At 34.0% G+C, this 60,948-nt stretch overlaps 1 protein-coding gene and 1 long non-coding RNA gene across 2 annotated transcripts; both read left to right on the top strand.

The window, feature by feature from the left end:
• Window positions 1-14,507: 14,507 nt before the first annotated feature.
• On the top strand, window positions 14,508-25,349 carry LOC128174438 (uncharacterized). Its single transcript, XM_052839997.1, has 3 exons — window positions 14,508-15,511; window positions 22,803-23,726; window positions 25,306-25,349. Exons 1-3 carry the CDS (start codon window positions 14,545-14,547, stop codon window positions 25,347-25,349), a joined length of 1,935 nt encoding a protein of 644 aa, XP_052695957.1. The 5' UTR covers window positions 14,508-14,544.
• Window positions 25,350-42,572: 17,223 nt separating this feature from the next.
• LOC128173228 (uncharacterized) lies at window positions 42,573-47,297 on the top strand. Its single transcript, XR_008242451.1, has 4 exons — window positions 42,573-42,732; window positions 44,500-44,757; window positions 46,872-47,021; window positions 47,139-47,297. It is a non-coding gene; the product is annotated as an uncharacterized LOC128173228 (long non-coding RNA).
• The last annotated feature ends 13,651 nt before the right edge of the window (window positions 47,298-60,948 follow it).

Genomic DNA, 60,948 nt, shown 5'->3' with positions numbered 1-60,948 from the left:
GCTCGCCTAGGCACGAAAATCGGTTACGAATTTTTATTCAAAATGTTCATACGTTTTGATCTGTATCTTTTTATCAGTTGATATTTTGTTAAGACATATAAAACAAAAGTGGTAGACAATCATAAGTTCTTTCCAACAAAATCAAAAAAAAAATAACTTAAAAACGATGGAGATTTTGTAATGCATTATAGAAACAAAGTTGTTGATAGTAACAATATCTGTCAGAAAAAATCATTGCAACGCCCATTTATTACGTAATTAGGGATTTTTAGGGGCCAAAGTGCTTAAACTTTCATGCAATATATCTAGAGAAGGAGACATATTTTGTTAGGCATTGTAGAAGAGAAAATGTTTGGACTAGTTATTCTAATCGATTCCACCAATAAAAACACCAATATCTGTCCCTATTAAGGATCTAGAGGGCTTGCCCCTAAAAAATTCAATCATTTGTATCTAAAAAATGAACAACAATTCTAGTTATTATTTTTTTTCCACAAATTTTGTGCACGCGATTTCTCGGAAACTATCCAACCGATTTACATAATTTTTTCACAGATGATTGGACGTGATCTGAATTCATTTTGTTTGTAATATTGTTGCCGTCGTTACTTCCGGTACCGATTTATTACTGATTTTGTCACTTTTTCGACCAATTTTGTGCACGCTTCATCTCGAAAACTGTCAGAGATATGAATATGAAATTTTCAGAATAAGTAGACCATAGCCTGAAGTTGTCCCTTTTGTCTTTGTTTTACGCCATTGGCGTCGTTCTTAAGAGCTCACTATGGCTCGAAAATTTGGTACGAATTTTGTTCCTATTCTTTGTACACACGATTTCTCAGAGATGGCTCGATAGATTTTCTTGAAATTTTTAGGAGTGATAGAAATAAAATATATCTAGAGGATCCATTTTTCATTTTTTCAAAGTTCATTTCCCGTCGTCCGTTTCCTGTCCCACGACAAAAAGCTAGTGATATTCAGATCTCAAAACTGATAAGGACTTGAGCATTCACACTTTGTAGGATTATAGACCTATAGTTGTAGATGTCTTTCAATTATTTTGTTTTGTCCGTCATAACTTCCGGTCGTCACCGGAAGCACTTCAAAAATTAGTTTTTCTTTTGCATTAAATTTGTTCATAAGAAATTGAAATATAAGTAATAATCCTTACATATGTGATGTATCCGATGTTAAATGAAAACAAAATATTCGACTTCCGGTGAGATATCTCAAATATCTCAGAGAGCTTTTCTTTGATAAATGTTTTACCCACGAGATCTCAGAAAGTCAAGTGATCAATACACGAAACTTATATAGATAATAGACATTCGATAGAAAATGCGTTTAATCATTTTCATTTTGTCAACCGTCACTTCCGGTCCTCACCGGAAGGGTTCAAACAAATCAAGCTGTTTGAAAGTTTCACTGTTTTTCTTTGACAATTAAAGTAAAATTGATAAACAATAAAGTACAAGTGTCTAATGTTCATAAAATACTAACTTTTTATTTTCACTGAGCATTTCCGTTTGTCCGTTTCCTGTCAAGAGACACCCCCCCCCCCCAAAAAAAAATGACTCCACAAGATTTCAAAAACGGTGATGACTTGAACAACCAGACTTTATGGTTTGATAGCCCTAAGTATGTATCCGTGTTTACATTTTTGTTTGAATTGTTGTCACTTCCGGTCGTCACCGGAATTACTTAAAATATTTTTTCTCTATTTTTTTTTTTTACATGGACTGAATACCGGTATATAATTACACGATCTTATATACATTAAATAAGCAAAGTCTATTTCTGGTCAGTTATATCAAATATCTTTGGTACCTAGCCTTTTTACAAAATTGATACCAGCGAGATATTAGTCACTGTAAGTGATTGAGACACGAACTTTTATAAATGATACACAATTGATTGAAGATATGTTTAACGGGTTCTCTTTTGTCAACAGTCACTTCCAGTACTCACCAGAAGAGTTCAAACAATTCATTTTTTTCACAAGTTTAACTGATTATCTTTGGTGCTTCATCTTCCATGATTAACAGTGGTGTACAATAAACAAATGTATTAAAAAAACCTAGCTTTTCATAAACCTCTTTTGTTCATTCGTTTCCGGTCTCGAGACAAAAAACCTAGATTCACCAAGATCGCAGATTTGGCATAGAATGTGGACATTTCATTGTATCATATGAAAACAAAATCGGACAGAAGACCTACTCGTTACTCGTAACGAGATCTAGTTGAGAAGAAGATGTAAGTTAAAAGAACTTGTTTCTAATCCTTTTGTGTAATTTACACAATAAAATATGTTCAAGTCAATTAATATGTGATACAAAAATTTCAGACTAGATGTGACCCAAAATGGGTACAAAAACCTAAGGTGCGAACCTCTTTAAAATGGTTTTTTTAACATCGGTTAGTATTATGGATCGAGATCGGTATTTACAAATTACTGACACTTACCAAAGAACACTTATTACCTGATATGCTTTCAGGAAAAAAATATATATTTAACTATTCTTACGGATTTTAATGACTCTTCTAAAAAGTGAAATAACTTTCGTTTAACGTATAATTTAATCCGTTGATTACTTATTGAATGCAATTTTCCGGATTTGTAATAGATTTGCTTCAAATCAATTTTAAGTCAGCTTGGCTTCTTTGTTAAATACATCTAATAGGTCTCAGCTAGATCGCAAACGGACAAGACGTAACAACGCATGAATTTCGTCAGTCGTTGTTTTGAGACGTATGGATAATTACCTTAAGAGCATGTTCGTTCCTTAAAAACGATGATGGAGAAATATCTTAGCTTGAAAAAGCAATCGATTAAACACGTTATAAGAACCATCACATATTTTCAAGAACACATTTCTTACCCATGCTTGCTACACTGTGTTATACTCCAGTAAAGATTTAAATGCCAGAAATGTGTTCAACAAGCTCCTTTAAATGTTGCAGTTTTTTTGACTCAAATGTTATTTGATATTTTTCATGAGCTTGGACATTTTGGTCGCAGGGAATTCGAGTTGAAGAAAGTTATTAGATTGTTTGTTAAAAGAAGAAGTGATAATAATAGTAATGTTAAAGAGCATTGTATTCGTTTTTTTTCAAAACCAAAAGCGTTTTGCGTAAAGTGTTGAGTATGTAATCGTGTTGTTGATTTGAATCACTTAAGTAAAAACAGAGTTTGTAATAACACGTTATAAATAATAAGTTAAATTTGTTGAGTTTAATATTCGATGAATTTATTACATATTTTATTTATCGAAAATAAACTTCTTTAACTTAATCATTTTCATCAATTTTAACATATTTACGAATTTCTCAATTTGAAACGTATGGTATACTTTTTTAAACACATATTGCATGGTAAAACTTCGCCAGACTATATCTTTATATTTAAATACTACTGTAAAAGTGGTAATTAACGCTGGTTGTAAAGTATGCGTTTTCTGTGGTCAAACAATTCGTGTGGGTATTAAAAAAGAGGATGCATGATTTACCATACACAAGTTTTACATTTTTTAATTAGCGCGGTTTTAAGTTTGTTCATTTCCTTCACGCGTTAATAAACATTTTTATACTACATGTTTATATACTCTTATAGACCCATGTAATTGTTGATGTCATGTAGAATTAAATGTGCCGCAACTACTTGGCACACTCAATATCAAAGTATTTGAGTATTTAGCAAACGGTTTACAGGGACAACGCTGTGTAATACTGAAATCATTGGTAAATTTTCTTATCAAACTTAACATTGTTTTGTTTGATCCCTTAATACCTACTCAAGTGGGATTACACATTATGTAAATCTGCCATTTTGACGATTGAAGTGTTTAGAAGTACAGTGTTATACAGTACCCGCAACGTTATTAATGTCTTCCGCTTGGAGTGGAAGACCTTACTATTATTTTGAAAAAATTTCAGAATTCTTCTTATTTTTTTTCTTCTAGACGTCAACTTTGATCCTTGATATCTCGCTCGTTTGGTCACCGATTGTTTTGAAATTTTTTGGTTTGATAACATGCTGTACGATGTTGTCGTTGCATATTTTAGTTGATGAAATTCCCCATCCGGTTATTCCCCTTTTAATAAAATTTAACGACCTCTTTTGTCCGTTGGGTTTAGCTTTAACGATGAGTATCAAAGATGGGCTGGTTTGGAAGCTGATGCATTAAATTTGTGCAAGACATATTTTATTTGTTATTTAAATGCAAATAAAAGGAGTGGTATAGATGTTGAAACAAAGGTTAGAAATAAATGCAAAAAAATTCTCGTATTTTCCGTTTTAGTTTTCTACCTGATAATAATTTGTTGAAGAAGTATTTTAAAACTTCTTGTCCTTACCGAGACCTTTCATTCGGTGTACTGAAAAAGGGGCTGGCCCCTATAACTAGGGAGTTAGAGGCGTCAAAAGTTTTTTGTTAACAACTTGTAAAGGAATAAAAAATTTCTAATGCATTATTGAAGCAAAGTTGTAAAGAAATTAATTCCAAATCCTTCCGTAGTATTCAATTTGATGCTTTTGTAATTTGTAGTCAGTATTTGCAGAAACAATTGTTGTCAGTTCGGTCCATTTTTTGTGGGGGTGTGCACGTTTAGGAGGTTATGAAAGGGCTTCTTGTAATGCACTAACTGATACATGCAGCGCGTAATGATGATTCCACATGAAATTCCCAAATGATTTTATTCATTTGTACATTTTCATTTCATAAAGATAAACCTCTTTGAGCTTACTTCTGTTGTTTGTTTCATAATTGTGCCCCTTTCTATATTTAGATGCATTACAAGACTCGGGTAACCGATCGATAGCTGTATTCAGGCCGTCGCCTAGACGACAGTGCAAAACAAAATACTGATTTACGATGAAGATAATATTATCATCGTGCAGATGATTTTAAAAAGTGAACTTAATATTCGTATACGATAACATTTGAACCTAAAGCCGCTTATTTTAAGTTACGGTTATGGCATGGAAAAAATGTTGTTCAGTGTTCATCAAATACGCTGTAGCCTTAGCAATCGAAAGTAATTAACAACCTGTATATTGAACACTGTGCCGGATAATTATGCCAGTACTAATGTGGCATTTTTGCACTCGCTTAAGATGCAGTTTCGGGAAAATCCATGTATACCAAGTAGTAGACCATTGTCTAGAGAGTATACCTGTATAACCAGTTTTGTTTTCAGTGTGTTTCACCTGACAGGTGAGATATTTACGTTTAAAAATTAATATCCCATAGGAAAATGATAATTCAAATTGGAGAACTGATTCTCCTACAGGAAATACTGACAATCCTATAGGATTTTTAAAATGTCCTATAGGAATTATATTCCCTATAGGAGAATGGTATTTCCTGTAGGAATTTGATTCAGACATAGTTTTTCTATAGGATATTAAGTTTTTCTATAGGATATTAAGTTTTCCTATCAGATTTTATCAAATCCTATCGGAATTGAAATTCCTATAGGAAGTTCTTGTATTCCGATAGGAAATTTAAAATTACCTATAGGAATATTGTTTTTCCTATGGGAACAATTATTTTCCTATAGGATTTTTTTTTGAAAAGTAAATATTTCACCTGACAGGTGAGATACAATGAAAACAAAAGTGAATGTTAGCTCTTTAAGCAATGGTCTATGATATGGCATATTTGAATTTTTCGATATATGCAGCTTAAGCGGGCGCAAAAATGCCACCTTGAGCACTTGCATAATTATCCGGCACAGTGTTATTGATAGACTGACACATTAACAAACATTCACACCCGCAATGTGTTTTTTTTTTTTTACAAATTCTATAAAATGTAGACTCAATGACTAAATTCTTTACCGTTTTCCGTCTGGGTTATTTTGAATCACATGTGTACGCTATGTGTACATATAGATTAATAGCCATATAGATAAACACTTTCAGTGTTGAATTTTTAAAAGAAATTGTGTACATGCAAAGCAATGCAATGCTAGGACAATTAAATTCGAACAATGTATGTGGTGAGGGTCGGACTGATACTGGTTCTGCTTGTTCTACAAATAGCGAATGTAAGACGAAGTATTGGGGTGTTATTTTTTAAATAAAGATAAGAACTGCTTTCTTAAAAGCTTGCAATACTAAACAAAGTATTTCATATTGGAAGCATTACAAGTTACCTTAGCTGCATATATGTAGCTCTCGGTCTGGATCCCGAAAAAATTGACTACCATCCGACAATTTTCATATAAGGGCTAAAGTCTTGCAGCTAGCATTACCTTTAAAAGTACATTTTAGAATTTGCCGCTGTTCATAAATTCATTAAAAGACGCGCAGATTCAAATGGTTATATGTCGTTTGATATGGAATTCATGACGTCCATTTATATTGTTTCATTAAAATTATTTCATTATTTCAAGCTTGTGGGTGGAATGAAACAGTTTCACATGTTATATGTTATATATGAGGATTTCCCTCATTTTCAAGCAATGATAAGAATGACTCTCAAAATAAGAAAATAGACACAAAGTAAACTGCATTCATGGTACATCTCAAAAGTTCCTTTTTTATACTCGTCTACTATAACTGCGAAAAATGAATGAATGAGACATTCTGGCGCGGAGTCTTGTGAATAAAATTTCCATTGGTCGGAATTGATTCTTTCGTGATGGTCGGGGTACGTATAAAAACCAATTTAATCGTTCAAAGTTTTGAATTGTTAACAATGATATATCAGATCGAATGTTTTAGAACGATTTATAAATCCATAATACAGTCATTTGTAATCGGTTGACGTGTGAGGATGATTGTGTATTTAGTAGGCGGGCATCCTACACCCTATCAATTTAAGACAAATGAAATCGTCCAGCAGATAGAGAAAACAAAACCCCCTGGCATTTTAGTTCTTCTAGTTCACTTTCCAGACTGCATGTTATTATAAATTAATGATTTTGTTTGTTAATAATAATTCAACATCAATTATAAATTAACAACGAATGTACACTCTAATACGCCAGTACACAGTCTTGTTGCGATGACACCCCCCCCCCCCCCCCGGTCATGATACCTATTTCTAAATCAGGATTACACACTTGCTTGCATGTGGCAGAAGACAACTTAAACTTACCTGTAAAGTTACCGATATCATCTCTTTGGAAATGTATTTCTCCTTAGTAAGTACGTGTAGTAATTGATACATGTAATTGTGAAAATCATAGAGGAATGCATGCATGATCTGCGCATAATAACAGCTTGATACAATACTTCTTGCTTCCAACATGCTTTAAGTCTATCATAATAAGAAAATATATGCTTGACTTCAAATCAGATAATATGCTTGACTTCACATCGGAAAATTAAGGCACGTAGAATCGAGGGGAGGGGGAGGCGGGGGGGGGGGGGGTGTTCCCCCTCCCCACTTTATCTCGCGGCAACTAATTTTTTAAAAATTACATATAAAAATTTGAATTATCATGGAGTTGCCCACCCCCCCTACTAGGGGGTATGTAAAAAAAATTGGTCTGAAAATCATGAAATTAGGAGTGGAATTGAAGTTTTAGATAAACTAAGCCACCCCCCCCCCCCCCCCCCCCGATTTGATTTTGAAGATATTGGAAAATTCAAATTCCTTTTCTTATTTTTGCTTGTCAAGATTTGTTGGATGAGCTGCCCCCCACCCCCCCCCCCCCCACCCACTTTCAAAAACGATGCTAAGTGCCTGGAAATTACTCATTTTCTTTATTCCCGTTTTTAATAAACAAAACATACCAACAAACAAAACTGATCCAGATAAATATATTTACATGTATCAAAAATAAACCTCAAAAACAAACTACACATTCATCCTTCACCCACGATATTGCCTTTTCGATATTTTGTCATCGTTGTAGACCCTCATAATAATCTATTAAGTAGGTGCTTGCACGACAAAGAACCCCTTGCTGATCTATGTTTTCATTAACACATATAAAGAAAAGATATATATTGATTTATTCTTAAATTTCTTTTGATTTAAAAAAAAAAGAGAAGAAAAGTTCTCAGCTGTTTGTTAGCCGTTAATCTTAGTTCATTTTGTATATCCTTTAGTAATTTAAAGAAAAGGAATGTAAATCTTTCTTCCATGCAATATTTCGGATAAAGCAATGAAGAGTTGTTTCTTGAAATTTTATTAGACCATAAAGTTGTAAAATGCTAACATTGAAAATTGTGCCCGATTTCGTTCTTTTTTAAGGTAAAACTTTATTGAATAAAAAAAACCCTGATTCTTTGACAATTTCTAACTGCAGGGCTGTAGCTCTTAGTCTAAAAAGAATCGGATGGACGACCTAGGACCCTAATCGTCCATCCGAATTTCTTGAATATTGTCATTTCTTTCGTACGCGGACGCAATACTCACCGAGACTAAATGGTTCGTATCTTAAGTTTTAAATGCTTTGAAAGGTAATTTTGCCATTCCGATAATTTTGAAAATGAATAATTAAATAAAAATGGTTAAAATTACAGTAAAATTACCGGCATCGGTCTTCTCCATGCGCGGATCTAGAAGGGAAGGGGAAGGATTCCAGACCCCACCCCCCTGCAAAATTTCTTTCGATTACGTGTACATTATTAACTTACCAAAGATATGCCTCGGACATCCCTTGGCAAACTCAAATAACCGTCTGGCCTTCAACCCCTACCTCGGATTTTTTTTGTTCCGCGCATGCTCCCCCTCCTCAAAAAACAAAATTATTCTTCAAAACCCCCTGTAAAATTTCCAAGATCTCCGCATATATACTAAAAGATTCATTGGCGCTTGCGTTCGATAAAAATGCGTGTTAAATGTTTGCCAATGGTCTTTCTACCTTCATACCGTGCATAACCACAGTCCCACTAATAAGTCCCACTGTATAAAATGCGGCGAATCAAACCACAGACAACGTGTTAAGATCTGTATTTGCAAATAAACATGTAGTATAATACTTTGTTTCTTTTACTCGATGTTTATACATCTAATATTGTTAACCATGGTCAGTTATCAATGTTTTGTATTACGTCAAAAGTATGACCCAGCTACGACAGAAGACCTACATGTAATTGTTGCTTGCAACGAGCTCGTCTCTAGTTCTTTACAATCCTAACCTATCGTATCGTGTTTCAATCCTATCGTATCGTGCGTATATATACTGTTCTATCGTGCGTTAATCCTATCATATCGTGTGTTAATCCTATCAAGATTATCGTTTAATTTTTACAGTTTCTCCGTTTATCCTATCGTGTTAATCGCGCGTTTTATGCCTTTTATGAGCAAGTACAGTTATTTCAAAGTTACGAGTCAATCAATGCGTCGTATACGGACATTTATCAAACAAAAAATGTAAATTCCTATCCAGCATTCTATCCTGATACGAAATTCTCAATTCTTTAGATCAAATAAATCAGTAGTGCATGTAAATTATATCTGTAAGCAGTGGAAGTGAAAAATGATTGTAAACTATCGAAGTTCTCAGGAACAAGGTAACATATTTACCTTATATCGAATATATTAAATCGTACGCGTACTGTATACCTGCGTAATCATTAGCTTGTATACATGTATATATAACATAATTCGTTTTGCATGCATCATTGTTTATAGGAACAAAAGTAATTATTATATAATTAATATTTACTTAAAACAAAAGTACATGTATTATTTTAATTGAACCCGCTATATTTTCCGTGTGATATTTGATCTCGGGCTAAAATGTTCCCGGCGATCGGCTTGGGTGTGCGGTAATGAAAACAATGTCAACAAATCGTACGCGGAATGTGTATCTGTGTTAATAATATACAATTATTTAATGTTTGAGCAGTCGATAGACCCGAATATTTTTCCCGAAGTGCAGGGAACAGCTCAGTATGATCTATTGCCCGAGGCCAACGCCCGAGGGCAAGAGATCACACTGAGCTGTTCTCCGCACCAAGGGAACAATTTGGGTCTATTGACTGTTAAGGCATTAAATAATTGTTTTATTACCTATTTCCGTGTTAAGTATTTTGTGTTTACAATCAAAAATTACAGAAGGTTTTCATTCAATGAAGATAAATTTTAAGAACAATAGGAAAATAAACATAATAAAGTTATCTTTTAATCTTGTAGCAATTTCACTTTTTCTAAAATACGTTGCCGGTCCAATAGATCGCAGTCTATTGACCGGCAGTTCAATAGATCACTTTCAAATCTGAACACACATACAAAATAGACGAAAACATTTTGATTAATTTGAAATAAACAACAAAATCCCTTTGATTAGGTAATAAGACAAACCATTGATCATTCTAGCTCATAATATTTGTTAAGAAAATCTAACTGGTCATTTTAATACATTATATAAATGATGCAGCGATTACAACAATCGGGCGTTTGTTAATAACAAGAAATGTCATGTATATCTTGATCTTTCTCCATCTCAAATTCTGCCATTATCAGGTTAATCGTGAAGATCGTTAAACGCGATAATTCGTTGATCATGAACATCGTTTATCTTTTCCTATCGTGTATCAATCCGATTATATCGGGCGTGTATACTGTTCTATCCTATCATGTCGTTAATCTTGTAAAAAAATAACGTTGCCGGTACTTTAGTAGAATACTAAAAGACACTAATCTTTTTAGATCTAATCTAAAGAAAAAATCTGTCTTCCCACTTTGGAATGACTTTAAAAACTTCCGTCAGCTGATTTGTTTGAACATATTATTTATCTTTAAATATACAATGAGATAAGCGTACGGAATACGGACTTGGACCATGAATGTTATTGATTTTCTTATCGATTTGTCTATTTATCCCACCGAAATGTCAATTCGTTATTACGTCAGCTGATGTGTTTGAAGATATTATTCATCTTTAACGTTAATTGTACCATTCCTATTATCATTTCAAACAAACAAATAAGTTCAGTAAAATAGTGCCAAGAATTGAGTTGTAAATATAACCGGCAAGGTTTTTTAATTATTACAATCGGGTTCGTTATCGAGTTGGGCTGTTCAGCTGTTTGGTTTGATTCGGGGTACACATGGTACAGGAGGCGTTAAGAAATGATGTTGTGTATAACAGTGCATTGTTTTCACAAATTTTTACCTGCGACTACTCAATGGACTTGGCGAAATTACAGGAGATAAAATAAAGAGTATTATTTCACCTACTTTGTATTTAAGGTTGAATAACACATCATCACAATATGGCTGACCGCTGATGTTTTATTAAAGGAATTTTATGGAATGAAACATGAAACTTACGCCATAACCGAGTGGATAAAGTGTCGGACTTGTGATCCGTACATCCCTAGTTCGAATCCCGCAGGGGCTTTTGTTGTTATTTACTTAAATAATTATTTTAGATATTCTTTTTTTATCCCTAAACTGCAGTTTTTTCGCTTATTTGACATTTGTACCGTTTATTTATCATTTTATCTTTCATTATCAACAATTTTCCTGTTAATTTGAGTAACTTTTACCAGGTTTGTTATCCCACCTTAAGTTCTATATCAACTATATAGTTTGAATTTCCTCTGTTCATTGATCTCTGATTAAAGCACACATTCTCATTTATACATAAAACAGTTCTCAAATAGTTGTATCTTCGAAGCTTTCATAGAATAATACAAACCCGTAGGTGCATGTATAGCTTATGCAATACTCTCAGAATGCTTGTTGATTTTCTCATGGATAGCAATCATTATGGATATTTAAAGGCAAACTCTTAAATGCCGAACCTTATTTTTGGTCAAAAACGTGTTGAACATAAATGTAGAACGTTTTAAACACATATCATCTATATATATTTGTAAAAATCTACTTGACTGAACAAATGTTTTCAAAATCGATAAAACCTTGTGTTTAATTTTGTTGCGAAACATAGTAATATTATATGCTTTCCTGTCTAAAATCCGAAATGATATGTATTGTGAAAAAATCTAAGATAACAGAGAGCATGGAAAACTTAATGTACATATTCATGCCCTGTTTATAATTACCAGATAAAAAACTATAAAACTAAAAATGTCAGTGTTACTTTTACTTCTAACAGTATTCTCAGGAAACATGAAACTTTGCTTTTCAAATCAATAACATAAAATGCTAAATGAATGCACTAAACTACGCACACTTGAACTTCTTTGTCTGAGTTAATTGTACCTTTGCGTCATTTTTACTATTTATTATGGATTTATGTGTATGATATTAATACAAAAACTGTATCGATGAGCTGACACCCATATATTTTACTAATTTATATCACCCTTCTTTAGAAATAATTGAATATTTGCTTGATATATTATCAAATATTTTTTATGTTTCAAATTGCGGCTTCAATTTAGAGGCAAACAGTATGAATTTAATGTGTTGTTTATTATTATTATTATTATGCCCCCCTTCATAGAAGGAAGGGCATATTTTTTTGCTGCTGTCTGTCGGTCGGTCTGTCGGTCCACCAACTTTTTCCGTTCATTTTCTTCGTAGAGGACAAACATATTGAAATGAAATTTGATATACAGGTTTATCATGATAATATATAGGTCAAGTTCGATATTGGGTACCATCGAGCAATTTTCGACAGAGTTATGGCCCTTGGACATAGAAAAACTCCAGTTTTTGCAGTTTCCGCTCATTTTCTTTGCAGATGATGAACATATTGAAATGAAATTTGGTATACAGGTTTATCATAATAATATCTAGGTCAAGTTTTATATTGGATACGATCGAGCAATTTTAGACAGAGTTATGGCCCTTAGACATAGAAAAATTCCAGTTATTTGCAGTTTCCGTTCACTTTCTTCGCAGTGGATGAACATATTGGAATGGAATTTGGTATACAGGTTTATCATGATAATATTGTCGTGGAGAAAAACTTACAGTTTTTCAATATACTTATTCATCTCTGAAATATGTATTTAAATTTAGTAATTCAAACAGTTAAATTTTCATTTCTTTGAAATATATTTTATGATAAATTTAACTATTACAGAATTTAATGATTTTGGTGCTTTAAGAAAAAAACGTTCAGAAATTTTTATGTATTTTATTTTAGCTTTTGTCTGGTTACTCTGAGGTGTCATTTTATTTATTGCACATGTCAACTTTATTTTATCGGGTATGCCAAACTTAAGGTTTCTTTGTTCTCCTGATAAATGTTTTTCGAACGTGGGCTTCGCAAGATTTTTGAGGTAATTTTGTTGTAAATGTTTTTATAGCATCCATTTGATTTAGTCCATGAGTGATAAGTTCTTTGTTACGGGATTAACGATGCCCCTAGAATTATTTACCTGGCCAAGTGTTGTTTAATTAGTTGCGTCACAAAGACTTATAGATTAAGTGGACACGCATTGACCAAATGTTCTTTTGTAATCTAATTCTTTTTTTGGACAACCAATATCTCCAGAATCATTTTGATTGGTTAAAAAGGACATCTTAGAAATTTGATTCAAACAGGTTGCGCGTCCCGGCTGGTCACTTTTCATCATTGAATAAAACCAGCCGGACGTTTGCTTTATTCCTGCCTTCTTTTAATCTATCTAGGTAACTTTAGTTCTATTTTTCTTAGGTAATTAATTATTGTGGTTAAACTTTAAAATCATTCGAATTAAGAAATTTTAGAGCTTGAAATTAATTTAGTAAAGGATTTAATTAAAAGTTTTATTTTTTTTTAATTTTGGTCATTGCTCACTTTGGTCTTTGTCTAAGTTAGAAATAATTATAGTGTAGTTAGTTACCTTTGTATACATCCCTAATGCAAACCTGTTTACAGAGTGAAGGTATGTAGTGAAATAGTTTTTATGTTGCACAGTAAAATTTGTAAATTTTTATGTTCAATGGGATCGGGATCGAGGTGCAAATTATTGCCAAAAATGGACAGACTTACTTTCATTATTGTTAGAAAATATTAGTGAGATGATCGCCGATGTGTTATTAATGATCTATTACATAATAATGGCATTTATATTCTCAAAAGCATTTAAGCATTATGCATGTTTTCGCATTTTTGAAGCAATGTCAGGTAAAGTAGAATTTGCAAAGCTTTTCAGTTATATGTATTACGTAATCGATCGCCGAGTCTCTGATCCCAACTTTATTGGTTACATTGTTTACATGAAAAAGAATAGAAAAAGGTTATGTCAGGTTTGTTTTATAACATTGTTTTATTTTTGGTTTGATTTAATCCAGATATTGATTTATGATTTGTTGTTTAATTTCTTTTTATTATACCTTTAACATGTTTAAATTAAGTAACTTTGATGGAATGAAATTTGTAATAACATTGGTAAATTTGTAAGGCCTTGAGTCGCTCTTTATAGCTTTGTTGGTCACTTTTCATCATTGAATAAAACCAGCCGGACGTTTGCTTTATTCCTGCCTTCTTTTAATCTATCTAGCCTCAACAAACGGATACATCCATTGGGTTGAGAAGCTGCCCAAGTCTTTGTTTATAACCAAAATAACAAGACGAATAACAAAAGGGTATGACTGGTGGAGAATCTGGGTAGTGGAACGATCCGAGCTTTTCCCCCAGATTCCAGATTCATCATAATATTATATCATCACTGTTACCATGCCAGGCCCATCAAACATGGAATTGAGAAGTTCCTCTCAGCAAGGCAGAATACAGGAGGAACAATCAGAACAAGGGATCACTGAAGCCACAGCTTCAGTCAATGAAGTAGAGGCCCTGCGGAGACAGCTGGAGACCTTAAAAGCATCCAGAGATGCAGAGTATCGCCGGAGAAGAGAATTGGAGGAGCAAATTGACAGACAACCTCAACCGGTAGCTACACCAAGGCAGGTTTGGGAGCCAGCACCCAGAATCCCAGTGCCACAAATGGACAAATTTGATGGCAATACCCCTGTGTCAGAATGGTGGACCACATTTATGGCCTACATCGCCCTACATTCAATCACCGAGGCCAAAGCCATAAAACTATTGCCATTCTATTTGATGGGAATAGCCCTTCAATTCTTCACACACTTGGACAGCTTGTCAAAAACCTCACTAACCAGCATCAGGGATGCTTTCTTTTCTAGATTCCGACCGACAGTCCCCATAAGTCAAGCTTTGATGCGGGTGAAGCAGGGAGCCGACGAATCTGTGGATAAATACCTATACCGAGTGAGGAAACTGGCTGCTGACTGCTCAATGGAAGAGGACAGCATCACATACTTCGCTCGAGAGGGTCTTCTTCAGAAGCTGAGGGTAATAGTGGTCCCACAGAACCCAAAGTCCCTGGAAGACCTCCGAAAAATGGCAGCCCTTGCAGAGGAAGCTACTGGTAAGGATACCGACACCCCGCCTACTGACCTAAAGACGGCCCTTGCGGAGGGAATCAAAATCGCCCTTGCCAGTGTGGATGCTGCAGTGGAGACCAAGGTCCGAAACCACTTAGACGATCAGCTTGCAGATGTCAATGGTGTGTTTGCAGGCCAAACCCAACAACGAAGGCCCCAACCAGTCTCAAGGGACAGGGACAACTTCAGACAGACTAACAGGAGCAGAGAGCCAGGACCTTGCTTCAGATGTGGGGGTAAGTCCTGTTTTGACAAGTCGAAATGCCCTGCTAATGATCAATTTTGTTCTTATTGTGGTGTCAAGAATCATTTAGTTAAAGTATGTCACAAGAGGTTTATCGAAAATTCCCTTCAATTTAATCAAAATCGTTAGGGGTGCGAGCCTGTCCATAGGCATTTGTCTAAGGATGGGCACAAAGGCAAAAGCCATGAAATTTGTTTAGTATCTTCACTAAAGGAAAATAAAGTGCTTATTAATGTAGGAAACAAAAGAATTCGTGCTCTATTAGACACTGGTGCTAGTATAACAATTGTAAGTCAGGAATTTTTAGGTAAGACTTGCTATAAAGACTCTCCCCTTTTAAGTGCTAAACATCCAAAAGTCAAAGGTGTCACAGGAAACTATTTAAAGGTGCTGGGAATGTTAGATATAGAAATATTTATTGATGGTATGGTGTTTGTTCACTCTGTGCATGTCATACAAGATCTTCATTATTCCTTCATACTTGGCTTAGACTTTTTGAGAACCAATCATGCCAATATTGACTATGCAACTAACACATTGAACATAGATACTAAGACTAACATGCATGTTTGTCCCATTATTGCTGATACTGGGTTAGCTAGAGCCATTGGCAATGTCATTATTCCCAAGCGTAGTGAAACAACTATCAGAGTTAAGATTTCTAGGTGTGTAGAAGGTGAAGAGGTGTTGTTAGAGCCCGTGCCAGCACTAGCTCTTAAACATATAATTGCTGCTAAATGCATTGTCACGGTGCACAATCATGGTGCATATCTGAAGGTCATGAACCCTACTTATAATGACATCAATCTTACCCATAATCAAGTACTTGCTACAGTACAAGAACTATCCAAAGGTAAGGTTATACCCCTAGAAGAAGAAAGTGTCACCAACATTAATACTGTGAGTATGGGAACAGAGAAGTCGGAGTGCAAATCTGATTTACAGTTTGACCTCTCTGATTCTGATCTAACTGAAATTCAAAAACAAAATCTTCAGAAGTTTTTAGTTGGTTACAGAGATATATTTTCTGCTGACTTGTCTGAGCTAGGAAAGACCAGTTTGTACAAACACAAAATTGAGACCTTCCCTGGATCCAAGCCAGTCAGAAAACAGTTCTATAGAACTTCACCTCAAACCGCTAAGGAAATCCGAAGGCAGGTCGATGAAATGCTCAAGCATGACATCATCCAGCCTTCGAATTCTGAGTGGCATTCTCCAGTTGTCATGGTTAGGAAAAAGAATGGACAGATGAGATTTGCATGTGATTACAGAGCTCTGAATAAGATCACAGTCCCAATGTCCTTTCCTTTGCCTCACCTTGAAACTGTTTTTGATGCTATTGGTGAAACTAAAGCTCAATACTTCACAAATCTTGATTTTCGATCTGCATTTTGGCAGGTAGAAATGAGCCCATGTTCACAGCATAAAGCCGCATTTATAACCCAAGATGGAGTGTATGAGTGGAAAAGGATGTCATTCGGGTTGATGAATTCACCCATTTCCTTTCAGACACTCATGTCAGGGGTTCTTAGGGAAATGAACTTCAGGTCTGTACTTGTGTACATTGATGATGTATTGATTTTCTCCAAGGACTTTTCAACCCATCTTAGAGACATTGCTCAGGTTTTCAGTAAGCTACGTGAAGCTGGCCTGACCTTACAACCTTCAAAGTGTCACTTTGCTGTCAAACAGTTGAAGTTTTTGGGTCATGTCATCTCACGTCATGGGGTTGAAGTTGATCCAGAAAAAACCAAAGCAGTCAATGAATTTCCTGTCCCCAGAAAACAAAAACATGTCAGAAGTTTCTTGGGTATGGCCAATTATTATCGCAAGTTCATTCACAATTATGCTAAAATAGCTACTCCCCTAAATGCACTCCTACGACACGATGTACGCTTTCAATGGACCTCCGAATGCCAAACTGCCTTTGAAACTCTCAAAAGTGCCCTTATTTCTGCACCTATACTTTCTTATCCTGATCCTCAGAAATCTTTCATCTTAACCTGCGATGCGTCAGACAAAGCTATAGGTTATTATCTAAGTCAGCAATCCTCAGACAAAAAGGAACATGTTATTGCCTATGGAGGTAAGGCCTTATCTAAGGAGGAAAAACGTTATACCACTTCTGAAGAAGAGCTCTTAGCTGTAGTAAAGGGAGTGGAAGCATATCGACCCTATCTTGTGGGAGGTAAGTTCACCATATATACAGATCACAGAGCACTAGTCTGGTTAAAGTCTGCCAAACACACAGGTAGGTTAGAACGTTGGGCATTGAAATTGCAGGAGTATGATTTTGAAATCATCCATAGACCAGGTAAGAACAACTTTGTAGCTGATGCTCTCAGCAGACGCCCTTACCCAGAGGAGCAAGAGAATATTACTATTGCCACACCTCCTATCAATTCCATCTGTCTGACAGAATCTTCTGATGAAGAAAATGACATTGAAAAGGTATGTGTGCAAGTAAATTTATTCTATGACCCTTCTGAAACTGATATAGTAGTCCTAGAAGAAGATCACCTACAACCAGTGTTAGATAATAGAAAATCACTTGCTCAATTACAACGGGAATGTCCAGACTTCAAGGATATTATAAGGTATGTAGAAAAGCAAGAACTGCCTCAAGACACTTCTAAACATAACAGTATAGTAGCCGAGTCTAAACACTATTCTATAGTGAATGGTATTCTGACCCATCTTTTTCAAAGACGCTGTAGCAGACAACCAGAGGAAATGAGGTATATAACACAGATAGCTCTTCCTAAAGTCTTGCGACTAGATGCACTTAAACAATATCACGATAGTTTGGCAGGTGGTGGACACTAAGGAATAGAAAAGGTACGTGCTTCCTTGATACAGCGATACTTTTGGCCACGGATGCATCAAGACATAGTGGACTATGTCAAATCCTGTTCCAGATGTCAATTTGCCAAGAGGAACTACAATCCTGTGAAGCCACCCATGCAACCCATGCCTGCTAGAGAAAGGTTTGAATGCTGGCAAATAGATATTTTAGGTCCGCTACACAAGAGTCCTGAAGGATATGAGTATATCCTATTGTGTATTGATGCTGGAACCCATTGGCCAGAAGCATTCCCTCTTAAATCTCAGAATGCAAAGGAAGTTGCTAATGTTCTCTTTGAAAACATCCACAGGATGAATGACCATCTTTAAGTCCTCCTTAAAGATAGCTTAAAGGTGTTTAAAGGTAGCTTAAAGACGATCTTTAAGCCACCTTTAAGCTACCTTTAAGCTATAAGTATTGCTTAAAGGTGGCTTAAAGAAAGCGTAAAGATGGCTTAAAGGCAGCTTAAAGACCATCTTTAAGCCACCTTTAAGCCACCTTTAAGGACAACTTATAGGTCCTTAATGTCCAAACTTCTTTAAGCCACCTTTAAGCCACCTTTAAGCTACCTTTAAGCCACCTTTAAGCCATTAAAAAAAAATTAATTCAATATTGTGCTTAATTTCCAACAAAATGTATTAACTTTATGAAAGAAAAGGTATTAAAACGGTTTTTGTTCTAGAAAGAAAAATGAAAAAAAAGAACACAAAAAAAAAACACCGGCCGCGGCGAGAATTGAACCCGGGACCCTTAGCTTACTAGCATCACCACACATCCTCTGCGCCACGGCAACTTACATATATATGAGCGTTTTTATATTCTATATATCAGTGGGTATTGAATCACTGTATTGAATGTGTTTACTTGAAAAGATTTTGACAAACCAATCAGTTTGTAACAATCAATTATATCTAATTTATAAATTAAATAAAATAAAAATGTAAGAAAGAAAATGAAATCATTTCTTTTATTAAATGCATTGATACTATTAGGGTATTTGTTCAATTTCCCGCAATTTCCCGGTTTTCATGATCGCGGCGCCGTTCCAATATGTTTAAATATTTACATGTAATTGTATGTACATGTACATGATTTTTAAACTATCAATTCTATAACAAACAAAATTACCAATTACCGGTGACGTATTTACTGCATGTGGCAATTGCAAATGACTTGTACATACAATTGTATGATGTGCCAGGCCGGGTATATTTGACATATTTACCCTTATACATATATTTAAATAATCAACCCCTATTTATGATCACCGGTACATTAATTAATTAGCCTCAAGATTTTACTCTTACATACATGTATCGTTAATTTGTAGACGTAACATCTTTGAAACCCAGAGCTAGGAAATAATACTTTGAAAATGAATTACAAATGTAAATTAACTTTTATTCACTAGACTTATCGTATACTCGTACATACTAAGATTCAACGCCTTTAGAAACCCTGACGTGCACCTGGGCACACGACACACCTGTTGTGTATATCTTGTATATTCTGTGTTAGTTCCAGGGGTTTTCTAAAGTTGGACAAACAATAGACTTTAATTAGATATACACAAACATGCACCTGGGCACACGACACAACTGCTGTGTATATCTTGTATATTCTGTGTTAGTTCCAGGGGTTTTCTTAAGTTGGACAAACAATAGACTCTAATTAGATATACACAAACGAACAAAACTATGTCTAGACAAACAAAGCAGTAATATCCTGCCCGATATAACAAAGGCAGTTGAGAGTCTTTTCATCTTTAACATGTATCTAGCAGATCTAGAGTTAGAAATAATGAAAATTGAAAAAAAAATACAAACCTTAAACCAATTAACAAATTAAATCATGCATTTTTGGTTCATTATCTTTATTTTGTTTAATAACCGGATGAACTGAGAGAGAGAGAGAGAGAGAGAGAGAGAGAGAGAGAGAGAGAGAGAGAGAGAGATTTTTTTCACCGATTAATTTATAATAGGAAACAAACATACTTTAATTAGTTTTACGCACATATTAAGATACAGAGACTGCGCTCATACCTACAATAATTTTGAAACCCCCCAAAAATTATAAAGAATTTTATAACGGCAATCTGTGTCCATCAGAGCGGTGCTGATGATAGCGATCTGTGTTTAATGGAGCGACGATTATAACCGATTGGAACACCCCCCCCTTCCTTGGAAATTATATTATCACTCGGATGACCCCCTCCCATCTCTATAAAAGAGCTTTTGCATTTAATATATGTTTTTATTGTTCAGCTTGATCAATATTGACTTAAAGGCCACTTAAAGACAGTGTAAAGGCAGCGTAAAGAGAGCGTAAATGCCACTTAAAGATGCTTAAAGGTGGCTTAAAGGTGGCTTAAAGGTAGCTTAAAGAAGTTTGGACATTAAGGACCTATAAGCACTTGCTTAAAGGTGACTTAAAGGCGGCTTAAAGGTTGTATAGCCTTTAAGCTCCTTTAAGTCACCTTTAAGCCACCTTTAAGGACTTGCTTAAAGATGGTTTTTCGCCCTGTGATCTTTGCTCGCTATGGTGCTCCTTCAATTTTATTTTCTGACCGAGGTAGGAACTTTATGTCTAAACTTATCAATGCTCTCTGTGAAATTTTTGACATTTCTCAGCATCATACCAGTGCATATCACCCCAATACCAATGGGTTAGTTGAACGCCAGAATAGTGTCATAGCTCAATCTCTTCGTGCATATTGTGATAAGGATCAACAATTATGGCCCAAGTTTCTCCCTGGTATTTTAATGTCCTTCAGAAAATCTGTCTCTTCTCATTCTACTGAGTTCTCTCCCTTCCATATGATGTTTGGTAAAGAGATGAGATTACCATTTGACGTAGATTTACAACCTAAGGACAACTTAAGTCAGGACACACGGGAATATCTAAGAGAGTTCATGTCACGTCTCAAAATATCCCATGAGATTGGACAGAAAAATGTGGAATATCACCAGCAGAGGAACAAAGAGAGATATGACCGAACAGCAAAAACACCTCACTTTAAGATTGGTGACACTGTACTGACAACAACTCATCAAGTGCCTAAAGGTCAGTCCTCCAAACTATGGGATAAGTGTACTGGACCATACCAAATCGTAGGATTGGGACCAAATTATACCTACCGCTTACGTCGAATATCTGACAACAAGGTACACCCATCCTTGGTAAGTGCAATTCACTTAAAAGACTACTATCCTCCAGAAACATACAGAGCTCATCTACAACTTCCCCCATCTGATGAAGGACAAGAGGATACACAATCAACAGAAGGCAATGATGCACCTGATCCTCCTAACCCAGCTACACCTGATAGACCACAAAATACTCCAAATCCCACTCCTGCTCACCATCCCCTTCCTAACATTCCTGACTCAACGCCTAATTTACCACAAGATCATCCAACACCACCTGCAACAGGTAACCAGAGTACTTCTTCTCAGCCACAGGATAAAATGTGGAATATCAAAGAAATCCCAACAGCCAAATTTAAGAACAACAGAAGACTAATAAGGGTTGTATGGGAAGACGGTACAAGGACATGGGAACCAGATGAAATGTTCTCACCTGAAATGCTAGCCGATATCAACAGACGCTTTACCAAATATGGTAAACGTAAACGAACTTGTTTTGTAAAACCATCCCAATCTTAAACTCATTCCTTCATTATCATGTGTAAGAAGCTATTCTTAATCTCAGGAAACTACTCTTTATTCCAATTGTTACCATTCCATTATCTCTGAAATAGATATCCTAATTATTATCCCTTTTGTATGCAAAATTCATCCCCAAACTTATAATTGCTCTCTGTATATGCCACAGAGTTATGTTTTTTGTTCTTATGTGTAGCTATCCCATACACACTATTTATCCCATTACACACATGTATATATCCCATACTTGTGTTTATCCCAATTAAGTCATGTAAACATCCCCTACATGATATTGATCCCATTTATGACATGTATACATCCCCTACATGTTCATATTTCTTTATGTGTATGTAGATATCCCATACCTCACATCTTTATTGCGCCACTTTACATGTAATGATTCCTTACATGTCTTACATCTAAAATCTTCATGTATAATTATTCCATACATGCAACAGTGTCAATACAATGGACTTCTTCTCTTCCAGTTTATTTTTGACTGCTTAGGTTAGGGTTTTGATAAGTATTGATCTTTAAGAGATTAATGAGGAGATTGCATTGGTAGAGAGTTTAATATTTTATTTTTCTAACTAAATTTGGATGACATTAGGTGTATTTTCTAAATTCTGAAAATATCAAAATTGTTGTGATGATGCCCCCCATTTTTACATTATATTATGTAGGTTATATAGTGCTAGATTGTTAGGTTGGCCACCTTGCAGTCAATGATATCATCACAACTCATTTTTTTTTCCCATTTTGGCATTTTGTAGGGTCTCTCTCATCAATCTGGTACCAACTCCTGCCTCTCATCAGTCTTTTCATGCTATCCCTAATCCCAGTAGCAGTTGCAACAAACAAAGAAGTTGAGTTTAGTCCAGTGGGAGACAACATTCATCGCCTCAACTATGGAGTAATCTTTAAGAAGGACTCAACTCTAGTTTTGTCACAAGAATATTGGACCCACACCTTTCACCTACAGCTACCCAATTCTATTAAGCCCACCAATGTCTCAACTAGGTGCAATCGTAATGAGTCTCACTGTTACAAATGGAATGATTTAGTTAGTGTTTTTCAAACTCTGCATGTTGAAACTCAAAGTCATGTCAAGGAAGTTGTGAAAACTATTAGGTCTTTAATTCCTCAAACTAATTTTCCAACAAAATCTTCAAAAAAATCCCCAAGAGCATTTTTGCCCTTTATTGGCTCTCTATCAAGAAGTCTATTTGGAACAGCCACTATAGAAGATGTTCAGTTATTAGCCCGACATGTCAATGCTCTTAATGCACGCACTACTAAATTTGCACTTGCTATGCAACAATATGATGCACATCTGTCTTCTTTCATATCCATTGTTAATAATCGCACTACTAACTTGCTTAAAGGAATTCAGTTGAATACTAAAGTTATTAACAACATTGCTGCTGCAGTTGATGCTAAATTTGTTCAAATGGAGCATGCCATGACTAATGTGTCATCTCTTTTGATTCAACAAATAAATGAGGCAAATGTATTGAGAAGCAATTTGGACAATTTACAATCTGCAATTCAAAATTTAATTGAAGGAAAGTTATCTCCCTTTCTTATTCCAAAACAAAAATTGAAATCAGTTATACAAGATATTTCAAAAATGCTCAGAACTTCACACAAAGGATTCTACCTAACTCATACTAATCCCACATACTATTACTCACATGGTAAATTCCTCTACGCACGAAATAATAAGCATGTCTACCTATCTGTTAAATTTCCCATTTCCACTCACAAGGCCCCAATGCAACTTTACGAAGTTACCTCCCTTCCTGTTCCTATTAATATTTCCTCATCACATGCTACCCAACTTCTTAACATGCCAAAATACTTTGCAATTACCAAGCACCATGACTACTACCTCAACCTTAAATCTGATGTTTTACTTAACTGTGTGCATGCAGGTCCCACTATCCTTTGTGATCATAACTTACCATTGAAGCCTATAACCAGTAAGGATTGCTCCATTGCACTTTTTAACAATGATGTCAAGGCGATTCATAAACTCTGTAACTTTAAGTTCATTCCAAATGTGTTGAATTCCAACATCATTGAATTATCCCCAACATCTGTATTGATTTATAAGATTCAAAGTTTATCACTTGATTGCCCAAAAGAAAAGAAAGTGATTTCAGGTTGTGCATTTTGTATCATTCATGTACCATGCAAGTGTTCATTGTCAACTGATTCTTTATATTTACCCCCTCGTTTAGTGAATTGCTATCAATCCCAGCAAAATTTTACAATTCTGCATCCTTTCAACCTTGCTTTACTTCAACAATTTTTTGATGAAAACAAACTTGCAAATTTATTAGGTGATACTATATTCCCTAAGCCTATTGATTTGAAAGTCCCATTGTTTAAAATTTTTAACCATTCCATGGATAAAGTCATTGCTGATGATCACAGGTATCAATTAAGTTTAAATAAAATGGCTGAAGCAGCAAAGAAAGATGAGACAATTTTTAAGCAGTTATCAGAACCTCTTATTGATGGATTGATTAATATTCCTTCTTCCTGGCCTGACACCAATGCTATTTTAATATTTACCACTATGGGAGGAACAGTTGTCTCTCTGATTTTCTGTGTTTTGGCTTTAATCAAATTAAGAAAACTCAAAATTGAATTATTAATCTTACAACAAGTGGCACAAGCAAATTCTCAAACAATTCCTTCATTTATTTATCAAGCTAAAACAACAGCACCTGTTTTGAAAGCGCCAGTGTCTATTGAAAAGTTGTTAATTTCTGAGATTTCTTGGATTCATGCAGTTTTCACTGTTGGTTTCATCATAATTATTATTTTGTGCATTATTATCTTTTACCTTTGGAGATCAAGACCATCTAAAGAAACAATTTTACAATTGGAAATTACATCTGGTGGTAAATGTGCAATAATTCCTCTTTTGACCTTGCCTTTGTGTCCATCTTATTACAAATTTCAGAGCCCGGTCATTAGAAATTTAACAACTTCCCCAAATTTTCTAAATTTTAAACTTTATGCAGACTGGGATCAATTCGACGTTATTGATAAGCAATCTTCCAAAACAATCCAAATTCCGAAAGTAATTACTTTGAATTGGCTTAATCATTCAAATGTGACAAAAATTTTAAAACAACCATATTGTGCATATGTTATGGTTACACACCAAGGTTTTAATACAATCATAACTCCCTCCTCCTTAAGTCAAAACTCTTGTGACTTGCTTACAATTGTTTAGTTAACTAATCATACCTTCATTTTCAGCAACCAACATGAGTGAATTTTATCTTTTTATGGGCATTAATTGACTTGAATGATAAACAGGACTTGATGATATTTGAATTCTTTTTCTGCAAATAAATATTTTTTTTTATACTGTGCAACATGTAGTGTAGTTCTATCTTATGTATATATGTTTTATTTGTTGCTGATTTGTTTTATTTGTCTACCATTTTTGTGTTCTATAAATGCTGTTCTTCTGTTTAATAAATCAAAGAAGAAACTTGATTAGCATAATGATACCTGTGAATTTTCACTATATTCAGCAACAATATTTTTTATTGCTCAATTGTAAATACTTATATTAGGTTTTTATTTTAATCTCTACTTGTTTTATTTTTGGTTTGGGGACCAAACCTATTGTGGCCAGGGGGGTAATTTGTCATGTAATCATTTTCAACTTTAGATTGAAAATTAATAAAAGACATTTGTCGTGGAGAAAAACTTACAGTTTTTCAATATACTTATTCATCTCTGAAATATGTATTTAAATTTAGTAATTCAAACAGTTAAATTTTCATTTCTTTGAAATATATTTTATGATAAATTTAACTATTACAGAATTTAATGATTTTGGTGCTTTAAGAAAAAAACGTTCAGAAATTTTTATGTATTTTATTTTAGCTTTTGTCTGGTTACTCTAAGGTGTCATTTTATTTATTGCACATGTCAACTTTATTTTATCGGGTATGCCAAACTTAAGGTTTCTTTGTTCTCCTGATAAATGTTTTTCGAACGTGGGCTTCGCAAGATTTTTGAGGTAATTTTGTTGTAAATGTTTTTATAGCATCCATTTGATTTAGTCCATGAGTGATAAGTTCTTTGTTACGGGATTAACGATGCCCCTAGAATTATTTACCTGGCCAAGTGTTGTTTAATTAGTTGCGTCACAAAGACTTATAGATTAAGTGGACACGCATTGACCAAATGTTCTTTTGTAATCTAATTCTTTTTTTGGACAACCAATATCTCCAGAATCATTTTGATTGGTTAAAAAGGACATCTTAGAAATTTGATTCAAACAGGTTGCGCGTCCCGGCTGGTCACTTTTCATCATTGAATAAAACCAGCCGGACGTTTGCTTTATTCCTGCCTTCTTTTAATCTATCTAGGTAACTTTAGTTCTATTTTTCTTAGGTAATTAATTATTGTGGTTAAACTTTAAAATCATTCGAATTAAGAAATTTTAGAGCTTGAAATTAATTTAGTAAAGGATTTAATTAAAAGTTTTATTTTTTTTTAATTTTGGTCATTGCTCACTTTGGTCTTTGTCTAAGTTAGAAATAATTATAGTGTAGTTAGTTACCTTTGTATACATCCCTAATGCAAACCTGTTTACAGAGTGAAGGTATGTAGTGAAATAGTTTTTATGTTGCACAGTAAAATTTGTAAATTTTTATGTTCAATGGGATCGGGATCGAGGTGCAAATTATTGCCAAAAATGGACAGACTTACTTTCATTATTGTTAGAAAATATTAGTGAGATGATCGCCGATGTGTTATTAATGATCTATTACATAATAATGGCATTTATATTCTCAAAAGCATTTAAGCATTATGCATGTTTTCGCATTTTTGAAGCAATGTCAGGTAAAGTAGAATTTGCAAAGCTTTTCAGTTATATGTATTACGTAATCGATCGCCGAGTCTCTGATCCCAACTTTATTGGTTACATTGTTTACATGAAAAAGAATAGAAAAAGGTTATGTCAGGTTTGTTTTATAACATTGTTTTATTTTTGGTTTGATTTAATCCAGATATTGATTTATGATTTGTTGTTTAATTTCTTTTTATTATACCTTTAACATGTTTAAATTAAGTAACTTTGATGGAATGAAATTTGTAATAACATTGGTAAATTTGTAAGGCCTTGAGTCGCTCTTTATAGCTTTGTTGGTCACTTTTCATCATTGAATAAAACCAGCCGGACGTTTGCTTTATTCCTGCCTTCTTTTAATCTATCTAGCCTCAACAAACGGATACATCCATTGGGTTGAGAAGCTGCCCAAGTCTTTGTTTATAACCAAAATAACAAGACGAATAACAAAAGGGTGTGACTAATTGTGACCGCGTAGATTTGCACGGTGCTAGGGAATTCTTCTGGATCTGCATCGGTCGTTTGCAGTACGAACCGGGTGAGGGAATGTTGGCGTAAAGGGTATAAGGTAGAGGCGCGCTGTGGGCCGTAAGGTAAAAACGAAGGGGGGTAGGTTTGCCGTATTCCCGAAGGTCCACCAGTATACAGTTCCAGAGAAATAAACCAAGTGATGAAGGATTCCGTATTTATTGGACGAGATTCAACGATGGCAACATTATAACAATTTAACAGACAGACATTTTACAAACAAGTCGGATATGGCCAGTAGTGGCCTCCGGACTCAAGACTCTGGGTGAGTCGGACGTGGCCGAGGCTGGCCGCCGTATTCCAGACTGCCGATTGACAATTGTACATAACTATTTATAAGAATCTGAACAATGAGTATAAATTGACAGGCGATGACATAAGTAAGCTGAGTGAAAGGTTCACAGATATAAAATAATTGAATAAACTCAATGAGTCTTTGATGTACAAGACATGAAAAACTGATAATTGCACAATGTTGTTTTTATGAGATTAACAGTCCTTGAGACATGGCACTCTGTCTCTTTGAAATCACATATAGAGTCCGAGAAGTGTCAATCACTAAATAAATAAGTAACTTTGTAAGATATAAACTGTGAGAAAATATTACGAAACAGATGTTGAATTTTAAAAGTAAAGTTCAAAATAAAGTTATAATTAAACAGTGAATTTTGCACGGTGATAGTTTCCCACCGCTCCGGAGAAAACACGTCCTCGTGTTTTGAATGAAATATCACAATCTTGTCATTTTGTAGAGTTCTTTGGTTTCTTGAGACAATATGAAAGGGTTTTGCAACGTTGGTTGGAACTTCACGGTGTTCAGATCTGCGCTGTTCATGATGACTGTGGCTGTTGTTGCCCATCGTTGTTACGTTGAGTTGATGTTCAATGGGGGAAACTCGCTGGCTGAAGAGGTCCAGGATCTGACTACTGCAAAATATATGCAGCAGCCCCGGGCGTTGTTATTACCCGGATTCTCCACCAATTGTGACCGCGTAGATTTGCACGGTGCTAGGGAATTCTTCTGGATCTGCATCGGTCGTTTGCAGTACGAACCGGGTGAGGGAATGTTGGCGTAAAGGGTATAAGGTTGAGGCGCGCTGTGGGCCGTAAGGTAAAAACGAAGGGGGGTAGGTTTGCCGTATTCCCGAAGGTCCACCAGTATACAGTTCCAGAGAAATAAACCAAGTGATGAAGGATTCCGTATTTATTGGACGAGATTCAACGATGGCAACATTATAACAATTTAACAGACAGACATTTTACAAACAAGTCGGATATGGCCAGTAGTGGCCTCCGGACTCAAGACTCTGGGTGAGTCGGACGTGGCCGAGGCTGGCCGCCGTATTCCAGACTGCCGATTGACAATTGTACATAACTATTTATAAGAATCTGAACAATGAGTATAAATTGACAAAAGACAATATCTAGGTAGAGTTTAATATTGGGTACGATCGAGCAATTTTTGACAGAGTTATGCCCCTTGGACATAAAAAAATTCCAGTTATATGCAGTTTCCGCTCATTTTCTTCGCAGAGGATGAACATATTGGAATGAAATTTGATATACAGGTTTATCTAAATAATATCTAGGTCAAGTTCGATATTGGGTACGATCGAGCAATTTTCGACAGAGTTATGGTCTTGGACATAGAAAAATTCCAGTTATATGCAGTTTCCGCTTATTTTCTTCGCAGAGGATGAACATATTGGAATGAAATTTGATATACAGGTTTATCTAAATAATATCTAGGTCAAGTTCGATATTGGGTACGATCGAGCAATTTTCGACAGAGTTATGGTCTTGGACATAGAAAAATTCCAGTTATTTGCAGTTTCCGCTCATTGTCTTCACAGAGGGTGCACATATTGATATAAAATTTTGTATATAAGGTTTCTTTAAATAATATCTAGGTCAGCTTTGATTTTGGGTATGATAGAGCATTTTCGACAGAGTTATGGCCCTTGGACGTAAAAAAATTCTAGTTATTTGCAGTTTACGTTCATTTTCTTTGTGGATGTTTCCAAGGGAGGGGGGCATAAGTGTTTCACAAACATCTCTTGTTTACATAATAGAACAGTAAAACCTTCACGCAGTATTTTTTCTTAAAATTCATTCTAAGAATTGTTGTCAAACGAGACAGTAAGACAAAAAGATTAATACAAGCTTAGAAATTAGAGTCTTTCATTGTTTTCAGTCGAATTCTTTACGTTAATGTATTTTGTTTGACGTAGAATACCCCTTGTTTTCGCTCTTTTTTCTAAGCCTCTTTAAGGGTGTTGTTTACTCAGGGTTTGAGTTCTTAAATTCGGATTGTTATAAAGTTCAATGTTATGAGTAAAATTTGTTCTAAACAAGAGAAATATTAATGAAATGAATTATTATTGATAAAACATATCAATATTTTTACTTTCTTATGGAATTAAGCTCAAACAAAAGTAGACTTTTAGCCAAACAGAGAAAATTCGGACTAAATTTTGCAGATTTTGTTTCTCGTGTTAACATTTTTGGCAGTACTCTAATATAAAAAGTTAAGAGTCTATTTTTTAGCTTATCAAATTGTTCATATTTTCAGATGGTTTTATTTCATTTATTCATTAAAAAAAGCGTATGGCACGAATTGCAAAAATATTGAAAAATGCTTAAAACGATAAAAGACACCATATCTCAAAAAGTTGATCATTGACCTCATATAAATTTTATGTTAATAGAATAAGGTCAATATATAAGGTCAATATAAGTAGTTCCATACTGTAAATGTTTTTGTATTATCTTCATTCAGTTTTTTGTAAAATTTGATTAAAAATGGGTTGGGATTTGAAAACTGATAGAGGAAATTCGAACTATAATATTTTCAAAAATTGTTGCCGATATATTAATTCTTTGTACCTGTAAAACGCCAATACCAATTCATAAACTACTCAATCTTTAAAGTGTTTTATTATTTGTTATATATTTACAGTTAAGAAATCTTCAATCATAGTGTGAAATTTTATGGGATTTTTCTTGATTTTTTAAAAAAATATTCAATGACCATTAACTGAAAAAGAAGCCTATTGACCTACTTTTTTGGAAAGTGAAAAATAACACTACAATCAATGGTCTATAACATACAATAGATAGCTTTTCACTATCATCAATGGATTTTTTTTCATTCTGAGTCATCCTTGACTATTAAGATTGTTCGTCTTCAGTGGATTATCATAGTACTGGGTTTTTTTTTCTATTGATTCTCCTTCTTTTACATTATAACTCTTCTATGCATTTTTAATATGAGTTTGTTTAACATACAGTCTAGACTGCCTGAGCGACTCTCTGTCTAATACGACCATATTTTGACCGCCCAACGTAATTTCCTATATGAAAACCCTGCATTTAGCGATCCCCTGCCTTACGTAACAAGCGACCGTCATTTTATAGGCCCAAACTGCTGTGTAGACTGTTTTCAGCGACTTTTAGCAAATTAAAATGGCGTCCCAAGCTGAGAAACAATTAGAACTGTTTTGTTTTGATAACCATTATAATTTTTATCACCTTGCGTGTTAAAGGTTATTACCATTTACCCCCATACATGAGGTTTTTCAAGACTTCCGCTATATCTCTAATGACGACTTTTGTCGCACACTGTATAAACAAACATGGCAGTCCGATAATAATAGAAATTCTATAAACATCGGTTTTTAAGCTGTTTATTGTTACTTAGTGAAAGGACGTATCGGCTAAACTCATCTGGGCATGGACATGTTCAAGTTGAATCCACACATTGATATTTATTTAGAAGTTGTGTAATTAACACAGGTATAAAGAAGAAATTGGGAGAATGCTTAGTCAAATAAACAAATATGGCGGATAAAGAGTCCGACATATACATGTACGAGTATTATAAACACAAGTTTAGGGTCAGGTTAATAGATATAAAAACGTACATTAAACTATGCATGGTTAGGGTTGTTTTTTTAATACTTGGTAAACGAAAACATCATAAAGAAAACGTCATTGTTGTGTTGCAGAAATGTAGTTAACATCGTTTTACTTGCCAGTCATTTAATAATACAAAACAATTAAATCATATACTTTCATAATCCATGTGGTGGAAGCAAAAACATACTGGTTTACTTATACGCTCCCATTTGTTTATATAATATTTAATTTCTGTACAACAATAAATGGTTTTTTTTAAAAAGATGATGACATTTTAATTTCAGTCTATCTAAAACTAATTTACAGCTAAAAGATATATAAATTAACAACTTAATTATGTATTTGGTACCAATATTTTATAAATAGCAAAAAGCTGCATTTTATAAAGATAGCTTGTACTGTGATATGTGGCTCCCTGTCTTATGCGACTTTTTTTTATCAGTCCCTTGGATGGTCACATAAGACATTCTAACCTATATCTAAAAAAAAAATCCGTTTTATACATTCTAAATTGTCCTTATTTTAGATCTGCTATTTGTCTTCTAAGTAGAACAGAACTCACATCCTAGACTCGAAAATGTTCTTTTTTTTTTACTTCTTTGGTTTTTCTTTTCAAAAATTGGCATTTGATTTAGCAAATTATCTTTTTCTATAATTAAGGAATAAGAAATTATTCTTTAAGTATTATGAGGTGGTTATTTCGCTCGGGTGTGATTAAATCAAATAAAGCCCGAATGGCTTTATGATAGATTTGATTCCACCCCAGACAGAAATTATCATCTCGTAATATTCTTATTACATATATTTATGTGATTTTCAGCAATTGTGATTTGATTTGTTTTGAACATATTTTTATTGTACAAAAATTACAACAGGGATTGGACACAAGTTCAAAAACTTAGATCGCCCTCTCCCAATACAAGTATATAATACAGTAAAAATAATGTATACACAACATGTAAGGTCATCAGATCATATGACAGTTATATATAAATTTTCAATGGTGTACAAACATCAACTAAATCTTTCTGTTCCTTTGATATAACGATAAACTAGAGAAAATTAAAGTTTGTTTTCGCTGACACTGATTGCGTTGTCGCCCCAAAGTAGGACATGAGTATTAACAATATTTAAATTTACAATATTGAAAATTTCATTAAGCATAACATTTCTGGCCTCTTTATATTTATTACAAGTGAAAAAATAATGATAAGTGTCTTCGAGCTTGCCACACGAACAGAGTGGACTATTAATAATATTACAACGAAAAAGATCACTATTTAGTACACAATTATGACGAAGTCTAGTATGAATAATATAAAAAAATCTGTCACCATAAGTAAAAAAATCAGGTTTAGTTCGACAGGTAATATCATTTTGATTTATGATAGAAACATGTATTTTTTCTTTGAAAATGCGAATGGAGTCACTTTCACGGACGTCCTTTGAAAGCGCATTCCATTCATTAACAACAGTGGGAACAAATGAAGATTTATACAATTGTAAACGACATTTTGGTATACTATAATTTTGTGCATTTCTTGTAAAATAATTGGATGCATTAACACGTTTATTTGGGAAAATGTCCATTACATAATTGGGTAAAAGGTTTCTATCAATTTTATACATGGTTTTCAGCCTGGACATTTTCCTTCTACTATCAAGTGTGTCCCACCCTGTTTCGAAATAAAGAGAATCCCTAGAAGCGAAAATAGGTAATCCTGTGACGATTCTTGCTGCAATCAATTGTATTTGTTCTAATCTTTCGGAATCAGTGAAAGTGCACCCGCCCCATACATCAGATGCATATTCTAACTGAGGTCTTATAAATGAAGTATATAACAATGATAGTGACTTTCTATTAAGTTTGAATTTGAGTTTTTTCATTAGTCCCAATTTCTTTTGAGCATTTGCTATAATAGAGTTGATATAAACTGTCCATGAAAGATCCTCAGAAAAAATAACACCTAAATGTTTGTGAGAAGACACAAATTCCAAATCACGATCTTGAAATTTTAACAAGGGATTTACAGTATTTTTTTAATATTAAAATGAACTGCTTTTGTTTTTGAAGGATTGAAGTTCAAAAGCCATTTCTTAGACAAGATTTCCAGATTTAAAAGATCTTGATTTAGATTAAATTCTATATCTTGTACATTGATTGCAGCATGTTGTAAACAATTATCATCTGCAAAAAGTCTACAGAATGTTAACATATTATCTGCTATATCATTTACATAAATAAGAAATAGCAATGGCCCAAGGACAGAGCCTTGAGGCACTCCGGCATTCACAGGCTTTGTAGACGACAACACTTCTCGATACATAACCTTTTGCTTTCTATTAACAAGATAACTATTAAACCATTTAAACAGATTCCCTGTGATACCATAAGTATGGAGTTTAAACAATAAACCTTTATGCCAGACGCGGTCAAACGCTTTTGACAAGTCACAAAATATCATGCAACATGATTGGCCTTGATAAATTGCTTTTAAAATATGATCATATGTTTCTATAAGCTGGTAAACAGTTAAGTGGCCAGGTAAAAATCCAGCTTGATATCTATAAAAAAGATTATTGTCATGAAAATAATTGTACACATGTTTGAAAATAATTCGCTCCATTATCTTTGATACACAACTTAACAAAGAAACAGGTCTATAATTTGACATTTGAGATGAATCACCTTTCTTATATAAAGGAAGAACATGGGATATTTTCCAGGAGCTTGGAAACGTACAATCTCTTAAAGAGCGATTAAATAATATACACAGAGGTTTAGCAATAGTATACATAGTACTTTTTAACATTTTATGACTTATATTATCTGGCGATTGTACGATTTATTACTTGAATATTAATAGGCAAACTACACTAGCGCCCAAACTATACTTCATTTGCATTTACTGGACTATATAGTATATTTTATCATAAAAGTTCTGTAAAAACAAATAACCAAACAAAAAGTTATTCAGACTGAGAAATATATCCATGAAGTTAGACTTAAGGGCCATTCTCTTCTAAGGCCATTGCAAGTTTTTTCTCTGTTTAGCGTCTATCCATAACTCAAAAACCTATCTTTCTATCAGGAAAAAAGCACAAACCTTAGAAAAAAACACTTTAAAGGTTCAACAAATAAAATTTGTAATATATTTTGAAGTATTTTCTTCATTTTGTAACAAAAATAACAAATACCTACTAAATGATTTCCATTTTCAATGTTGTTATATTTGATTTCTGATCCAGATTTAAAAATGCGATCCTGAGCCAGACATATGAACAAGCGATCTAATTTTATGAACAACCATTGTGTTTTTTTTTTAATTTTTACATCTTAAAACCAATCCGTCCGCGGACGCTAAACATAGAAAAAACTTGGAATGGCCTAATAGGAAAATAAACAAATCAAACCTCTCTTCTGTGTTAACAGCTGCAGGCAATTTTGAATTTGTGTGTTATTAAAGCAAAATAACTGGGTTTTTTTTATGTTTTTCAAACGGTTGGCACTGTCCTAAGAATGTGTTTAAATTAAGTGGATTATCGTTCTTCACCATGTGGAAAACATACTCTTTGCTTGCATCAAGATAGTACTTTTTAAAAATTAATTTTGCTTTCAAATTCATAGAAAGCCTTTAGATGTTTAATTAGGTATTCATATTTTTAAAAAAAAGATCATTATTTATTTTACAACTATTAATACACAAGTTTTAAACTTATATAAATATCGTAAGTTGGCACGAATGTTTGCGCGGGGGGGATTAATATGGGAGGAAGCCGGAATGCCGGGAAAGAACCTGTGTGTCGAGACGAAAGCCAATCTTACCCTTTCACATACAAACACTGTCATTCACGGGGATTGAATTCGGGTCGCAGCGGTGAGAAGCGAGTGCATTGTTCACTGCGCTTGTTGGACACCCTTAAAGAATTATATTTGTCTGAAACAAAACGCGACAGCAATGTCTGAATTTAAGGATTGGTGTAAAAAAAAATGTCAGTTGTAATCGAGGCTACACAACCATCACCTAAATTATCAATGATTTGATAGCTATTAAAAAAATCCATGAACGCCGATTTAGAAAAACACTTTTAATAACGCACATTGAACAAAAAATTTAAATAAACAATAGCTTCTATTAAACATAAAAAATACAGAGGCTAGTCCATATTTTGCAATCATTTTTTTTGGTCATAAATATAGTTTGTTTTCATAGTAACACATGTATTATTTGTTCTTTGCTCTGCTGGTATCAGTTACATGTATTACGGGGCGCTCGCTCCCGTACAGGACTAACACTAGGTCAATCGTGAGCTCTTGTTGTTGGACCCAGCTTCATGAAACCTCAAACAAGACAACACGCGTTTTAGATTCAGACTTTTATATAGACTTTACATGAAATATATTTTTACGTGAGTTTGGTATGCATCAGCATCGAAGGTCTGATTCCAACTGACTATAATTTACAATTCAGAATAATATATAATGAACAATGGAACAACACAATGAAGGATTAACATAAGAAGTACAGATGTAAGTTAATCAATTATCAAACAGCTATTGAGTAACTCGGGACATTTTAGCAAAATTATCAAACAGCTATTGAGTAACTCGGGACATTTTAGCAGCATGTACATAAAAGGATTAATAAGATGAAAGAAGCTTAAGTGTCAATAAACATAAACAGAAGTCAATGAAAAGATTAGCTGTCCATCACTGATTGTGTCTCAGGTGGGATTAATGCTGCGCGGAATTTATAACGTTTATAAAACAGTTGTCAAAATAGATGAAAAGTTTTTGTAACAATTAACACAAAGTCCGAAAAACATAATTTACACAATAATTAAAAATAGTCCGAAAGATAGAATTTCACACCGTGACACATGTACATTAGTTTTCAATATTTACTTTTGTGAATGAATTGTTTTCACATTAAATATTTTTCAATTTTTGCAATTACAAAGGTTAAGGAAACGTCATTTTTTTTTCATTTTATTTGCTCACCTTTCTCTGATATTTTTAAATTTATCAATTTCATAGTATTAATTCTTTGTTAAACAATCAAATGTTGTGCATCATTTTCAAAGCAGAAACAATCATGATGTCTCAATTCATTACTTTTTGCTGACATTGTTTCATTTATAACAAACTTGTTTGAGTTATTCTGACTTGTTCTGCGTGTATCATTAATAATAAATGAATACATTTCCTTTATTTTTCTTCATTATGTTATTTACACCTCATTGCTAAGAAAACCGTATCATCATTGAACATTTCACACATGAATGTTAACATTTTACGCACGTAAAGAAACAAGAAAAACGTAATTTAGATTTTACATATTTTTATTAAAAAAATGATTTTTTATGTCGTAGGAAGTATGTGTCCTTTACAAAAATTAAGATTATATATCGGAAATCAATACTTGTAAATTATTCGTTCCGGGTGTTCCGTGAGGATTTTGCCAGCAATGACCAGTCCAGAAAGGTTTCGGACGATTACCGCCAAGAATTAAAATTAGCACCACCAATAAGGACATCTGTACAAGTCGATCGACACTCGGGTGATACATGTAGCACTCATTATATATGCATGGTCAAAATAACCAAGTAAAGTCCAATCAGCGTTTCAACATTTATTAAGTATCTGACAGTAATTTTGATACGGATCGATAATATCGGAACAACTGTCCGATTCCGACCAATGTACAAAAGAATGTCAACAGTATATAAAACAAAAATTATATAGCATGCGTATGACGATGAATGTATTATAACTCAGACCATGACACCTGAGTTAATCCCTAAGTGAAATATATAGCCAATTAATCTCCTTCGAACTCTTTAATGCCTGTAAGTGATTATGGCAGGTGAGGAAATTTGACGTTTTTACTACCATGAAATTCGATAAACGTGTAAATGAGATTAACCTACACTTGGCTCTAACAAAAACGTTTCCTAACAATAATCATATTCAAATCCTGAGAAAGAACGTTGATGAAAATCGCGCTAAAATTTAAAAGAAAATAGATAAAAGTAAACTATATGTTGTACTATAAAATGGAAAACCACAAAGGTGACAAGTACACGTGTTCACAACAACAGCTTCGATAGGGACGCTTATGTGTTTTCAAAAAATAAAGGTGAAACGAATCTCCTGTGAGTTGTTTAATATAAATTAATTGTTTTACTTTAAATAATTTGTGATAAATTGCTTATTATTTTAAACAGATTTTAAAGAACATAGATAATGAAAAGCATAGCCTGGATCTAATTTGCATAAATCTGTTTATAACATCTGTAATGGCGGCATACACCAAGTACACGGAGATAGTAAATACGCAGCTCATTGTTATGTACTGCATAGCACAATACAACTAAAGAAGTGCAACACCTGTAAGAAAAACATTATAGTGTATATTATGCACCCCTTTCTTACAAATTCTATTTAAAAACTCCGTAGTATATATAAGGCAAATAGGGTAATGCATTTTAATTTATTTTGACGGACACATAAAATTGCCTGCGGACTAGTTGAAATAAACAGGCACTAGTCCGGCTGGACTAATGCATAAAAAAGTTAGTGTCGAACCCTGCTTGCCTCGCCAGGTCCAACAAACTCATCATAAACATTGTACGTGTTTATTCAATATTGACGAGACATTAAAGGGTTAACAACTGAATGAAAACAAATAGAAACAACAATGTTATCACAATATGCTTATAACAAAATAGATGAATAAATTTTACAATAGATTTTCGCTATGGTATTTCAGACTTAATTTGTTGACATTTTGACAGAAGTTCGAATTTCCTCTTCACCATGATAAAAAAACATAGAAAACATTAGAAAATTTCACTGAAACATTTCTGATTTTGAGTAGAGCATACACATACACATCTTACAATAAACTTACCCAATGGGGCCACAAAATCACGTTGCAATTGACAAATGAATATGACGAGTCGACCTAAGTTGTGAGCCATCAGGCTGACGTTGGCTGAACGTAAACTAAACAAAAAACAGAACTGTCTCAAAACGGCATAAACTAATCCGGCAAGTGCCAGCACACCTTATAACAAAAAAGTGACTCCGAGGTAAATAGAAAAAAGAACAAGAAGAAGAATAAAAAACATAAAGAAAACAAGAGGTCTTTCATCTGAAAGGTGGAAAGACCTAACTAAGTAACTATTTGCCACATAAAATGATAATTGTTTAATTTAAAGGACTTTATAGTTGTTGGAAATGGCAATTTCATATTGGTTCATGTTATAATTGTTAATGTATTGGAAAATATGAAATATTCAAAAGACTTTGTAAATATAAAAAAAAATGTCATGAAAGGATGTACATTTTTGAAATTAGATTTTTTTTATACGTATGCAGATTATTTAAACGTTTGTTTTTTAGTTGTTTATTTTCGATATGCTTCATATGCTTTTCATATACTAATATTTTATTTGTATTCATCTCTCTCGAATTCACATTCTTCCAAAAATAGTCATGTGAATATTAAAGATTTGGGCAGAAAAGTTTTTATATCCGTAAACTAAGTGGTTTATTTTATCTATTTTTTTTTGTCTAAACTCATTTGTCAATAAATTTCTATCTGTTGATGCATTCTAATTCTGATACGTTCGAAAGCCGTGATATCTGTCATATCTGTGTAATATGATGCATGTATTTTTATAATATCATGAAGCAATGAACCCGGGATCAAACTATTATGCGATGTTCTTAAGCTGGTTTCAAAATCTCGCTGCGAATATTGAACCCCTTTTAACTTCTTGATTTCGGTATCATAAAGCTATTTCTCTGTCACGTGGAGCTTTATAATATTTATTTTATAGATATCCTCGAGATATTTTTCCCAACAGTCGAACACTTGGCGGGTGCCCTAGCCAAGGTTTTACTGGAAAGTCGCCGCCTCTAAATGGGGAATAGCCCGTGTCCCAGTCTGTATAAAAAAGGCGAGGCACAAAGACAGCTTCCAGATGACTACTCTTTTATTTAGATTTGTCATATTTATTACAAATATCTCTGAAAATAAAATATTTGTTTAACTCCCTGAATCTTTTCAGATGACTTCTGTTTTAATTAGATTTTTAATATTTATTACAAATATCTCCAAAAATAGAATATTAGTTAAACCCCCTAATCCATCAACTTTACTTTTGCGAATGCGCGTAAGTGTTAAAATTTATCTTACGTGTATAAAAAGAGGATTCAGAAAAACAGCTTCCAGATGACTACTTGTGCCGTTACACGACTTATTTTGTGTGTTTATCCGTTTTTTTTCCGTGTTGTGAAATTTGTGTATCTTCCGTTTGTATCCGTGTGTTGTGTTTTGTGGAGCTAAGTTTGTCTCGTGCGGTTCGTCAGGAAAACACAGTAGAAACATCAGTCAATCTTTTTCATGTTTTAGACCACAATTGAGTAAGTTAATTAACTTTAATAACTTTAATAAGTTTAACAATAATGCAAATTAATGATTGTATATTCTGATTATTCCAAGCCTATAAATTTTGACTATAATTTTTTTTATTATATCTTTAAAAGAAAACATTTGATGTCATTGTCATATGTGCTTATGTTCGTCTTTCTTCTGTTGTAGTTATTACACCTGTACCACTGTCTATCATCTATATAAAACTATTGAAAACGATGATAGAAGCGTTACACTGCCGGAGAGCTGTGTTTCCCGCACCCACATTTTATACGCAGGGACACTGCGCTACAATACTACAAAGTTCTTTTCCTGATAAATAAATGCGATCAAGTGCATACTAAATAATGATCTGACGCACCGTGGTCAATAATAGCATTTTATTTATATTTCTTATACACGGTATCGACAGGCATATCACATGACCTAATTTAACATTTCTCCATGAACTAAATAATCATATTTTATCTATACAACACATGTACTTTAACCAATTTGTATAGAATTTCCGTTATGATTCCGACCGATTTAAAAATATCATAGTAGCGAAATATCGACCCTTCCTAATTATAATCTCTATTGCTATTAGACAGGGGATTCAATTTTACTTTAGCACTTATACTAAACACTACTTATATTTTTTCTTCCCATTGGAAAAGGGGAGGAGCTTAAAAGATTATAGCCACAAACGTGTTAACCCTCCCCCCCCCCCCCCACTCTGTTGTTATTGCCATAACAAAATACTACAATTGAAAATTAATTGAATTATATGACAAGTATGCATTTCGTATTTACATGATGTAACAATGATAAATTTTCGAATAGTAATCAATCATAACATACACATTTTATTAACTGACTGTATTAAAAAAATCTAATTGAAAATTGGTTACGTAATATCTTAAAAACAAATTCCTTGTGGTTGTGGTCTGAAAACGCGTTAATGTTTAAAATAAAATTGCATATACATTAGAATAAACACATGAAAAAGGAAGATTATTCAATGGAAGCATGCATGTTTCAATAAGGCTATCTTATAAGGAATGAATTTTAATTTTTGCTGCTGATCATAAATTTATAAACATAACGTGCAAATTTAAAACGAAATGTCAGTCTTTTCTTCGATCTAGAACATGTAATTATACATGTATATCACTTGCAATTCAACGATTATATTAATTCAATTTTTTTAGAAATGTACACATATCATATAAGTGCATGTAAGCCTGAAAGCTGGATATTAAATAGTCATTGTTTTAAGCAGCCCCCTCACCCCAACCCCCGATGCTACGTGCCTGTGATATAAACAGACGGTGTGCTCTGGGGTATTCGCATGATCCCAACGGACTAGTCCACAAAAACTATAAATGAAACATTATGGCGCGAAGTCCTGCTTAAGGTCTTTCGATTGTCGTGTGACGTCATTGTGAGCATTCCGGAATATTTTACCGTTATCGGTTATAATAATAGTGTTATGTGGTGCATAGTTTTGCCAATATTTCTTGATTTATACTTGTGTTTAACACATTTTAAGCTATGTAAAGTGAAATGACACCAATGTTTAACAATTCATAGAGCGTAGTTTGAGTTGAAATCGCTGAATTCAATGAAAAACTGATAAAACCGTATATAGGCAAACTTGACAGAGACCACAAATCAAAATTTTTTACCTGGCAAGGTAAACATTTCTTTGCAGATTTCGATAGGATATATAATGAATTACAAATGTACCAATTTTCAGTGAGTTTGAACCATTATTTCAAAAGTTATAGACGTTTTGTGTTGCTAAACTGTACTTATTCATGGTTGAAACATCGTATCAAAATGCACTGTAAATGTGATAGCTTTCATACTGGCAATTTTTAAATGGCCTTAAAATGTTAAAATACTTAAAATAAAGGATTGCGATTAATTTCTTTTAAAAATTGCTTTATTATATCGAAATTAGTTAAAATAAATGTGATGTTTGATAAGAGAGCAGTCGTTGCTAACTGTCCTGATAGTGTACCTGTGTTAGCTCCTACAGCATGAACAAAATATTTGCAACATACCGATATTTAACTTCAATTTGATTGTTTGCATATTGATCATCAAATTTAAACAAAAATTACACAGATTAAACCATAAAAACATCGAGGGTGGAGAAACCTTAATTAACCATTCACACAACGGCTGAGATCTTGATCCAATTGCTTGAATGAAGTCATCCATTGGCAAAGACCAATGGGGATGGGGTCAGATAATTTTTTGAAATTTGTTTTGTAACAGCTACATACATGTATATCATACTTTGGATCGGATGTTTTTGAAGAAATCTTAGAATTAAAAACACACTTGATTAATAATTGTTAAATGTAGTAATGTACATTTAGTAAGACACACGAGTTATGATCCCTTTTCAAGATTAATGAAATCGCCAAACTGAACGAAAATCGGGTTACACCCCGCTTTGGCGATTTAGTTCCTTCAATAAACATTCCAGCTGTGTATATATATATATATATATATATATATATATATATATATATATATATATATATATATATATATATATATATATATATATAGTTATACAAATCCGTGTTGTGGGTTATTTCATATACCTCAGACCCACGTTGTGGGATCCTTAGGTGGTTTATGGGTCATCTATATTTTGACCCATAAACCATGTAGTTCAAAATTCACAGGGAGGTTGAAAATGGTATTATTAACATAAAAAACAAAAAAAAATGTGTTTTTGACCCACACGGATATATTGAAAAATGTCCCACAACTCAAAATCTATTTTTAGAACATCGCGTCAAAGCTACTAGTTTTGAACATTTTGTCTATCTATAAACATCCAGCGGGGTGTCCCACAAAACGGTTTTGTGATGCACGCAATGCATTGTTGGATATCAATGGCGGAGTACAGCAGTAACTTGGGTAAGTACTGAATATATTTTCTTATTAGCAGTAATTAGTAGGTCATATTTATAAAAATATGACGAGGAAGCAAAGATTATCGAACTAAAAGTACAATTAAGAAAAAATGGCGGACGCTCTTAGGCTGAAACGTCAAACGGCTGCCTTTTGACCATGCACCGATTCGTAATGCTGAAATGTCAAATGGCTGCCATGCACCGATTCGGAATGCAAGTGTCATTCTTCAGCTGTATAGTACATGGGGAACAAGTCTGCGAGTTCAGAAAACTTGTCTTGAGCGGTTAGATTACTTTTTTGTTCGTTTGCATACATACAAATGTATTGTTTACAGGTGCAAGTAGAGAGTCCCCCAATACTCAACCCCGGGACTTGTTGAACATTTCTTCCTTAAATTATATTTGTTATGCACTAATTTGTACGACCGGATTGATTAAAGATCGTTTGCTTATCACTTCCCTGCCATGTATACAAACTGGTGTTCACTGGGGGATAGTAACCTAGCCTGGAGGCATATATACGGTAGCACATGCAACCCTGTGTCTTTGTTGTTGATCGAGTCTAAAGTAGTATATAATACTGTATATGAAATAGTTCACCGGAGATTTCATTTCACCCGCTAATGTTACGGTCCATCTATCGTCAGTGTAATTACATGTATTCCTTAAGATTTGGATACCTACCGTATTGCTTAAACAATAATAATTTATATACCGGTATGTGCTTAATCATGATAATCGTTCACACCTCTGTGTGACTTTTATATTGTGTATATAATGAGTCAACCTCTCGAAGACTGCGGGCATGAGTAGCACGTGCCGAGAGTTCAACTGTGTATAAACAAAGTAGGCCCAACCCAGACTGATTTCAGAGACACCTGGTTTAGATTTCATTGAGAGTTTTATTTTGAATCTACAGAAAAAAACTTGTAGATGTGTTCTATTATAAAAAGAATTCAGCTTTTTATTTCTACCCGGCGATATTTTTTCCTCCTTTAATTACAGACCCTGAAACGTACTACTACACCCAAAAAGCGTGCGACTTTCGTGCGAGAAACGTTTCGTGTTTAATTTAGCACCATTACGGAGATCCTGTGGAATTGTAGCCCTCTTCAGTAAACATCAGATATAAAAATCGGAGAGGGCTACATTATTGCAGCTAGATACATGAATAACACTTTTTCTATACACTTTTTCATACAGGAAGCATTATGATATCATATCATGTGAAAAAAAGACCATACAGTGCGAGTAACATTTATCATATCGTACAAAAAGCAAACCGTGCTATGCTAGGAACGTATTGTAAAAACTGTATAGCGTGTGAGAGGCATGTGAGAAACATACAGCTGGTATAGTAGTGTGTTTCAGGTTTTTATTTGTATGAAGAAAAAAAAATGATTACCTCCTCTCCCCCCCCCCCCCCCCCAAGAGCGTGCATGGAGAAAGGAATATTTTGATCTAAAGAGGTTTTATGAAGATAAATATTATTTGTTATTTTTAATTACATGTATATTCTAAATAATGCATCCCCCCCCCTCCCAAATATTTCATTTCATTTTGCGAGGGGATGCTCTGCTTTGCGGTGCCCTTGTATTTTTTAAAAATACATTGTGATTCATATATCGTTACCACTATATTGTGATATGTATTGTTGTTTCATAACGCATGCATTGTTCATATAACCATAATATTTCATCATATGAATGCTTATGTTTATATGTAACATTCGACTTTTTATCTAAGTATTGTTTTCATTATTATTTTACAGCATTGATAAGTATGAATCTTCCAAAAGCTTGGAAAGCACATTATTTAATGATGCAACCTCAGACAAGCCCAAAAATAATGCTGTTATGAAATTAATGTTGAACAACTACCCATGGAAGCTTTGACTCTTTGCATGGAGGAATATTGATAGACAGTAGGAGATTAGATATGACTTTGGACTCTGTTGCAGCACTGTGATGCACGTTCCATAGATTCTTCTGAACACTGCACTGATTCATCAGCTGTCAGACATGAACAGGTATTTTTCATTAACTACATTACTTTTTAGGTCACCTGAGTCACTCAGGTGACCTATTGCAATTGGTCTTCGTCCGTCGTCGTGCGTTGTGCGTCGTGCGTCTGTGCGTCGTGCGTTAACAATTTTACATTTTTAACTTCTTCTTGAAAACTACCAGGCCAATCGTTACCATTTTTGGTGTGAAGCATCTCTATGGTAAGAAGAATCTAAATTGTGAAATTTATGGCTCTACCACCCCTGGGGTGCCACGGGCGGGGCCAAATATGCAAAAAAAGCCAAATTTGCAAAAATCTTCTTCTCTACTTCCACACATGTGAGGAAAAAACTGAATGCATGGTTATAATGTCCATGAGGCCCTCTACCAAAATTGTGAAATTCATGACCCCTGGGTCAGGGATTCAGGCTCTAGGGTGGGGCCAATATGGCCAAATAGTAAAAATGTATTAAATCTTAGAAAATCTTCTTCTCTACTACCATATATATTTGTTAAAAACTAAATGCATGATTATGATGTCCATGAAGCCCTCTTCCTAAATTGTGAAATTCATGACCCCTGGGTCAGGGATTCAGGCTCTAGGGAGGGGCCAATATGGCCAAATAGTAAAAATGTATTAAATCTTAGAAAATCTTCTTCTCTACTACCATATATATTTGTTAAAAACTAAATGCATGATTATAATGTCCATGAAGCCCTCTTCCTAAATTGTGAAATTCATGACCCCTGGGTCAGGGATTCAGGCTCTAGGGAGGGGCCAATATGGCCAAATAGTAAAAATGTATTAAATCTTAGAAAATCTTCTTCTCTACTACCATATATATTTGTTAAAAACTAAATGCATGATTATGATGTCCATGAAGCCCTCATCCTAAATTGTGAAATTCATGACCCCTGGGTCAGGGATTCAGGCTCTAGGGAGGGGCCAATATGGCCAAATAGTAAAAATGTATTAAATCTTAGAAAATCTTCTTCTCTACTATCATATATATTTGTTAAAACCTAAATGCATGATAATGATGTCCATGAAGCCCTCATCCTAAATTGTGAAATTCATGACCCCTGGGTCAGGGGTTCAGGCTCTAGGGTGGAGCCAATATGGCCAAATAGTAAAAATGTATTAAATCTTAGAACATCTTCTTCTCTACTATCATATATATTTGTTAAAACCTAAATGCATGATAATGATGTCCATGAAGCCCTCATCCTAAATTGTGAAATTCATGACCCCTCGGTCAGGGGTTCAGGCTCTGGGATGGGGCCGTCAGGCCAAATAGTAAAAATGTATTAAATCTTAGAAAATCTTCTTCTCTACTCCCATATATATTTGTTAAAAACTAAATGCATGATTATGATGTCCATGAGGCTCTCTACTAAAATTGTGAAATTCAAGACCCCTGGGTAAGGTGTTCATGCTCTGGGGTGGGGCCAATATGGCCATATAGTAAAAATGATTTAAATCTTAAAAAATCTTCTTCTCTACTCCAACACATGTGGGCAAAAAACTGAATACATGGTTATGATATCCACAATCTCCTTTACCTAAATTGTGAAATTCATGGCCCCTGGGTCAGGGGTTCAGGACATGGGGGGGGGGGCAATATGGCAATAAAGTGTTAATGCATATAATGTTTAAAAATCTTCTCTATTCTCACACATCTGTATTAAAAAAAAACGACTAATAATTATGTTTACCAGGAAGTCCTCTACTGAAATTTTAATGTTCATGTCCCCTGGGGTATGGGTTTTGACTCTAGGGCAGGGCCAAAATGGATGTATAGATGTTAATGCATATAACGTTAAAAAATTATCTTCTTTACTCCCACACACCTGAAAGGAAAACTGAATTCATTATTTTGTAGACCAGATCTTTTAGTTTTTCACCAAAATTATAGGTTTCACAGTTTGAATTAAATGTGGTTGTCTTTACAAATTTATAATTTTTCTACTCCAGTATGAAACCAAATTAATTAGATGCATATATGAGACTCCATGACAAGTTTGTGTATTGGATATATGCTACTCAGGTGACCGTTAAGGCCAATTGGCCTCTTGTTTCAACACATGATTTACAAGCTTAACTCTAATTACAATGAAATCTTTTTCAAATTTATAACAGATTTATAACAGAGAGCATTCTAGAGAGGGACACAATGGTAACTCATGTAGATGTTCCACTAACTAGTTAAGATGGGCTCTTAACTGATACTACAGTCTACTCAGGACCATGTAACTTCACATGTTCAACAGCTTTGGCATTTTACTACAGGTATTACCTTAAGTTACTCTTTCTGAAATATAGGGGAACATTTCAGTAACTACAGTAGACCTGTTGTAACTAAGTAACTAAAATTTCATTGACAATTATTCTTTGCCTGTACTCTAGGGAGGAATTTGAAGGCAAATCCTGTTGAAGCACACCCAGATGTTCCACAGATTCTGCAGAACAGTGAAGATCTGTTGCAGCACATAATTACCGTATATACTTGTTCAACAGATTCAACAGGTCATAAAGGACCATGTTGCAGAATATGTTCAACAGCCTTGCATACCGTAGGTATTTTTATTACACAAATACATGTATTCTGAATGATAGGGAATTTTTGTCAAGGCAGGACTTCACTAGAATATCATTGTTCTTTGTATACTATAGGGAGCATTCTGGAAGCGGCAGTTTTGCATATACCGCATAGTTTAGTGCTAGGATCTTTTTAAGAGCACTCGATTGGCGCAACAATTTTTGGACTATTTTTATCTCCTTAATAAGAAGACCTATGTATAAAGATAGAGAAAAGTAATAAGATTTTAAAGCTGAAATATTTAGATTTTTTTCTTTTGTAAATGATAGTTTATAACTAGACAAATCATATAAAAACAAGAGGCCAATTGGCCTTAACGGTCACCTGAGTAGCATATATCCAATACACAAACTTGTCATGGAGTCTCATATATGCATCTAATTAATTAGGTTTCATACTGGAGTAGAAAAAATATAAATTTGTAATGACAACCACATTTAATTCAAAAAGAACTGTGAAACCTATAATTTTGGTAAAAAAATAAAAGATCTGGTCTACAAAATAATGAATTTAGTTTTCCTTTCAGGTGTGTGGGAGTAAAGAAGATAATTTTTTAACGTTATATGCATTAGCATCTATACATCCATTTTGGCCCTGCCCTAGAGTCAAAACCCATACCCCAGGGGACATGAAAATTAAAATTTCAGTAGAGGACTTCCTGGTAAACATAATTATTAGTCGGTTTTTTTATACAGATGTGTGAGAATAGAGAAGAAGATTTTAAAACATTATATGCATTAACACTTAATTGCCATATTGCCCCCCCCCCCCTCATGTCCTGAACCCCTGACCCAGGGGCCATGAATTTCACAATTTAGGTAAAGGAGATTGTGGATATCATAACCATGTATTCAGTTTTTTGCCCACATGTGTGGGAGTAGAGAAGAAGATTTTCTAAGATTTAAATCATTTTTACTATATGGCCATATTGGCCCCACCCTAGAGCATGAACACCTAACAAAGGGGTCATGAACTTCACAATTTTAGTAGAGAGCCTCATGGACATCATAATCATGCATTTAGTTTTTAACAAATATATATGGGAGTAGAGAAGAAGATTTTCTAAGATTTAATACATTTTTACTATTTAGCCATATCGGCCCCACCCTAGAGCCTGAACCCCTGACCGAGGGGTCATGAATTTCACAATTAAAGTAGAGGGCTTCATGGACATCATAACCATGCATTTAGTTTTTAACAAATATATATGGGAGCAGAGAAGAAGATTTTCTAAGATTTAATACATTTTTACTATTTAGCCATATTGGCCCCACCCTAGAGCCTGAACCCCTGACCGAGGGGTCATGAATTTCACAATTAAGGTAGAGGGCTTCATGGACATCATAATCATGTATTTAGTATTTAACAAATATATATGAGAGTAGAGAAGAAGATTTTCTAAGATTTAATACATTTTTACTACATGGCCATATTGGCCCCACCCTAAAGCCTGAACCCCTGACCGAGGGGTCATGAATTTCACAATTTAGGTTGAGGGCTTCATGGACATCATTATCATGCATTTAGTTTTTAACAAATATATATGAGAGTAGAGAAGAAGATTTTCTAAGATTTAATACATTTTTACTACATGGCCATATTGGCCCCACCCTAAAGCCTGAACCCCTGACCGAGGGGTCATGAATTTCACAATTTAGGTTGAGGGCTTCATGGACATCATTATCATGCATTTAGTTTTTAACAAATATATATGGGAGTGGAGAAGAAGATTTTCTAAGATTTAATACATTTTTACTATATGGCCATATTGGCCCCACCCTAGAGCCAGAACCCCAGACCCAGGGGCCATAAATTTCACAATTAAGGTAGAGGGCCTCATGGACATCATAACCATGCATTCAGTTTTTTCCTCACTTGAGTGGAAGTAGAGAAGAAGATTTTTGAAAATTTGGCTTTTTTTGCATATTTGGCCCCGCCCGTGGCACCCCAGGGTTGGTAGAGCCATAATTTTCACAATTTAGATTCTTCTTACCATAGAGATGCTTTACACCAAAAATGGTAACGATTGGCCTGGTAGTTTTCAAGAAGAAGTTAAAAATGTAAAATTGTTAACGCACGACGCACGACGCACAACGCACGACGACGGACGAAGACCAATTGCAATAGGTCACCTGAGTGACTCAGGTGACCTAAAAATTAAAGAAGATCTGATGGTTAATTTATTAACCACCCAGCCTCCTTAAAGGATGCCATCCGAGTACTAATTAATCACCAAATCATTTTACCGGTATTTCTTTTCAGAATATGAGATAGAAGCTTGTAATGGTAGTAGCATCAGCATTGTCTGGAAGGAACTATCAGTGAAGGTAATACATGCAGGTACATTATTTGAGGGTCCTCAACACCTGTTAAAAGTTCTGCATACAAGCCCATTTTCTTAATTAAAGATATTGATTTTTACCATGTGTTTTGACTTAAAAATTACCCCCCCCACCCCCTTATAATCATTTTTTAAGGGGGGACTTTAAATTTCATTTCTCTTCATTAAAATAAATGCTCCTCCAGTATTCACACTCAGAACCTGTGGGTTGGTAGACTGAGGGTAAACCCATAGCTGCACAGAGATATTTAAAACACCAATTATTGGCGATATAAACTGTTTCACATCGCGTTGAAATTGCCATGATGTGACGTATTGTCTTAAAAGTAGAAGTCACAGGGTGTCGAGGATTCTTAATTTCGTTATTGTTTTAGTTATATTTTGTCACCACTTTTTAATCAGCCTTTATCCTTAACTTTGACAATGACAGCTTTTTCTCTGAAATGGAATTGTTTGTTCTGACATTTTCCCTGTAGATTGTTCATGATTTTTTTTGTGTCTTTGTGACATTGTGTATATGCAAACATATAACTGTGTGATTGCTCATGGTTTTTGGGTCACTGTCAGATATTTGTATTTGTGTCTGTTCATAGATTAAACGTGGGTCATTGTCATATATATATATGTTTGTGTCTGTTCATGGATTGTGGGTCATTGTCATATATATATAAATATATATATATACCGGTATATGTTTGTGTCTGTTCGTGGATTAAATGGGGGTCATTGTCATATATACATGTTTGTGTCTGTTCATGGATTGTGGGTCATTTTCATATATGTGTCTGTTCATGGATTAAATGCAGGTCATTGTCACACATAAATGTTTGTGTCTGTTCATGGATTGTAGGTCATTGTCATATATATATACTATATATACCAGGGTTGTCCAAATATGTTCGTGGACAATAGCATTTTTATCATTTTAAATGGGTTAATTTATTCATATTATATATCTAAATCTTTGTCATAAAATTTCAGATCAAACCAAAGTGGTCTTTATTGTTTTCTATAGAAATAAAGTAAAATTTTAATGTATCAAAGGCTCGCAGAAAGTATGCACGTCCCAGCGCAAAAATTGTCCAAACTTTGTAATTGAGTTTTTAGATATGTATATTTACTGTTTTCATAATCTTCTATTGTGATGTAGTCTGTATTGTGTACATTATTTTCATACATCATTTAAAAATATTTTCAAACCAGCAGAGGACATTTAAAAGATATTACGGCAAGAATATGTCTTTTAAAACGCATGAAAAAGCAACTTCATCTGACCGCTGGCAATAAAAAAATTGTGTCAACTGAAGTAAAAAACTGAAATGAATGAAACGATTAAGGAAACTTATCCACAAGTGGCACAAGTGATATGTTGATGGAATATGCGATTGTACCTTCTGACCAAACGGTGAATGCGGCATATTACTCTCAATAAACCCAGTACTACGTCATTATAATTTAACGTCATACTGGGCTGTGCGGCCTGTATAGGCAATGTACATACATTCATAACTCCATTACAAAAATATACATTATTATGCTCTTTATTACAATATTATAATACCTTCCTGAAAATGGCGCTTCTATTTTGAATAAAATTACATGTGTCCACGAACTTTTCGGACAACCCTTGTATATATATACGTTTGTGTCTGTTCATGGATTGTGGGTCACTGTCATAGAGTTTTTGTTCTGCAATTTTTTCTGTGGATTGTTCATGGGTTTTTGTGTCTTTGAGTTTAGACATTTGTGCATATGCATGCATACATATTTAGTCAAAGATATATATGTGAATGCTCGTGGTTTTTGGGTTGCTCTCATATCTACATGTATGTATCTGTTCATGGGATGTGGATCACTGACATGGATTGGTTGTTCTAACATTTTTCCTGTAGTTTGTTCACGCCTATTTTGTGTCTTTGACTTTAGAAATTTGTGTAAGTGCAAATATATATGTGAATGCTAATGATTTTTGGGTTGCTGTTATATATACATGCTTTTGTCTGTTCATGGGATGTGGGTCATTGTAACAGATTGTTTGTTCATGAGGTTTTAGTGTCTTTGTACATAACGCCTCAACTACCTTATGTGGATGATGATGATACTTCAACATTAATTTACATGATGATACTTCAACATCACATGCTGAAACTTTAACATTACATGCTGATACTTTGTCTTTATATGATGATAGTTCTTTGTTACATGCTGATGCTTCTTCATTATATGATGGTACTTCACTCTGCGGTGATTCTAAAAATAGGGAAGGGTCATCTTGAGATTGAAATACATTAAAATTCAGAACTCATTGATGCCTGACAAGTTTTTAACACAGGGCTTTTTCTCTGTTTCGGAGATTGATAAGATATTACTAAGGTCCACTGAGACTAGTTTAATAGATCAAGATACTCAACAAATAATACCACTTGATTATGTGTTGTCCTTTAACAGAGTCATTTTATATTTAAAGAAAGCCTGCTTGGGAAAACCATTGGCGCTCCCCATCAGTGCATACAAATCAGGGGGTTCGAGGTACCCCAGGGGATTTTTTGTCCAAAAATGTGCATTCTGAAGTGAACCCAAGTTTATGGCGCTTGGTCAAAGTGGACCGCTAAAAGTATTCATAGCACCTAAACAAAGACTTCTGTCATTCAGGTTACATCAGATTTATGGGTGGGCTTTCCCTGGAGATCCACGTAAAGGAGTGGACAATGTAAGCACTAATTTTTTTCAACAGTACAGTTACTGCTAAAATCAGTTTCAACAGCGCACGTAGTCCCTAGCATCTGACTTCATGTAAGATATTGCAATCTGGAGGACGCAATGCTCTATCCTTTGTATGTAGTTTTACAATAATTTTATGAAAATGGAAATTCGATCATATGTAGATCAATAGATGAAATATTGTAAAATACGGGATCCCCCCCCCATTCCCTATTTTATATTTACTTGTTGACTTGTGATTGAGGGGTAGGACTGCCACCACCACCACCACCCCCCCTCCCCCCCCCCTTAAATAAAAGATAGTTTGTGAGAAGCGCTGGGATCTAATGGATGATTGCTCATGCTCTGATTTCCTTAAGACAGAAAGTAAAATTGCTATTTACGGTAATGGCGTAGAATGCCCAATCCAAAGGGGGTAAAATAAATTTGAAGGCGCCTGCCTGCAGAATTAAAACAATCAACCTACAACATAAAACATACTCATAAAATTGGCATCCAATTTGAAGGCGCCTAAACAAAGACGAGTTACAATAAGGGGACTATGGAGTTGTTTGACACACAGAGATTTCGGCGCAAGTTCCAACAAATGTAATCAAAAGTGATGGTGCCCCCATTCCCTCCAGCATCCAGTTTCAGCTGAATGGCACAAGCCCTAGTATTGGGAATATAAGTTTTGATAATAACCAATGGGGTGTCCATATTTATATAAGGAAATAAGCATAAAAGAAGCTTGTTTAAATTGTTGGGTACAATGTAGCTTGAATTTAGTCTATTCTCTCCTTAGTAATATCCCTGAGTTTTATCGAATCACGATCCTGCTGCTTATAGCGAATTTAGAATCACCGCATACTGTAATACCATCATTTTATGAAATATCAGCATGTATTAGTGAAAGCATATAGTGAATACTAGGTATAATCATATAATAAAAAATTATCAGCATGTAATGTTATACTATCAGCATGTAATGATAATTGATAAATTATCATATAATGAAGAAGTATCAGCATGTAAAGTTCACTTGATGTATCAGCATGTAATGTTGATCGATGATCAGCATGAAATGTTGAACTATCAGCATATTATGGGCATTATCTACGTAAGGCAGTTGAGGTGTTCCATTTCTTTGAGTTTTATTTGTGTTTGCATTTATATGTATATATATGTGAATGCTTATAGTTCTAAGGTTGCTATACTAATACATGTTTGTGTCTGTTCATGGATTGTGGTTCAATGTCATATATACATGTTTGTGTCTGTTCATGGATTGTGGTTCAATGTCATATATACATGTTTGTGTCTGTTCATGGATTGTGGTTCACTGTCATATATACATGCTTGTGTCTGTTCATGGATTGTGGGTCACTATCGTAGGTTAATTGTTGTATTATTTCTCCTGTACCATGTAGTTTGTTCATGACTTTTTTGTGTCTTTGAGTTTATACATTTGTGTATATGCAAATATTTTAAAGGGGCACTGTCATGATTTTGGTCAAATTTTGTTTTTCTGTTTTCATTATTTACAATGCTTTAGGATATATTTCTAATGATCAAATGAAATTTGAGAGTCAGTCATTGAGTTACAAGCAAGATACAGAGCTCACAATTCTTTGTCATGTAAACCAGGATTGTGCCCTATTTTTTTATTTACATAGGTTCAATATACAAGTCTTTTTCAAGCTGATTTGTCTATCATTTTATTCATTTTAAGAATAAAAAAACAGTTCCTAACATTTAATACATTCATTTTAGGTCTATAACTGGAATTTTTGCTTCAACATTCAAAATTAAAACAAAAGATTTGTTTACATATAGCAAAGTAATTTCTTATTTAATTTTGGTCTCAAGCATTTTGATATTAGTATGATAGAATGCTGGAGAAAATTGTATCTAATTTGTTTGATGAATTATTGAACTGTATATACATGTTTGTGTCTGTTCATGGATTGTGGGTCATTGTCATGTATATACATGTTTGTATCTGTTCATGGATTGTGGGTCATTGTCGTATATTTACATCTACAAACTTTAAGTATAATTTCCTCAATTTCTTACGAAAGGTTATAGTTAATTCATAGCTCTATAGAAACAGCCAGACTGAAATCTACACGCCCCATTTAACTATTGGTCGAAATCTACAGCGGCTGAAAGTGACAGGACTGAAATTAACACGCCCTGTTTATCGATTGATCTGAACCTACAGCGACCTAAGTAAAATCACAGACTGCATGAAATAATCATGATGATGTCAGACTGAAAGTCTCACAGGAGACGATTTGGCTGTTTCTTTTAGCTAACGTACATGTGTACGTTAACAGTAATTTAGTAAATTTTACTGACTTTTCATAATCAATTTATTAATTAGTTAAAGAAAGATGTTAATATAAACAATAAAATGCTTTCTTTGATGATTCATGCAGGTTATGAAGGTAGCGATCATTGCAGGAAAAATTTACATAACCCGCTAATGCTGGTTATTTAGCGGGTTATATATTTTTCCTGCAATGTCACTACCTTCATATCCCGAATGAATCACTATAGAAAGCATTTTATTGTTTAAATATGTTACATGTTGGCGTCGATCTGTTCATGGATTGTGGGTCATTGTTGCAGATTTCTTATTTTAACATTTTTCAGTTGATTGTTCATGAGTTTTTATGTTTTTGAGTTTACTGATCAATAAATATTTGCTTTAACGGCGTATTGAACAACATGTAACTTCCAAGTAAAATGACTTGCTTATGGAAAGGAACAATATGATTAACATAATAGGATACACAGAAAAACCGTGAAGTTAAATGATAAACTTTCTAGGATTAACACTCGGTACTACTGGATTTGTGCATGATGATAGATCTGTATGCTTGATCAATAGGTCTGATAAATGATATGATAGTATAAGATTGTAAAAAATATTGATGCGGGTACCATATATATATGTTTGTATCAGTGTTCATGGATTGTGGGTCACTATCATATATTGTTTGTTTAAACATTTTTCATGTTATTTGTTTATGTGTTTTTTGTGTCTTCAAGTTTAGTCAATTGTGTATATGCATTCATACATATTGAGTTCAATTCAAAGATATATATGTGAATTCTCATTGCTTTTGGAGTGCTGTCATATATATAAATGTTTTTGTCTGTTCATGGGATGTGGGTCACTCTCATAGAATGTTTGCTCAAACATTTTTCTTGTGACTTTGAGTTAGATATTTGATCTTTATGTTAATTTTTGGTTCTCTGTTATACTGTACCCGCAATGAATTTAACATGATAATAAAATGATAGGATAGAAACCACGCACGATATGATAGGATTGACGCATGTTATACATGTACATTGAAAAGTGTACATGCAAGATACGATAGGAATGATACACCAGAGGAAAGGATAAATGATGTTCATGATAAACATATAATATTAGCTCTAAATGATCTTCAAAATTAATGTGATAAATTAATGGCATAGTTTGATAAAAAAATGTACAAATTAAGATACTTGCAGAAATCTTTTTATTAACAATTGCCTAGTTGTTAATCCTAGCTGCCTCATCTAAAGGGTATACAAAAATGACTTATTGGCTGACATGATTAATAATTTATCTGTATTTCTACATTTTTTTCATTACCTAACATCCCAGCCAAACACTACTAACATCTCATCCCAACATCGAATCCTGTGGAAAATAACAGGTTCAATAAAAATTCAACTGTTGTTTTTGATAAACATGTAAAATCCATACAATAACAAATTATATACAAATTACATGTAATGTTTACGCAGTTATAAACTCTAGTACATATGATTAAATGTAATACTATGAGCATTTAGTCTAGAAAAAAATGTTACTGTAACCATGTTCCTATAAAGATCTTCAATTGTTCACATTAATCTTTTATTTCCATTACTTACATATATGATTAACATGTAATTTCTAATTTGATTTTTGTCACAAGAGTTTTGATATTATAGTATGATAGAATGCTGGAGAAAATTTTACCTAATTTGTTTGATGAACTATTGTACTGTAAAAAAAATGTTGGTGTCTGTTCATGGATTGTGGGTCATTGTCTTGTATATACATGTTTGGGTCTGTTTATGGATTGTGGGACATCGTCATGTATATCTATACCTGTTTGTGTCTGTTCATGAATTGTGGGTTATCATCATATATTTCTTATTCTAACATTTTTCAGTTGATTGTTCATGAGTTTTTGTGTCTTTGAGTTTACTTAATTGACACTTGTATACTGGATATATGCGTCCATACATATTGAGTTTGTACATATGTACAATGAAAAATATGTATGGGAATGCTTGTGGTTTTTGAATCTCTTTCATGTATAAATGTTTGTGTCTATTCATGAATTGTAGGTCACTGTCAGAGATTATTTGTTCTAACATTTTTCCTATAGTTTATTACTGTGTCTTTGAGTTTAGTTATCTGTTTATTTGCAAACATAATTACCAGGTACATGGGATGTTGGTCACTGTCATAGATTGTTTGCTCAAATATTTTTGCAGTGGGTTGTTTATGAGTTTTTTGTGTCTTTAAGGTCAGATATTTGACTGTTCATATGCGTACATATATATATTGCAAGTTTAGACATATGTTTATATGCAAATATTTGCATTTCCATTGTTCTTTCCCACTGTAAGCCCATACGGAGGAGCTGCAATTATTTCTCTATAATCGCAATTGCTCTGTCAGTATACTATGACGTCATAAAGGTGTAACGTTATATATACTTTTCCATGACGTTATAGATTTAAACCACTATACAATACATCATGTGTTTTTCTCCAACTCCATTAAAATTGACGTATTTACATGTAATATTAAAACATGTTTTTGATAACATTTTAAAGGAATTACTGTTATAACATATCATTGATTCTGTTAACAAATCTATGTGAATTAAAAAGATACAATACAGTCTGAATGCTTACTTTTGATGTAATAGCTAAATGTCAAGGTCTAGGCTAATACAGGGTATTTGCGAGTGGTAAAATGCAAATATAAGTAATAAACAACGATTATTTAGTGAACATGGCGTTATGAATAGCAACTGCTCTGCTGGCATATTTTCCATGATGCGCTAGCGTGCATCATGGAATATGCCAACAGAGCAATTGCTATTCATAACGCCATGTTCACTAAATAACGTTGTTTATTTCTTAAATATATACAATGATATTTGATCGCAGATAATTTTTTAGTTTTTAAACATTAAAGCATTATTACTTGAAAGATGTGGTCACAATTTACTGCAGCATAGTGTGTATACAAATTGAATACCAAGCACTAGCATGTTATGAAAATGTGTTGCGTACACTATTATTTTAACTTACATGTACAATTGTAGAATTTAATTCACTGAACCTTTCTTATATTTGATTCACAGATTCTATTGAAGAACACAAGGATTATGTCCCAAGTGGTATAGAATCAGTGGATAAACCATCATGCACCACATTAGCATCAAAGAAAAAATGGACAATGGAATAGGACATTTGAATTTTATATGGACTTTAAAGATTAAAGTGTACCAAGAGAGGCAGAAGCACTGAAAGTAAAAAAACAATTGCAAATTTCTTGCTGATAGAAGTATTCATCAGAAAAAGAGTAAAATGCAACATATGCTGAGACTTAATCAGCAGATACGAAAGCTGATTCCAATGAGCCCCCGTTAAACGTAATGGCGGAGAATGAGGATGCAAATTTAGGACGTTTGGTCTTGCAGTAACAAATGATTCTGTAATAAACCCTTTAAATTTAAACAGTAATTGGAAGATTATCTCCTCATGAAATACCCTGGACTTATTTATAAACAAGAGTCGTCTATATGCTTCATGTTTTAGATTGAAGATTGAATGTGTATGTGTTATATCTGTATTACTCTCTCTGCTTCCCATCTGCAACATGTGTACCTGTGGTGTAACCTCATGGTTTAGTTTTTATTCGTTTTAAAATCTTAATATCAGCAATAAGATGTTGTAATTTCTTATGTGTTACTTTTATGTTTAAGGTCAAGTGAACATGATTGAAATATGTATTGCATATATTTTAAAAGTATATTACAATGTAATTTAGAATACTTAACGTTTTTAAAAAAGGACAATCATATTAATATCTAATATTTACATGTAGTGTATATTTCCCCTTATGTTTGCAGAGGACATCTGTGACGTTCAATTTCTCATGACACCTGTGGGTTTTAGCTCTGCTGGCCATAGACCAGAAGAGTGTATGCGATGATCTGTTTGTGTAGCTTTCTGTTTGTCTCTCTGTGAACAATTTTCAAATGCTACTACTTTTACAGCTATCAAGAATGTTCACATATATATATACATGTCTTGTGTTTGAAATCATGCATGACACATTTTTCTAACTTTGAGAAATAGAATATATAATCTTTAACTGACAAAAGTGTTCCCTTATTAATATTGTTTTACCTCTGCAAATAAAGGTATCATGGTATAAAGGATTTACCTTGTCTGTCTGTTAATCTGTGTCTACATTACAAGTGTTGAGGATGGATTGCTATGCCATAGCAATATTTTTGGTGGGGATTATGCATTTGCTGCTGCCTTTATTTGACACAGAGATGGTCATGGTCATGTAGGGATTCGTCATGACCTAGACGTGGTAGTACATGGACAAGGTGACAAGGAAAATAATGATTTGGGGTATTACCGTAATACAAAGTCACAAGGAAAAGCGTATAGGACATTTTGATGTGGCCTAAGCTATAACCGAGATAAGTTGTTCACACCTTAATTTTTACAAGTAGTTTCAAACCAATGGCATTTGACACTTTAGGCGTCAATGATTTTAGTGAAGAGGTTTTCTGGTCTGTTACCATATTCTCTTTGAAGATAATTATAGAAACCAAACTTAGAAAACAATGTATTTGAAGACATTTTATTTTTTTATCTTTGACACCGGTTAAGGACAATGTTTTGATCTATGTTCATCTTATCAAAAGGGGTACACAGACCAAACTTCTTCCTGAGATGCATTAACATATACTAGTATATGATCATTTCAAAGCATGCTTTGCATGCTGCTTCTGACTTAAATTACATAAGTCTGTGATTCATAAGCACAGTATCTATATCTTTTTATTTCAAGGGGTTTACAAAGTAAATTTCTTCAGTGCATCACTGGCTGCTCTGTTCAATGCATTACATGTAGTAAAAAAATCTGCCACCTTTTCAGGAATGCCCCATACTATGCACTGTTGCCATTAGGAGACAAGTCGTTAGTAATTCTTCGGTTACTTTTATAAAACAAATTCCCTTAACCATTTCTGTGCCACAGGGCCTATTTGGGCCTATTTGAATATCTACGTTAAGTGCCACAGGGCCTATTTGGGCCTATTTGAATATCTACGTTAAGTGCCACAGGGCCTATTTGGGCCTATGGCAATTTGAAAAAATATACATTAAAATAAAAAAAAATATTAAATATATTCAGGTTCTGTTTTTCATTATTGATTTTTTTTAATTTGTATCAATATACATCGTATGATCTATGTGTTTAGTGAAATACTGCTGATAACGTCACAACGTTAAAAATGACATCATAATCATGACGTCACTACGTCACACAGCGCAAACTCGTTGTCTGCGTTTTACCATGGCTGGCGTATGGTTTTTGTGAATACATCCCCAGGACTTTTCCGTCAGAACGGGAAAATAATATCTGTCCTAATGCACAACCTGGACCAAAGGAAATGCCCCCCTCCCCCACAAGAGCACGACCAATCTTACTTTTTCCTACTCAGCCATATGGCCCTGGGCTCGTTTAACATATAACCGACTTTTGACTAAAATCTATCTTAAAAGACCAAATATTTTTCATAAGATCTCACCATACAGTACAGCTCACGAGTATCCCGACACCCACCGTGTAAAAAACACGGTGGAAAACGGTCTGTGTCGCACCGTGCACACGGTGTGACACCGTGTATGTGTATTGGAAAATTCAAGAAAAAGCACCGTGTCGCGCCGTGGCCGCCTGTGTAACTCCGTGGCCACTGTGTTACTCCGTGGATATCGTTACCTGAGACGTTGATAGAAATAGCGAATGTTTAGAAATAAAGAAATTATGGCTTAACAAGGGTTGAAACATATATATCCTTTTCATATTAAAAGAAAAAGAATGTCGACTAAAGATGCACGGACCCAGAAAATTTTCGAGGCTGTCAACGTGAAGTTAATTTTGTGTGATCTGAAAACTCGACGTAAATTGATACCTTTAATTCATTTGTTCTTAAATAAATTGAAATAAATTCACCAAAAATATTTAATAATCAATTAAATAAATATATAATCAAAAAATTCCAATCAATTTAATTCATCTTGTTTTTTTTCTAAATACACGTGATTTTGTAACTGACGATCCTATTAAAATGTCGGGAGCTTAAACATCTTATTTCTGTTATCTGTAAACACTTTCTGATTTATTAATTAATTTACAGCCTTACTTTTAACCAATTAAAAATGAGAAATGAAAACATTTCAGATCATGTTTTTCTAAAAACATG

Source organism: Crassostrea angulata, chromosome 2 (genome assembly GCF_025612915.1).
Source record: "Crassostrea angulata isolate pt1a10 chromosome 2, ASM2561291v2, whole genome shotgun sequence".
In the NCBI taxonomy this organism is placed as follows: domain Eukaryota; kingdom Metazoa; phylum Mollusca; class Bivalvia; order Ostreida; family Ostreidae; genus Magallana; species Magallana angulata.
This window is presented reverse-complemented; position numbering and strand designations above follow the sequence as displayed.

What these genes read in the sequence shown, in the direction of transcription:
- LOC128174438 (XM_052839997.1), top strand. Translation starts at nt 14,545, where the DNA reads ATGCCAGGCCCATCAAACATGGAATTGAGAAGTTCCTCTCAGCAAGGC. An exon ending in ACCTTGCTTCAGATGTGGGG is followed by an intron (nt 15,512 to 22,802) that starts GTAAGTCCTGTT and finishes GGCATTTTGTAG; the next exon opens with GGTCTCTCTCATCAATCTGG. An exon ending in CACATACTATTACTCACATG is followed by an intron (nt 23,727 to 25,305) that starts GTAAATTCCTCT and finishes CTTCATTTTCAG; the next exon opens with CAACCAACATGAGTGAATTT.